The sequence below is a fragment of the Hibiscus syriacus genome, unplaced genomic scaffold (assembly GCF_006381635.1).
Source record: "Hibiscus syriacus cultivar Baekdansim isolate YM2019G1 unplaced genomic scaffold, ASM638163v2 tig00005030_pilon, whole genome shotgun sequence".
NCBI lineage: Eukaryota > Viridiplantae > Streptophyta > Magnoliopsida > Malvales > Malvaceae > Hibiscus > Hibiscus syriacus.
In genome coordinates this window covers 61,704-133,792 of record NW_024062042.1, presented here as the reverse complement: position 1 = coordinate 133,792, position 72,089 = coordinate 61,704, and the positions used below count along the sequence as shown (strand labels likewise).

At 35.5% G+C, this 72,089-nt stretch overlaps 5 protein-coding genes and 1 pseudogene across 5 annotated transcripts in view; 4 read left to right on the top strand and 2 right to left on the bottom strand.

Annotated features, from left to right (window-relative positions):
* The window catches only part of LOC120198921, a gene marked incomplete at its 3' end in the record, with an annotated part of 1,906 nt that extends 64 nt beyond the window's left edge, over positions 1-1,842 (bottom strand). Inside the window, exons 1-4 of the mRNA XM_039200158.1 lie at positions 1,558-1,842; positions 1,380-1,466; positions 1,025-1,300; positions 401-571 (exon numbers count right to left, since the gene is read on the bottom strand). Coding sequence (XP_039056089.1) covers positions 401-571; positions 1,025-1,300; positions 1,380-1,466; positions 1,558-1,800 — 777 coding nt within the window. The remainder of the gene's footprint in view (positions 1-400; positions 572-1,024; positions 1,301-1,379; positions 1,467-1,557) is intronic.
* A 25,147-nt stretch (positions 1,843-26,989) lies between these two features.
* On the top strand, positions 26,990-29,248 carry LOC120198914 (annotated as a pseudogene).
* Positions 29,249-31,972: 2,724 nt separating this feature from the next.
* Positions 31,973-32,518, top strand: LOC120198920 (two-component response regulator 24-like). Its single transcript, XM_039200157.1, has 2 exons — positions 31,973-32,236; positions 32,324-32,518. The coding sequence occupies exons 1-2, from the start codon at positions 31,973-31,975 to the stop codon at positions 32,516-32,518; spliced, it is 459 nt and encodes a 152-aa protein (XP_039056088.1).
* Positions 32,519-33,109: 591 nt separating this feature from the next.
* On the top strand, positions 33,110-33,626 carry LOC120198916 (two-component response regulator 24-like). Its single transcript, XM_039200154.1, has 2 exons — positions 33,110-33,379; positions 33,455-33,626. The coding sequence occupies exons 1-2, from the start codon at positions 33,113-33,115 to the stop codon at positions 33,623-33,625; spliced, it is 438 nt and encodes a 145-aa protein (XP_039056085.1). The 5' UTR covers positions 33,110-33,112; the 3' UTR covers position 33,626.
* A 10,014-nt stretch (positions 33,627-43,640) lies between these two features.
* LOC120198918 (bidirectional sugar transporter SWEET9-like) lies at positions 43,641-45,307 on the top strand. The gene is made up of 6 exons (XM_039200156.1): positions 43,641-43,752; positions 44,002-44,038; positions 44,124-44,334; positions 44,412-44,573; positions 44,792-44,911; positions 45,015-45,307. Exons 1-6 carry the CDS (start codon positions 43,701-43,703, stop codon positions 45,237-45,239), a joined length of 807 nt encoding a protein of 268 aa, XP_039056087.1. The 5' UTR covers positions 43,641-43,700; the 3' UTR covers positions 45,240-45,307.
* A 21-nt stretch (positions 45,308-45,328) lies between these two features.
* On the bottom strand, positions 45,329-46,951 carry LOC120198917 (syntaxin-related protein KNOLLE-like). Its single transcript, XM_039200155.1, has 2 exons — positions 46,807-46,951; positions 45,329-46,363 (listed from the first exon to the last, which is right to left on the bottom strand). The coding sequence occupies exon 2, from the start codon at positions 46,352-46,354 to the stop codon at positions 45,410-45,412; it is 945 nt and encodes a 314-aa protein (XP_039056086.1). The 5' UTR covers positions 46,355-46,363; positions 46,807-46,951; the 3' UTR covers positions 45,329-45,409.
* Between the last annotated feature and the right edge of the window lie 25,138 nt (positions 46,952-72,089).

Here is a 72,089-nt window from a genome sequence, read left to right as displayed (position 1 = left end):
GAATTATCAAAACTTCAGAAGACTCTAATACCTTAATTGTTTTGTTTACTTTCTTCTTAATTTTCAAAAACTATATAATTAACAGATGGTGTGCTATTAACCGTAACTATTTACTTAGTGTATTTTATATTGTTTAAAATTAAATTTATTAAAATGTTCTACATTAAATTAATTTTTAAATATCTTTATGAATAATTGAAAATGGAAAAATAAGTTAAAACAAAATAAAACTATGCACAATCAAAGAAGAATCTTGAAGTGAATAAATGATAATAATGACAGTAGTTATTATTGTCTATAATTATTTTGTAATCGAAAGAAGAGAATAATATTACAGTTGATAATAAAAGGAGGGGGTATGGGATTACGTGCATGTAAGGACAGGAAATGGAAGGAGTACCTGCCATCCAGCTTCGATGCTGTTGAGATCAGAGCCGTCAAATGATCCCGAAAGTATCCAAATCTGTGATAGACTGAATTCGTTGACCTCTTGGATTGATGGGTCCCACACGTTTATCGTCGCCTTCGCTCCGTAAACCTCTTGGGATGTTCCCGTGTATGCAATCGCATGCTAAGAAAATGTGCACAGGCATCAATCACCATCTATTCCGATTCGTTTTTGACTTCTTCAAGAAAATGAGTTATCGAAGGTGAGAGATACTACTCCACAAATTAATATTTTGGACCAATATGTTTATATTCATGCAATTAGTCGATTTGTGAACGAGAATTAAGGAAGAAAGTAACTAATTAATTGAAAGAGAGTTAAAAGTTCCCTTTCATTTTGAAAGGCCAAATAGCTCATCTTCAAGAAGATGATCTATCACATCTTTTCCATATTTCCAATCAAAAATCTTATCCACTAATTTGATCAGTTCATTAGACTTTTAAAAATAAAACCCTAGCAAGTCAGTGCCCTTTTTTTTATACTGCATGTTCTTATCATTTTCTCTAAAAATTATTTTTTGTAAATGAGATAATTTTAAATTTAAAAATCATAATAAAAATAAATAAACTAACATACTTCGTGTCCGCCGCCACTAACGACGTCAGGCACGTCGGTCCGACGGGACGTAGGGTTGATGATGGTTGATTGTTTCTTGCCAAAGTGAAACAAAGACTTGGCTCTCAAAACATCATGATTTGTGCTCCGCCGTATGGGAACCGTTCCTTTGGGACATCTTGTTCCATTCCTATGCCACATTTGCCATGCTAAATCTTCTCCTTCTCCCCTCTTTGAATCTCTTCTCTCTTCATCTTTTTTCAACATTTTCACCTTTGGCATCTCTGGTGCAACTCTCTGTCACATATTTCACCATTAGAACTCAGCAAAGTTTTCAAAACTAATAAACTCCACTTTTCAAAATTAATACAGTTACCTGAATCTTGTGATTTTTTAAAAGAGGATGATCCAAAGCTGGTTGCTTCTTTTTTTGAACACAGTCTATGATATCTCCATCTGGACTCTGGATTTTTTTTTTTAAAAAAAAAGACATGAGAAAAAAAAGAGAAATATATGGTCTAGGGCAAGGGTTATGTGTATATAATTATATGTACCTCAATGGTGATGACAGCAGGCTTGTTAATCTTTTCCAAGTGTTTCTGAATTCTTTCAAGCCTCAAGCTACTCACTTTCTTACTGTACTTTGAGTAACTTAAACCCGAAACGAGATCGAATTTCGCAACAAATAAGAGAGAGAAAAGAAGAAGCAGATGTCGATGACGACGAAGAAGAAGATGTAGACGAAGATGAGACAAAACTCCTCTCTTATTAGCAATAATGTTAGTGTTGGAAGCCATTATTATCTCATTCAGAGCCAAAGGAAAGTGATGAAAGAAGGTAACAAAGCATTACTATAAAAAAAAGTCTAGGTAAAAACAAACCACGCACTCTCCCTTACCTTGGAACTTTTTCTACCAGAGAAACAAAGAAAATAAATGAAGCACAATGACTTTTTTCCTTTTTTCTTCTGTCTAGAAAGCTTTAATAGCGGAGAGAATAGAAGTGGTTGAAAGGGTTTAATTAAACCTGAAACAATGAACACAAGCAAGGCAAAGGCAACGGCAACGGTTGGCTTACTATTTCACTATCAAAATCATCATTGCATTGGTTTCATATAATGAAACGAAACACAAAATCATATATTTTATTCAAACCCCGTTTTTTTAAAATTAATTTTGCGGTGTTAAATTTGCTCCAAAAGAAAAAGAAATCAGAAAAAAAAGAAGAAGAGAGTTGAAGGCATTAATAAAATCCCAGACCTACCCAACTGAACAGGTCCCCCTTCTATTTTCATTGCAGTTCTCCTTCAATGTTTGTATCTGCCACCTTATACTCTGCCCTTAATATTTCTTCTTCCATTTATTTATTTTCTTATTAAATACTTAAATCCCTTTTTCTTATTTATAAATACTTAATAATACTTTTATTTATTTTGTTGTGTATACACAACTTTTCAGGTTGTTGTATCATTATCTTTTCTTTACTTCTCAGACTCCCCATTTCTTTACCTTTTATTGAACTCCAAGTAGCACTCGATTGGTATCGTCTTTTTTATCCATCCTTTAAGGCCACCACATGTCAATGCCTTCTCATCAACATTTCCTCACACCTAATTCATACCTCCAATTTATCCATTTTTTGAACATGAAATGTTACCATATTCTTCAGCCTCGTACATCAATTTCCGTCTTCTAGTACAATATTTAATTTATTTATATATTTTTAAAATTTTAAGATTCTAATTTAAATCTTCTTCCTATGTTATTTTTTTACGTATTAATTGCCTTTTTAATGATAGATTATAAGCAGTTAGTTGTAATTATCATCATTTAGTAGTTTTAACATAATATTACTATAATAAAAATAGTCTATTAAAGAATTTCAAAAAATGAAAAAAAAGCTCTTGTTTGATTGAGAAAGGAAAAATAAAAATAGAGAGCGTGTTGTTTGTTGAAATTTCAACATATTGGAGAGGCTTGTAAGTTTCTTATTTCTTTTATAATAACTTTAATTTTCCTTTAGTTGGTAATGTATGAATTTTTTTTACTTATATGAATTTTCAATTTAATATCAATAAATAAGTTTATTTACATAAAATAAAATATAAAATTATTATGGGTGGTTTATAGGGAAAATGGCGCACGGTAAGTCTTCTCTCTCGGTGCATGTTAGCCGGGCTAACAGCAGTTGAGGACGGAGCTTTTTTCCCTTCGATTCTTGCTTTCCTTCTTCCCTCTCTAGATCTCCCCTTGGGGTTTTGTTTGTTCATGGCTGTTGAAGGTATCACATACAGGAGGAAGCTCTTCACGGCGAGTAACGATCAAGAATTGGATTTCTTCCCTTCTTCGGTGGTTGAGGGTTCATGCGTGGTTAAACCGCCTTGGTTGGTATTTGAGGAAGGTATCTCGGAATGGAAAATTTGCTTAGTTGGCCAATTTATTGGTCAGGCTCCAAATTTCGCTTCCCTCCATAGAGCTGTTGGTCTAATGTGGGGTAAGAATTCGTCGGTGAAGGTGAGTATAGCTGGTTCGAATCTATACATTTTTCATTTAATGATTCTTCTGCTAGGACTGGGTATTAGATAATGGTCCATGGCATATTCATCATAAGTTGATTTTTCTTAGGAAATAGGTTCCTAATCTGAAAGAATTACACTTCGATTTGCTTTGTATTCCTATATGGATTCAGCTTTTCATGTGCCTTTAGAATTATTTTCGAAGAAAGGGCTCAGTTATATTGCGAGTGTAATTGGCAAACCTCTTTATATGGACTTGATTATATCTAATAGAGAGCGTCTTGAGTATGCCCGTGTTTGTGTTGAAGTCTCTGCTAGGTCTTAGATCCCTAATTATGTTGATGTAGTTTTGTGTGATGAGTCATTGGCTAGAATTAGGGTTTATGTGCCTTAGATGCCTAGTTCCTGTGTTGATTGTGGGCGATTTGGGCACTCTGCAAAGTATTATTCCCAAGGAAAGCAAGTGGATCATGTTTGGAAGGTCAAAGCTCCTGTGCCAGCTTCTAAGTCAGGTGGATCTACAAAAAGTGATGAGAATTTTATGGAAGCTGGGAGTTCTATTGCTGGTACTGTTGTCTCAATGGATCCTATCCCTAGTAATGTGCAAAATGTTACTGCTAATGCTAATATGGTTCCCCATACTGTTACTGCTGATAACAATTTGGCTGATACCTCAAAGTTAGCTGGGTCTTCTGTTAAAGTCGACTATCATTCTGTTGCTGATGGCATCTTGGCTATTACTGTTGGCAACACTTTGGTTGATGCCACGAGAAAAAATGTGACTTTTCTGAGAGCTTGATGTGGCTTCTCACCCAAAGTCAGATGGACTCTCTCCCATTGTTGACAATCTTCCTATTCTTTTTGATTCCACCTTGGCTGATGTAGCTGAAGCAATCTGAGCCCTGTTATGGAGACTTGTTATGGGTCCTTGGAAGGAACTGTTGTTGGGTGTACTGCAGTGTCTGGTCTTGAACCTAGACATTGTTGTAGAACAGGCTAATTACCCTCCTTTGAAGAGGGACAGGGGCAGGCCAACGAAGGATGTCAAATTTGTAGGTGGTGTTTCTAAGAATAAATTTGATGTTCTCTCCTCCATTGATCCTGACAGCTTGGTGAATATTCCTCCTGCTGATTCTTCCAGGAAGCAAAGGGGTGCAGTTCTGGGTGCTTCCAAAATTGTTCAAGAGCTGAAGATGAAGAAGAAAGAGCATGTTGATAAGGTTAAACACATTGAGGAAAGATGTGGTACTTCTTCCTCCTCTACTTTGGCATGTTAGTGTGTTTTTGGAATGTTAGGGGCTTTAATAGTTCCCTTAAGCAAAGTGTTGTGCTGAAATGGGTTGTTAAATGCCATATTAATATATTATGTCTTCTTGAAAATAGAGTGAGGGAGTTTAATTCTGGAGATATTTTGTCAGGGAAGATTGTTGATTGGAGTTTTTGCTGCAATTATAGCCATGCAGAAAATGGCCGAATTTGGGTGCTTTGGCAAAATCACTTAGACTGCTCCATAGTTTCTGTTTTTAATCAGAGTATTACGTTCAAGTGTGTTTCTGGTGATAAGTGTTTCTTCACTACTACAGTATATGGTTCAAACGACGGCTCTGCCCGCGTTCACCTATGGAATCAGCTTGGTGCAATGGCCAATGTTGTGAGGAATTACGCTTGGTTTAATTGTGGTGATTTCAACGTTATTATTAACTTGAAGGATAGCTCGAGTCCCATTAATTCTTCTACTTTATCTGATATGTCTGACTTCCAGAATTGTGTTGAGGAGCTGGAATTTTCGATCATCAATTTGTTGGCCCTTTGTTCACTTGTTCTAACAAGCAACAGGGTTCTTTCCTGGCTCGCAAGTTAGACCGTGTTCTCATCAATCCTAGCTGGGCTGTGGCTTTTCCGTCCTCGGTAGTAGAGTTCCAGGCTCCTGGTGATTCGGATCACTGCCCGGCTATTGTCTAGCTATATAGGGACATTCCCACCGACAAGCCGAAGCCTTTCAAGTTCTTTAATTTCTGGGCTATGCACCCATATTTTATGTCTATTGTCAACGACTCGGGGCAGCTCCCTGTTATTGGAAATTCTGCCCAGGCGCTTTTCTTAAAGCTCAAGCATTTAAAAAGTCGTCTCAAGGATCTCAACAAGTCCCACTTTTATGATATTTCGGGACAGGTTCAAAGAAAGAGAGAAGAACTTAAAAGTATTCAACTCTCTAATTTGTGTCCTGTTTTTGTTGGCAATTTTATTAATGATGAGCTGATGGTTGAGAGAGAACTTCAGTCCCTTAAGCAAGCGGAGTTGATTTCCTACAAACAAAAGGCTAAAATTGACTGGATTAAGGATGGTGACCAAGGTACACGTTTTTTTCATTCTATGGTGACCAGCAGGAGGATGAGCAATACTATCCGAGTCTTTTATGACCAAGATGGGTTCAAATTGGATTCTTTCGAGGGCTTTTCGAATGAGGGCATTCGATTCTTTAAGTAGCAACTTGGGATGGTTGATCCTAATGTGAACCAATGTAATGTTAATATCATTAAGGACCTCCTTGATTTTTCTCTGCCTAGAGGTGTAGCTGATGCTTTGATCAAGGATATTTCTAATACGGAGATTAAAGATGCTATTTGAGGTCAAAGAAATAATAAATCTCCTGGCCCGGATGGCTTTAATGCTACTTCTTCAAGTGTGCGTGGCCTATTGTTGGGAATGACTTCTTAGCAGCTATCAGGTACTACTTTGATAACTCTTTTATGCTGCCATCTTTTAATGGTACTGTTGTAGTCTTGGTTCCTAAAGTCTCCAACCCGAACATGGTTAAGGACTATAGACCCATTTCTTGTTGCTTGGTCATTTATAAAACAAACACTAGGATCTTGGTGAACCGGTTATCTGTTATTTTCCCTAGCATGATCTCTATGAATCAATCCACTTTTGTGAAGGGGAGAAGCATTGTAGATAATACGCTACTTGCCCAAGAACTTGTTAGAGGTTATTCTAAGAAGAATATCTCACCTAGATGTGCTCTTAAAATAGATTTGCAGAAGGCCTTTGACTCTTTAGATTGGGAATTTATGAGAATCGTCTTACTTGCTCTGGGTTTGCCTGAAAGATTTGTTGGTTGGATTTGGGCTTTTATTACGAACCCTAGCTATTCAGTCGTTCTTAATGGTAGTCTCGTTGGCTACTTTAAAGGCGCTCGGGGTGTTAGGCAGGGTGACCCCCTTTCCCCTTATATTTTTGTCATGGCCATGAATGTTTTATCCAAGCTGTTGAACCTTGCTGCTTCTAAGGGAGTGTTTAATTTCTATCCCAAGTGTAAAAAAATCGGGCTCACCCATCTTTGCTTTGCGGACAACTTGCTCATATTTTGAAAAGGTTCCAGGGACTCTATTATTGGGGTGCAAGCTGTTTTGGACATTTTTTATTCGATGTAAGGTCTAAAATTGAATGCTAGCAAATGTGAAATTTACCCTGCTGGAATTTCTGCTCAGCAGCGTGCTACTATTAAGGAAGTTACTGGTTTTAACTTGGGCAGTCTCCCGGTGGGATACTTGGGTGTCCCACTGGTTTCTAGGAAGTTAACTGTGAAGGACTATCATTGCCTCATCGACAAAATCAAGGCCAAGTTGAACTTGTGGGCCAATAAGCACCTCAGTTTTGTTGGCAGATTGCAGTTGATCCGGGCTGTTTTATTCAGCATGTCAAACTTTTGGTGTATACAGCTTATTTAGCCAAAGGAGATTATTAGAACTATCGAGCAGCTTTGTTCTAGATTTTTTTGGAGGGGGTCTGATTTGCCTGCGAAAGGAGCTTTTGTTAGCTGGAGGAAAATTTGTTTATTGAAATCTGAAAGGGGTTTGGGTGTGCAAGACATTGGTGGTTGAAATAAGGCATGCATTGTGCTCTTGATTAGAAAGTTGTTAGCTAATGAGGGCTCCCTTTGGTTGGCTTGGTTGCAATCCTATGTGATTAAAAATGTTGATTTTTGGCAGTTAAGCATTCCCAATAATGTTAGCTGGAGCTTCAAAAGCCTTTTAAAAATTATACATGTTGTTTTTCACCTGTTTTCTAACTCGGCTTCTGATCTTAGCATGAGACGAATATGGGAAGACATGCGCATTACAACGCCCAAGATTCCCTGGCAACACTTGATCTGGCTCTCTGGGCGCATTCCCAAGCAGAGCGTTATTACATGGATGGCTATGCTAAATCGCCTTCCCACACGGGTTAGGCTCCAAGGATTGGGACTAGGTATTGTTGATGTCAATTGTGTGTTGTGTGGTCTCGAGGCAGAATCGAGGGAGCATTTGTTTTTTTATTGTAGTTTTGCGAAGCGCCTTTGGGGATCTATCCTTGCTTTGTGTGGTGTGCATCGAGTGGTTAGTAACTGGGACAGTGAGCTGGCTTGGGCGATACATTTCCTCAAGGATAAATCCCTCATCGTTATGATCCTCAAGCTTGCCTGGAATGGTCACATTTACTGCACCTGGAAGGAAAGAAACCACAAATTGTTTGGGGGCGATGCGAGGTCGGTGGAGGCTGTTCTACAGGACATTAAGGATGCTGTTCGGATTCGATTGTCCGGGAAGCCTATTAATAAGACTGACTCGAGGAATGCCATCCTCTGTACCAGCTGGGGCATTTCTTAACTATTTGTTTTTTCTTCCCTTTGTTTACTGCTATGGCTTTGTTTAGCATTGTTGGCTTTTCTTATCACTTGCTATCTTATGTATACTGTTATTTGTAGTAGGACCCCTGCTTTCTTGGGTAATGAATTGCAATTATCCAAAAAAATATAAAATTATTCTTTAATCAAAACAGTTATATGTTTTATTTATTTAGTTGTCATTCTTTTTAAACATCAATTAAAAATATATGATGTTACAAAACATTTATATATAATGAATTAAGAATTATTTGAATATCTTAACTAATATTAAATGCAATTGAAGATAACGAATCTAGATATTAAATTGAATGAAGATGGTAAAGCCTCTATTCTCAGTCTTGAATTCTTTCTGAGTTCATTCAAACTATATAAAAGTTAATAAACAAATAAATATATTTTCAGCCTCCTTGATTCTACCAACCAGAAACTCTGGTTTTGACTGAAATAACTAAGTGAAACAAAAGAAATTAAATAACGTTTATATGCCCCTATTTATAGTTTTATTTATTTTTAGTTGCTTGGCGATCTTCCTCTAAAGTTATATTTAATGTTGTCTGGTTTGATCGTTTGTAGAAGATATATATATATATATATTGGAGTTTTGGTCTGATAATTTTGAGGATTTTATTTTTAAAAAATAAAAAAAATATTAAAAAAACCCCAAATTTTTTAAAAATCTTAAGAATAATCTAAAAATTTTGAAAACTTTAATTTCAATCCTCTATGAACTCCGATTGTCCCGTTTCCGACCACTATTGGCTGTCACCATCATTGTCAAATCACCACTCGCTCGTTGCTACTACCACCTTGTCGTTGCCCAATCTCTAAATCCCTATACCCTTAAAACCCTAACCCTTAAATCCACCCATCCCCTAAACCAACATTATCTCATGTCGCTCGACTGTATATTACATCCCTATACCAACATTTTAAAAAGGATTAAGAATACAAATTTCCATTTATGATATTTTGGACCATGATTTGTGCTGATTGGGTTGGGCTATTACATGAGTCGAGTTTGATAAAAGGAAGCCTTATGTCAATGGTGAAAAGGGAAAATTTGTATCCAAACTTGTAGTCCAGTAAGTGAAGAGTTTTGGATAATAGTCCCCGTATAGCTATGGGCATTGGGTTTGGGCTGACCTGCATTAAAAGGTATAATTATAATTTCAGTCCCTCTCACAACATAATTGACTTTGCCTCTGGTCCAGTAAGTGAAGAATTTTGGATAATAGTCCCCAGCTTCAATGGTGTTGAGATGGTCGCCAGATGAACCAGAGATGACCCACATTTGTGCTAAGCTGAATTCATATTGATTGGTGACAGTTGGTGCCCACACATTCATGCTTGCCTTTGCTCCGTAATATTCATATCCGCTCACATATCCAACAAATTAATTTATTATCAATTTTAAATAATTCATACAAAAAAATTCATTTAAACAAAAAAATAATTAACTATCAATTTTATTAAATAAAACTAGGTGGCCAATAAGTATGTTAATATTTTCAGATAATGTCGTTTTTCATTTTCATAATTATATTAAAAATAATTATTATCGTTATAATTAACTTGAAATCTTAATTCATAATGATTAAAAATTATAAATACCAATTTGAACCAAAAACTATTAGATATTAAATTTAAATTCAAGCACAAAAATGTATCTTAACACGAAAAAGAAGCCGCATTTTTAATTTTAAAATTGCCCTTTTTTTCCAATTGAAAAAGGTGTCCACCTTTAACTTAAAATGGCCTATATATATTTACCGAAAGTGTCAAATCCCAATGTAAAGAGTACAATTATGTGAATATAGTTGAATTGAAGAGTAGGACCAACATTTCCATACCCATATATTTATTTTTGCTGGAATTTAAGAGCCTATTTTTTTATAAATGGAATTTAAGAGCCTAAAAAACAGGTTTGAGGATCCATAATAATAGTTTAAATTTGTATGAAATCTTTGTTAAAAGCGGTTCGTTTAATCTATATTTCCAGGTAAGTAAGTCTTGCAATTTGTTTAATAGTGGGGATATATTTTCCATTTAATTTGAGTGGGTAGTAGGTGTAGTTTAAATAGAGATACATTACTAATGGAGATTGGTTGAAGTGATAAGTAGTTTGATATCATTTAAGTAAGGTTCTGAGTTCGAGTTCTTGTGTATGTTGAAAATCTCTGTTGGGAAATTTACCCACTAAAGCCATATATGTAATATGGGTCGGTCCGAATTAAACAAGGCGAAACTTTTAGAACCGGAAAGGCAAAAAAAATAAAATAAAGATACGTTGCTTGGCTTGAAATATTTATTTGAGACTTTCTATTTAGATATAAGGGTAAGGTACACAAATGGTCCCCGACTATAGGATATTTTTTATTAAGTCCATCGACTATTTAAAGTTACAAAATGGTCACCCAACTATTTATTATCATCATTTTTCGTTAAAAAATTAGATGTTGTCTAAGCTGGACGTTAGCATGATGATTGAGATATGATAACCGTTTGAGATTATGTGATCAGATTTTAACATTTCACATTCAATAGATTAACATTCAGCTCAGAATACTGTCAATTTTTAACGAAAAAGAACGAGTATGAAATGTAATGAATAGTCAAGTGATTATTTTGTAACTTTTAATAGTTAAGGGACTCAATAAAATAACACTCTATAATCGGATGATTATTTTATAACTTTTAATAGTTGAAATACTTAATAACATTTATATACTCAAATAGATATAAATATATAGAAAGAACTATAAATGCATATTTATAACGGTGGAACTAAACATTTTATTTTGGAAGGGTTATATATAGAAGGGTGAAATTAAACGCTTTATTTTGAAATAATTAATTATCAAAAAAAAATTTAATAATAAATATATCATGATTTGAAAATTAAGAAAAAATAATATTAAAATAAAATTTGATAATAAAAAATAAATAAAATTTCTCATAAAATAAGACCAGTACTTATTAATATTTTAACACACCAGAGAAATTAATATTTTACAAAATAAGTTTAAATTAATATAGGATTCATTCGTTTTTATAACCATTAACTACATAAAATTTATACTTTTTTAGTAGAAAGAGTATCTCAATTGCACCAAAGTGGAATTATCATAATCACTTGTAATAAGACTATTAACATGCAACTGTGGATCATCTATAACGTGAAGAGCAATATCATGCGAGGGGTCCAACTTTGTAAACATCGGCAATCCTATTAGCTTCTCTTGAAATTCAGAGTGCTCTCGTTTTCCAGTTTTGTTGTCGTAAATTCGAATAGCTTGAACCAAAGAGCAACCATCACCTGCGTTAGTAACAACATCAAGGAGGCTTATGGCCTATTTGCAGTCAGTTTGGAGGAGAACTTTATCAAATCCGAGGTCCCAAGCGAGGCGCAGACCGGTGTAAATGCCCTAGAGCTCACTCATGAGAGGATAGCAGTAGCCAATGTAACGATTAAAGCCTAGAGACCAAGCACCATTGCAGTCCCAAAAAACACCCCCAATAGAACTACGCTTTATAGCTAGTGAGATGGAGCCATCAGTGTTGATACAGACCCATCCCAAAGGTGGCTTTTTCTAGGCCACGAGCTGTATAGATTAGGAAGGACGAGAAGCCACCGGGGAGAATCAGTAAGGAAATGTCTCGCCCAAGCTAGCGCAATTGCAAACGTTTCACCCATTGATTTATAATTTTCATTAAAAACAAAGTCATTGCGGCGTTTCCATAACTGATAGAGCAAAGACACAAAGAAGTGATTTCACGAGCAAAACCAAATTAGGTGGGTGGAGTAGGAGTTAATATTGCTAAGTAACCAAGCGTTCAAGTTAAGCGCAAAGAAGGATACTGCATTCTCGTGAGAAAAAAAACACATCCACAATCGCCTAGTTTCTACGCAACCTCTCAAGACATGTAGAATGATTTCCTGATCTCCACACAAAGGGCAACATGCATCGGTTGTGAGGTGCCACTTTAACATGCTCCAAGTTTGTCAGAATACGACCATGAAGCACAGTCCAGAGAAAAACATGGATCCGCTACGGGACTCGGAGACTTCAAATTGCATTCCAATATTTGGTAGGGTTCAGCCAAGTAGCAGACATTATAGAGCTATATGTCGATGAGGGACTAAAGAGATGTGCTTATTTTAATATAATATAATACATAAATATAAAACTTTGAAAGTACTTATTTTAATATAATATATAAATATTTTACATTAATTTATAACCATTTTATGAATAAACATGGATGACTTAGATTAAAAATTAAAAAAATTTAAAAATAAAATGAATAATTTTAATTTTTAATTTACACTTATATAATAATTCTAAATCATATAAAACTTTTTTGTTATCACTCTCTGTAATTAGATCTTACCCTTATATATATATATAATTTAAATAAAATAAAATTCATTAAAAAATTAGAAAAGACAAATGATTTATTTTTTTAAAAGAATTGAGAACCATGTCACCTAAGTCTTCAAGTAGTTCGGCCACTACACAGTTATATTATATGACTCTTTATTTGGAAGTTTAAATATAACCAACTGATTCAAAGATCTTTAATTATTAGCACTAATTTTTTATTGGATGCTCCACTGTTAGCACGTTATTTTAAGGTAATATTGGGCTGTGGGCCTATCATTTTATATATTTCTTAAAAGTATATTTCATTTTGCTGCCTAAAAATAACAATTAATAATAATTTTATTAAAGGATAATAAACTTTTTGAGCAATTTAAAGGTTAAATTGATGAAATTAAAATTAAAGATAAAATTGATAGTTCCGGCCGATTGCCCTTTGCACAGTTATCTACAAGATCATGTTTAAAGTATTGGTTATCTGTCTTCGGTCTCTACTTGATAAATATATTGATACTAACCAAACAACTTTTGTTCCGAGATGTATGATTACAGATAATGTACTCGCCCATGAGACGTTTCACTATTTAAAAACTGCACCTTCTGGGACAACTCAAGGAGCAGCGGTCAAACTGGATATGAAGAGGTGTATGACCGTGTAGAATGACCATTTCTACGGGATGTTATGCTACGGCTAGGTTTTGCAGCTTCTTGGGTTTCGCTTATTCTAACTTGTGTCACTTCGGTCAAATATTAAGTCCGGGTAAATAGAAGCCTCACGGAACAATTCAGGTCAAAGCGTGGCCTTCGTCAAGGTGACCCACTTTCACCTTTTTTATTCGTTTTGTGCTCTCAAGGTTTATCTTTGTTCCTCCATGGCGAACAACGTGACCAACACTTAAGAGGACTACGAGTTAGCAGGCCGGGACCTAGCATCACCCATTTGTTATATGCCGATTATTGTTTGTTGTTTCTCCGCCATTCAACCTCTAAATTCATCTGTTTGGAAGAGGTGCTTGATCTATACTTCTGGGAAGTGTGTTAATTTCTCCCAATCCAATGTCTACTTTTGTCCCCAGGCTACTCAACAAGACTTTGAGGCTGTAAGCATCTTTGTAGTTTGCTTTGGGTTTCTGCAGTGATCGATCGGAGCCGTTATTTGGGTGCACCATTACTTTTTGGTCGGGATAAAACTCACGCCTTGGGTTATATCCTGTTGAAAATTGACACACCAAATTGCATCAATTGTCAACATTATGGGTGGCAATTTGGTGGCATTAATGGGATGGCAAAATTGGTCAAATTTGGCCACCAAATTGTTGAAAATTTTGGATGGTAAAACTATGCAATTAGTCATTGTAATTTAGGGTATTTACAAATTAGTCTTTAAAGCTTCAACTATAAATACCCTAGCTCATTTAGCTTCAAAACCATCCCAAAGCATTCTAGCTTTCTTCCAATACTAGAGAGAATTTAGAGAGTTTCTTGAGAGTTGTTTTCTCCTTTTTATCGAGAGAGAATTATCATTGTTTTCTCCTTGATAGATCGAGAGAGGTTTTAATTCCTATTTTCTCATTGTGAAATTCTTCTACCGTTGCCCGTGGTTTTTACCCTATTTTATTTAGGGGTTTTCCACGTAAATTTTGTGTCTCTTTTTATCTTCATTTTTATTTTATCAAATTATCAGTTGCGATTTTGCTCTATCCGATAGCCGTCTTCCGCAACAATTTTGCTCTATCTCATTGTGGAAATTGAAGATGAAGGCTATCCTAAGGAAAGACGGGTGTCTAGCGGCTATCAATGAAAGGCCGGTGGATTTCACAGATAACATCAAATTGAACGAGATGGACGGGAATGCTATGGAAAACTTTCATCTAGCATTAGCAGATGAAGTATTGTCAAGCATCGAGGAGAAGAAGACAGCTAAGGAGATATGGGATCATCTCATCAAATTGTACGAGGCCACATCGCTGCACAATAAAATTTTCCTTAAGAGGAAATTGTATACTCTCTGTATGCCAGAATCTACTTCAGTGACGGAGCACTTAAATACACTGAACATCTTATTTTCTTAGCTTACATCCTTAAGCTGTAAAATAGGAGAACAAGAACGTGCTGAACTTCTACTTCAAAGTATACCGGATTCGTACGATCAACTCATCATCAACTTGACAAACAGTAATGTCACCAGTCTAGTCTTCGATGACGTTGCAGCTGCTGTTCTACAAGAAGAAAATCGGCGCAAGAACAAGGAAGACAGACAAGTAAATCTGCAACAAGCAGAAGCGTTGATAACGATGAGAGGGAGATCAACAGAACGTAGCCAAAGCAACAGTCACAAACATGGTAGATCGAAGTCAAGAAGCAAAAAGAATTTAAAGTGCTACCACTGTGGAAAGAAGGGTCACTTGAAGAAGGATTGTTGGAGTCTAAATAAAAACTCTAATCCACAAGGCAATACCGCAAACACTTCAGATGATGGAGATGCTCTATGCTGTGAAGCGTCAACCACCGTTGAAAGCAGAAAAAGATTTGCAGATATATGGCTCATTGATTCAGGAGTGACATATCACATGACCTCAAGAAGAGAATTGTTCCATCAATATGAACCTGTCTCAGGAGGATCTGTGTATAGTTACAATGATCATGCCTTAGAGATCATTGGCGTGGGAACCATCAAATTGAAGATGTATAATGGAACAATTAAAGTTGTTCGAGATGTGTCGCACGTGAAAGGCATGAAGAAAAATTTATTATCCTACGGATTGTTGGATAATAATGCAAGCAAGATTGAAACACGTAAAGGAATCATGAAGGTGTTCCGTGGAGCGCTTGTGGTGCTGAAAGGCGAAAAGATAGCTGCAAACTTGTACATGCTGAAGGGAGAGACTTTGGTAGAAGCAGAAGCCTCTGTTGCCTAATGTAGTTCAGATTCGGCAATGCTATGGCATCAGAAACTTGGACACATGTCAGAACAAGGAATGAAAGTCCTTGTGGAGCAAAAGCTACTTCTAGGCTTAACAAAGGTATCACTTCCTTTGTGTGAGCATTGCATAACAAATAAGCAGCACCGGTTGAAATTCAACACATCAAATTCTAGAGGCAAAAGTGTTCTAGAATTGGTTCACTCTGACGTATGGCAAGCACCAGTAACATCCCTAGGTGGAGCAAAATACTTTGTATCATTTATTGATAACTACTCCAGGAGATGTTGGGTGCACCCCATTAAGAAGAAGTCAGACGTGTTTTCAACTTTCAAAAACTTCAAAGCGCGGGTGGAACTTGATTCTGGAAATAAGATCAAGTGTTTCAGAACAGATAATGGAGAAGAATACACAAGCGAAGAATTTGATGACTTTTGCAAGAAAGAAGGCATCAAAAGACAGTTCACAGTGGCGAACACTCCTCAACAAAATGGAGTGGCAGAGCGGATGAACAGAACCTTGTTAGAAAGAACAAGAGCAATGTTGAGGGACGCATGCCTAGAAAAATCATTCTGAGCAGAAGTTGTCAATACCGCCTGTTATTTGGTGAATCGAGCTCCATCAACTGCAATAGAACTGAAGACACCAATGGAGATGTGGACTGGTAAACCAGTTGATTATTCAAACCTCTATGTATTTGGAAGTATTGTGTACGTGATGTACAACGCCCAAGAAATTTCAAAGATGGATCCAAAATCCAGGAAATATAAATTCTTGGGGTATGCTGATGGAGTAAAGGGGTATCGCTTGTGGGATCCCACTGCCCGCAAAGTGATCATTAGCAGGGATGTTATCTTTGTAGAAGATAAACTACAAAGAAAAGAAGACGATGATAGAGCTGAAAAGTCGGAGACTACTCAACTACATGTGGAAAAAGAGTTTGAAGAAGGAGATTCTTCTGAAGCAGAACCAGTACATGATGAACAAGAACCAGAGAGTTCTGAAGCTCCAACAACTCGTCAATCATATCGTGTGAGAAGACGTCCCAATTGGAACTCAGATTATGTTATAGAAGGTAATATTGCATACTGCCTTTTAACAGATGACGGTGAGCCATCAACATAACAGGAGGTAATAAACAACTTAGATGCTTCACTGTGGATGATGGCGATACAAGAAGAAATCGAAGCCCTTCATAAAAATAATACATGGGACCTTGTGCCACTATCACAAGGAAGGAAGCCAATTGGTAACAAATGGGTTTTCAAAATCAAGCGAAATGGTGACGATCAAGTTGAGAGGTATCGTGCAAGACTGGTGGTCAAAGGATATGCTCAAAAAGAAGGTATTGATTTCAATGAAATATTTTCTCCTGTCGTTCGACTAACAATAGTTCGAGTAGTTTTGGCAATATGTGCTACATTGAACTTACATCTAGAGCAGCTAGATGTTAAAACAACTTTTCTTCATGGAAATCTTGAATAAGAGATTTATATGCTCCAGCCTGAAGGTTTTGAAGAAGAAGAAAAGAAAAACTTGGTTTGCAGGTTGAGCAAATCTCTGTACGGTCTAAAGCAGGCGCCGAGGTGTTGGTATAAGAGATTTGATTCCTTCATTATGTGCCTTGGATACAACAGACTTAATGCAGACCCTTGTGCTTATTTCAAGAGGTCTGGTGATAACGATTTTGTTATATTGTTGTTGTATGTGGATGACATGTTGGTTGCAGGACCCAACAAAGATCATATTGAAGAATTGAAGGCACAACTGGCTAGGGAATTTGAAATGAAGGACTTGGGATCAGCAAACAAGATTCTAGGGATGCGAATTCACCGAGACAGAAGTAATAGGAAGATTTGGCTTTCACAAAAGAATTACTTGAAGAAGATCTTGTCACGATTCAGCATGCAATATTGTAAGCCAATTTCTACCCCTCTTCCTATTAACTTCAAATTATCCTCCAGTATGAGTCCTAGTAGTGAAGAAGAGAGGATGGAGATGTCTCGAGTACCGTATCCATCAGCAGTGGGAAGTTTGATGTTCGATATGATATGCACAAGACCAGACATTGCACAAGCAGTGGGAGTGGTTAGTCGCTACATGGCGAATCCAGGAAAAAAGCATTGGAATACAATAAAAAGGGTCTTGAGATACATCAAATGGACCTCAAATGTTGCATTATGTTATGGAGGATCAAATTTACTAATCAATGGGTATGTAGATTCTGACTATGCAGGGGATTTGGATAAAAGCAAATCTACTACATGATATGTGTTCAAAGTTGCTGGTGGAGCTGTAAGCTGGGTTTCAAAATTGCAGTCAGTTGTGGCTACGTCCACAATAGAGGCAGAATATGTAGCAGCTACACAAGCCAGTAAAGAAGCAATTTGGTTGAAGATGCTATTGGAGGAGCTTGGGCACAATCAAGAGTATGTCTCTCTGTTTTGTGACAATCAAAGCGTCTTGCATCTAGCAAAGAATCCAACATTTAATTCAAGGACTAAGCACATACGAGTTCAGTACCATTTCATTCGTGAAAAGGTGGAAGAAGGAACGGTAGATATGCAGAAGATCCATACCAATGACAACATAGCAGATTTCATGACGAAGGCAATCAATGCTGATAAATTTACCTGGTGTCGATCCTCCTGTGGCCTGTCAGAAACGTAAGCAACATGAAAGGTACAAGGTAGAAAGAATGGTGTGAAGATATGATTGTTCCAATCAAATCTTCAAGTGGGAGATTGTTGAAAATTGGCACACCAAATTACATCAATTGTCAACATTATGGGTGGCAATTTGGTGGCATTAACGGGGTGGCAAAATTGGTCAAATTTGGCCACCAAATTGTTGAAAATTTTGGATGGTAAAATTATGCAATTAGTCATTGTAATTTAGGGTATTTACAAATTAGTCCTTAAAGCTTCAACTATAAATACCCTAGCTCATTTAGCTTCAAAACCATCCCAAAGTATTCTAGCTTTCTTCCAATACTAGAGAGAATTTAGAGAGTTTCTTGAGAGTTGTTTTCTCCTTTTTATCGAGAGATAATTATCATTGTTTTCTCATTGGTAGATCGAGAGAGGTTGTAATTCCTATTTTCTCATAGTGAAATTCTTCTACCGTTGCCCGTGGTTTTTACCCTATTTTATTTAGGGGTTTTCCACGTAAATTTTGTGTCTCTTTTAATCTTCATTTTTATTTTATCAAATTATCAGTTGCGATTTTGCTCTATCCGATAGCCGTCTTCCGCAACATATCCGAGATTAGGTAATATCGCGAGTGAGAGTATGGTCCAAGCACTTATTGTCTTATGGTGGTCGGGCTATTTTCATTGCTACTTACTGCCAGAAGGGGTTGTAACTGATATCGAGTGGTCTCTACGAGATTTTTGGTGGTCGGGTACTACTTTAGCAAGAGGTTGGTTGCTGGTTTCTTGGCAGAACCTTTGTCGACCCAAACGAGAAGGCAGACTTGGTTTTTGCGACCTGCGTTGTTTTCATATCGCCCTACTTGGTAAGTTTATCTATCTAGCGTTGCATTCATAGCCCGAACAGTTTGGTAGTGAGGGTGTTTGCGGCGCGATATTTTCCGAGTAGGGATATTATGGATGCTGGGCTCACGCCCTTCCTTTGCTTGGAGAGGTCTCTACACTTACCTCTCGCACCTTAGGGAGGGATTCCACTAGCGCATTGGTATGAACAACAGTGTACGTATGCATCAAGATCATTAGGGTAGTTCATCACTGGTTCAGTTGACAGCTCGTTATGTAGAATCGGCTGATTCTCCTATCCGTCGCGGTGATTTTATGATTCCCGATACTGCTAAATGGGATTGTCATCGAGTGTTTCATGTGTTTTCTGCACAAGACACTCAATTAATTATTAACTACTGCATTGCTTCAGTGGCCTCGGATGTTCTAATTTGGAGTAGCCATTCCACCGACATTTATTCAGTCCGATCGGGTTATCACTTCCTAATGCGACCGTTTCACAAGCGGAACTTGTTGCCCCTATATGTTTACTGCTATCTCGGCTCCCTATTCCTCCCAAAATCAGAATATTTGGGTGGCGTATCAGCCATGAAGCTTTACCAGTTGGTGTGCGATTGGCGTTGGCTAGGGTGGCCTTGGGTAATTGTTGCGTCCGTGGTTTACCCAACGAGACATTCCTACATGCTTTGTAAGACTGTGCTGATGCAACTTCGATTCTCCGAGAAGCTGGGTTCACGTCGAGTATGGTGTTCCAGCCTCAGAACTTAACGGGTGAGTAGCTTCAATCGATGGTTACAGTGCTCCCTTAGAATCGATTCTTGCTACTGCTTACTCTGCTGTGGAATATCTGACACCGTCAGAATTTATGGTTTCATGACGATCGTCGCATCCCTGCGTGGCATGTTGTCGCGTTAAGTACAGCGCTTCTTTCAGCTTACACTGCAGCCACTGGATACACGGCGTTGTCGACCACTTTCGTTGCCTCCCAGGTGCAACGATGGACAAAACCACCCGATGAGACTATCACCATTAATGTGGATGGTGCTTGCCCTCCTCATGTAGGCTCTCCGGCGATCGACATCATTTCTCGGGATTATTCTGGTTTGGTGATAGTTTGCCAGGCCATTCCATTTTCTCTCCCTCTGGATGATAGGATGGTTGAAGTAGTTGCGCTCACCTTTGGTCTTCGGCTTTTCTGCGACTTCAGCTCGTCGAATATCCGCATTGAATGTGATACCTCTAGTCTAATGTTCTCCGTCACCTTCTTAATCCTACTGCTGCTTTATCTACTTTAGGATTCCATCTCGTGGAAACCAGACGTCTTCTATAGTAGCACAACAATTTCAGTGTACATTACATCCGACGATCGACAAATTCTGCAGCCCACAGTCTAGCTCAATATGCATTATCTTTATATAGTCTTGCTTATTATGCTTATGACTATCCTTTATGTATTTCCGATGTTATTATTGTTGCGGAAGACGGCTATCGGATAGAGCAAAATCACAACTGATAATTTGAGAAAATAAAAAATTGAAGATAAAGAAAAAACAAATTTTACGTGAAAAACCCCTAAATAATATAGGGTAAAAACTACGGGCAACGGTAGAAGAATTTCACTATGAGAAAATAGGAATTATAACTTCTCTCTATCTACAAAGGAGAAAACAATGACAATTCTCTCTTGATAAAAAGAAGAAAACAACTCTCAAGAAACCTCTAATTCTCTAGTATTTGGAGAAAGCTAGAATGATTTGGGATGATTTTGAAGCTAAATGAGCTAAGGTATTTATAGTTGAAGCTAAATGAGCTAGGGTATTTATAGTTGAAGCTTAAGGACTAATCTTTGTAAATACCCTAAAGTACAATAACTAAAAATAAGATTTTATCATTTCTAATTTTCAACAAAAAACCAACCCTTTTTGACATATTTTTTCGATGGATTTTTTTTATTAATTATTAACACCTTTCGGTGCCACCGAAATTTTTAACAATCTCCCACTTGAAGATTTGATTGGAACAATCATATCTTCACACCATTATTTATACCTTGTACCATCATGTTGCTTACGTCTCTGACAGGCCACAAGAGGATCGACACGAGGTAAATTTATCAACATTGATCGCATTCGTCATGAAATCTGCTATGTTGTCTTTGGTATGGATCTTCTGTATATCTACAGTCCCTTTTTCCACCTTTTCACGAATGAAATGGTACTGAACTCGTATGTGCTTTGTCCTTGAATGAATTGTTGGATTCCTTGCTAGATGCAAGGCGCTTTGACTGTCACAAAACAGATAGACATACTCTTGATTGTGCCCAAGATCCTCCAATAGCATCTTCAACCAAATTGCTTCTTTACTGGCTTGTGTAACTGCTACATATTCTTCTTCTGTTGTGAATGTAGCCACAACTGACTGTAGTTTTGAAACTCAGCTTAAAACTCCACCAGCAACTTTGAACACATATCCTATAGTAGATTTGCTTTTATCCAAATCCCTTGCATAATCAGAATCTACATACCCATTTATTAGTAAGTTTGATCATCTATAACATAATGCAATATTTGAGGTCCCTTTGATATATCTCAGGATTCTCTTTACTGTATCCCAATGCTCTTTGCCTGTATTCTCCATGTACCGACTAACCACTCCCACTTCTTGTGCAATGCCTGGTCTTGTGCATATCATAGCGAACATTAAACTTCCCACTGCCGATGCATACGGTACTCGAGACATCTCCATCCTCTCTTCTTCATTGCTAGGACTCATACTGGAGGATAATTTGAAGTTAATAGGAAGATGGGTAGAAGTTGGCTTACAATCTTGCATGTTGAATCGTGACAATATCTTTTTAAGTAATTCTTTTGTGAAAGCCAAATCTTCCTATTAATTCTGTCTCGATGAATTTGCATCTCTAGAATATTGTTTGATGATCCCAAGTCCTTCATTTCAAATTCCCTAGCCAGTTGTGCCTTCAATTATTTAATATCATCTTTGTTGGGTCCTGCAACCAACCTGTCATCCACATACAACAGCAATATAACAAAATCGTTATCACCAGACCTTTTGAAATAAGCACAAGGGTCTGCATTAAGTCTGTTGTATCCAAAGCACATAATGAAGGAATCAAATCTCTTATTCCAACACATCGACGCCTGCTTTAGACCGTACAAAGATTTGTTTAACTTGCAAACCAAGTTCTTCTTTTTTTTCTTCAAAACCTTCAGGCTGGAGCATATAATCTCTTCTTCAAGATTTCCATGAAGAAAAGTTGTTTTAACATTTAGCTGCTCTAGATGTAAGTTCAATGTAGCACACATTGCCAAGACTACTCGAACTATTGTTAGTCGAACCACAGGAGAAAATATTTCGTTGAAATCAATACCTTCTTTTTGAGTATATCCTTTAACCACATGTCTTTCACGATACCTCTCCACTTGATCGTCACCATTTCGCTTGATTTTGAAGACCCATTTGTTACTAATTGGCTTCCTTTCTTGTGGTAGTGGCACAAGGTCTCATGTATTATTTTTATGAAGGGCTTCAATTTCTTCTTACATCGCCATCATCCACAGTGAAGCATCTGAGTTATTTATTGCCTCCTGGTATGTTGATGGCTCATTGTCCTCTATTAAAACGCAGTACACAATATTTCTTTCTATAACATAATCTAAGTACCAATTGGGATGTCTTCTCACACGATCTAATTGACGAGGTATTGGAGCTTCAAAACTCTCTGGTACTTGTTCATCATGTGCTGGTTCTGCTTCAAAAGAATCTCCATGTTCAACCTCCTTTTCCACATATATCTGTGTAGTCTCTGACTTTTCAGCGCTATCATCATCTTCTTTTCTTTGTAGCTTATCTTCTACAAAGATAACATCCCTACTGATGATCACTTTGCGAGCAGTAGGATCCCACAAGCGATACCCCTTTACACCATCAGCATACCCTAAAAATTTACATTTCCTGAATTTTGGATATAGTTTTGAAATTTCTTGGGAATTGTACATCACGTACACAATACTTCCAAATACATGGAGGTTTGAATAATCAGCTGGTTTACCAGTCCACATCTCCATTAGTGTCTTCAGCCCTATTGCAGTTGAGAGAGCTCGATCACCAAATAACAAGCGGTATTGACTGCTTCTGCCCAAAATGATTTTTCTAGGCTTGCAGCCCTTAACATTTATCTTGTTCTTTATAACAAGGTTCTGTTCATCCACTCTGCCACTCCATTTTGTTGAAGAGTGTTCGCCACTGTGAACTATCTTTTGATGCCTTCTTTCCTGCAAAAGTTATCAAAATCTTAACTTGTGTATTCTCCTCCATTATCTGTTCTGAAACACTTGATCTTATTTCCAGAATCAAGTTCCACCGGCGCTTTGAAGTTTTTGAAAGTTGAAAACACATTTGACTTCTTCTTAATAGGGTACACCCAACATCTCCTGGAGTAGTCATCAATAAATGAGACAAAATATTTTGCTCCACCTAGAGATGTAACTGGTGCTTGCCATAAGTCAGAGTGAACCAATTCTAAAACACTTTTGCCTCTAGAATTTGATGTGTTGAATTTCAACCGGCGCTGCTTACTTGTTATGCAATGCTCACATAAAGTAAGTGATACATTTGTTAAGCCTGGAAGTAGCTTTTGCTCCACAAGAACTTTCATTCCTTGTTCTGACATGTGTCCAAGTTTTTGATGCCATAGCATTGCAGAATCTGAACTATATGAGGCAACAGAGGCTTCTGCTTCTAGTAAAGTTTTTCCCTTCAGCATGTACAAGTTTGCTGCTATCTTTTCACCTTTCAACACCACAAGTGCTCCACGGAACACCTTCATGATTCCTTTCTGTGTTTCAATCTTGCTTGCATTATTATCCAACAATCCGTAGGATAATAAATTTTTCTTCAGGCCTTTTACGTGTCGCACATCTCGAACAACTTTGATTGTTCCATCATACATCTTCAATTTGATGGATCCAACGCCAACAATCTCTAAGACATGGTCATTGTAACTATACACAGATCCTCCTGAGACAGGTTCATAATGATGGAACCATTCTCTTCTTGAGGTCATGTGATATGTTACTCCCGAATCAATGAGCCATACAGTTTTAAATCGTTTTCTTTCTTCCACGGTGGTTGACGCTTCACATCATAGATCATCTCCATCATTTGAAGTGTTTGAAGTATTGCCTTATGGATTGGAGTTTTTATTTAGACTCCAACAATCATTCTTCAAGTGACCCTTCTTTCCACAGTTGTAGCACTTTAAATTCTTTTTGCTTCTTGACTTCGATCTACCATGTTTGTGACTGCTACTTTGGCCACGTTCTGTTGATCTCCCTCTCATCGTTGTCAACGCTTCTGCTTGTTGAAAATTTACTTGTCTGTCTTCCTTGTTCTTGCGCCGATTTTCTTCTTATAGAACAACAGCTGCAACGTCATCGAAGACTAGACTGGTGACATTACTGTTTGTCAAGTTGATGATGAGTTGATTATACAAATCATGTAGACTTTGAAGTAGAAGTTCAACCCGTTCTTGTTCTCCTATTGTACATCTTATGGATGTAAGCTGAGAAAATAAAGTGTTCAGTGTGTTTAAGTGCTCCGTCACTGAAGTAAATTCTGGCATACAGAGAGTGTACAATTTCCTCTTAAGGAAAATTTTATTGTGCAACGATGTGGCCTCATACAATTTGGTGAGATGATCCCATATCTTCTTAGTTGTATTCTTTTCATCGATGCTTGACAATACTTTATCTGCTAATGCTATATGAAAGTTTGCCATATTATTCTCGTCCATTTCGATCCATTTGTTGTTATCTGTGAAATCTACCGGCCTTTCACTGATAGCTGCTAGACAACCGTCTTTCCTCAGGATGACATTCGTCTTTAATATCCACAATGAGAAATTTCTCCCATTGGATTTTTCAATATCAAATTTCGTTACCATAACTTCTTTTACGGATATCTCCCACTATTTCACTATCGTGAATAGTTCTCTGGAACCTTCAAAGAATAGGTAATACATTCTTACTTTCTTATGTTGGAGGATCCACCTTTTGGTGACAACCACAAAGACAATAAGTAGATATTACATACTCAAATCTAGCTCTGATACCAATTTTTGCGGAAGACGACTATCGAATAAAGCAAAATCGTAACTGATAATATGAAAAAAATAAAAAATTGAAGATAAAGAAGACACAAAATTTACGTAGAAAACCCTTAAATAATATAGGGTAAAAACCACAGGAAACGGTAGAAGAATTTCACTATGAGAAAATAGGAATTACAACTTCTCTCTATCTACCAAGGAGAAAAAATGACAATTCTCTCTTGATAAAAAAAAGAAAACAACTCTAAAAAAACTCTCTAAATTCTCTAGTATTGGGATAAAGCTAGAATGATTTAGGATGGTTTTGAAGCTAAATGAGCTAGGGTATTTATAGTTGAAGCTTAAAGACTAATCTTTGTAAATATCCTAAAGTACAATGACTAAAAATGAGATTTTACCATTTCTAATTTTCAACCAAAAAACCAACCCTTTTTGATATTTTTTCCGGTGGATTTTTTATTAATTATTAACACCTTTCGGTTCCACCGAAATTTTCAGCAACTATTTCGAAAACTTTACATAGTTAATGCATTGAATTTTCTTTTAAAAAAGAATAAAAAATATATTTTGCAATTTAATCATAACTTTTTAACGCAAACACAACTAATATGATATATGCAAATATGATACAAATACACATATTATTATAGGGTAAAGCACACAAATAGTCCCCCAATTATAGGGTATTATTTTTATTAAGTCTTTCGACTATTAAAAGTTATAAAATGATCATCTGACTACATAGTGTTACTTTGTTGAGTCCTTCGACTATTAAAAGTTATAAAATAGTCACCCGACTATTCATTATGTTCAAACTCATCACTTTCCATTAAAAATATATGTTATTCTGAGCTGAATGTTAACTTGTTTGCTGTAATATGATAAAATATGATCATAAAATCACAAATGTCTATCGTATATTAGTCATCTTGTTAACGTCCAACTTAACAAGCTTCAAAATTTTAACGAAAAAGAACGAGTTTGAAACATAATGAATAGTCAAATGACTATTTTCTAACTTTTAATATTCGAGGTAGTTAACAAAGTAACATTCTATAGTCGAAGGATCATTTTGTAACTTTTAATAGTTGATGAACTTAATAAAGCAATACCCTATAGTCATTATTATATATACTACAAATTAAGTGAATCAATAGAGATTTAAGCGCCTACAAATAATTCTTTGTATATGTCAAAATGTGGATGTTCATCTGAACTAGGTCATACTAAGTACAAGGTAGGGTAAGCGTACCTTCCTATAGTTTAAAGATAAAACTCCTTTGGTTACATTTCCCTTATTTTCTTAAGCTAAGATGAACCTCATTTAGGCGTGAGATTCTTTCCCCCCCTTTCCTTCTTGGTTCTGAAATAAGCTTTATTTATTAACTTGTTCGTAACAAAAATTTTAAATTAATTTAAATAGATAATATCATATTTTTAATTATACTATTTTTGTGTTGGTCCATTTTATATTTTTATACCTTGAATGACAATCTCATTTAAAACAACTTTTATTGCCCCATATGACTGTATATGAGGTAGCTGAAAATAATTTGGAAAAAAACCAAAGAGTTAAGGGTTAATAGTTAAGCACATGAGAACCAGAAATGATGTTCTGGCAAACCTAACCCATTTACAAGCCTCAAATATTGAATTATATATCCATCATATTTGTTACTTATTTTTCCTTCTGGAAATTGAAAAATCTTCTGTTCAAAAAGTGTATTGGCCTTAATTGTGTAGGCCATGTTATTCTCCTTTGACAACAAGGCCTGCCTATATATAAGCAGTGCCTATTATTTGAGATTCACATGCAAAGACAAAATCTCCCATAAACAATTGTCTTTGTATGTGTTCTTCCTTTTTGTTTTCCAATTCAATGGCAAGTTCAGTTGTTGTTTCATGGATAGTTTTAGGCCTTTTCATGGCAATTTCAACCACTCATGTTGAGGCTGTTGCCAGGGCCTTTTTCGAATTTGGTGATTATCTGGTTGATAATGGCAACAACGATTATCTCGACACCACTGCTCGAGCCGACTCGCCTCCTTACGGCATCGATACTCCTAGCCATCGCCCCACCGGCCGTTTCTCCAATGGCAAAAACATTCCTGATTTCATCAGTTAGGGCTTCTGCTCTTTTTCTTCATTGTAGTTCTATCTTATCTGATACTTATTTTGAGCTGGGATAACATACATTCGTATAATGCTAAATGAAATGACTTAAAATGTGTATGCAAATCAGGTGATGCACTTGGATAAGAGCCTACATTGCAATATTTGAGTCCAGAACTTAATGGAGATAAGCTACTTGTGGGTGCCAACTTCGCTACTGCTAGTATCGGAATCCTCAATGACACTGGAATCCAATTTTTTAAGTCCACAAATTTCTTTTTCCATAACCCTTTCAAATCCATTTTGCCTAATTCTTTTTCTGAAAGTAAATTATAATTATTGCAGATAAAATCATAAGAATGTTCAGGCAATTTGAATAGTTTGAAGAATACCAGTCCAGATTGGCCGACCTTGTTGGAGAAGATGAAGCACAAAGGATTGTAAACGATGCACTTGTCCTCATCACCGTTGGCGGCAATGATTTTGTTAACAACTACTACTTGGTGCCATTTTCAGCAAGATCTCGTCAATTCAATCTTCCGGATTATGTTAGATATCTCATCTCCGAGTACAACAAACTTCTCATGGTAAAGTCTCTTCCCCTTTTGTCCGTGTCACATTCGATCATTCAAATTCCGATCATATCGAGTTCATCCTGAATATAGATTTAGTGAACGCTATCACAACCGGAGCTTGAATAATCGAAACCAATGTAATATGATGACATTATGTTGCAGAGATTGTATGAGCTAGGAGCACGGCGGGTTCTGGTGACTGGGACTGGACCGTTGGGATGTGTTCCTACAGAACTGGCGATGAGGACCAAATGGTCATTGTAGGCCTGTAAACGAATCGAACGTTCAGAGGACATGTTCAAGATTTTGTGTTTGCTTATTTATTAAACGAACGAACATAAACAAGATTTTGTGTTCGTTTAATTAAATGAATGAATATGAACAGAGGACATGTTCATTCATTTACGTTCATGAACGTTCGGTAATATGTTCGTTCATTTATATTTGTTAATGTCCGTTTATGTGCGTTTATGTGCGTTCATTTATATTTAACCTAATCTCTCTAGACATGTTTAAAATATTAAAACCCAATAAAATTTAATCTGATATCCATAAATATTTTAAAATTTAATTAATTTTAAATACAAATAAAAAAAACTCAAAACAATTAAATAAAATATAATCCTAAAATTGTTAGGAGAGAAAAAAAATTATTTTCATTTATGTTCATTTACGTTCGTTTATGTTCATTTCTTGTGTTCGTTTAAGTTCGTTCGTTTATTGTGTTCGTTTACATCCGTATGTTTATGTTAGTTCATTTGTGTTCGTTTATCATTTAAATGAACGAACATGAACAAATTACATTCCTTAACAACAAACACGAACAAGAATTTTTTTGTTTGTTTATGTCCATTTTTATTCATTTGTTCGGTTAAAGTTAAATGAACGTACATAAACATACCCTGTTCATGTTCGTTCGGTTCGTTTACAGGACTAGGTTAGTGTGACCCAGAGCTGCAACGAGCAGAGCGGCATTGTATAATCCACAACTTCTTGAAATGATTACAGGCTCAATAGCCAACCGGGTACAACTATTTTCCTTGCTGCTAATACACAGCAACAAACCATTAATTTCATCAGTAACCCTGGAGCCTATGGTAAGTAAAATATTATAGCTTAATATCATTTCAGAACACAAATATCTTAACGTATGAATGGTAAATTTCTTTGTAGGGTTTACTACATCAAAGATAGCTTGTTGTGGTCAAGGATTATACAATGGTTTGGGATTGTGCACTCCATTATCAAATCTGTGCCCGAACAGAGACGAGTATGTTTTTTGGGATCCATTCCAGCCATCCGAAAGGGCTAATAGGATTCTCGTTGACATGATTTTGAAGGGCTCAGCCGAACACATGTGCCCCATGATTCTCAGCACCTTCTTGGCTTTGGACACCATAACCAAGACTTAGTTCACTTCCATTTGAACAGCCTAAGCTTGTGTGATACCATTTGTTGTACGCTATTGCCATATCATGCACTTGATTATTAATTTATGATGTCGTCCATGTTGGAATTCACTTCTTGATAATTTGTAATCTTTCAATTGAATAAAATCATTAAATTATATCAAATGTCTGCAAAATTTTAATAAATTTTCATTAATTTTTTTAGCTAAAAATTAAACTTAATAAACAATATATCGTGGCCGTCTTTCGGTTGGACCCGGAATTGGGCTTCGACTTAGGAAAATGGATTAGGAGTCGCCACCGATCATTTATTTTAAAGAAAATGGGTTGATCAGATACTTATTTCTTACCTGATATGCGTCTTACCAAAGATGTGTCGGATTCGGGAGTCAGTTACAGTCAAAGAAGGGTTAGCACCCTTGATTTGTCCTTTCGGTACTACGTAGTTTCCAGTTGTCTTTAATTAAGAAAATTGCAAGTTTAATTAAAAAGGTAAAATAACGATCCATAACTTACCTCTGATTGAGTAAAATACCCTTTTTATTTCTTTTTGAAAAATGTTTCGAATGCCTTTACAACGCTCTTGTATTTTGTGTGTAATCTCTGGTGGATATTTTTGTATTTCGTAGTGATCCCCCATCGAATGATATTACAAACTTATTTATAATACTAAAAAACCTATTTTTAGACTAGTCTTTGAGTCCTAATCAAACTGTGTTGCTTGCTTTTGTCGATTGTTGAGATCACCGGGAAAATCGGGCTTGTTGCATAAGGCGTGGGGCGAGAGGTCTTCGGCGGTGTTGTTGCGGCACTTGGGACTAGGGTTCTGGAAACCCTAGTTGTTGCGGGTTGCTTGGAGGCCGGTTCGGGCTGCTCCAGGTGGACCGAGTATCTGTTGCTGGATAGCTGGGCTCTAGGTCAGTGTGGTGGGTTGCACACGTGGGCTGTTGGATTTGTAAACGGGCTGGGTGTATTTGGTCTGGGCCACCTGTTTAGGCCTGAAAAATATATTTTAAATAAATGTAAATGTAGAATATATATAAATGTAGAATTATATATAATATATAATATTATATAATATAATAATGACAAACGAAATTAAGTGTATACACAATATTTGAACCTTCCATCAATGGAACTCATTAAACGATTAATCATTTAATTGATAAATGTGGGATTTTGTTTCTATTTTCTGCAACAAATTTTTGAAATGTTTATCATTTATATTAACTAATAAAATTTTTATGAAAGTAAAAAAAATAAATATAATTTTCAATAGGAGAAATAATTTTCAACAAGATCTATTTCATAAATGTTAATTGAAGTAAACTATTGTACTGAAAAAACACAAATGTCTTTGACTCATGTTGATGTAATGTATTGATTATGATAATAACTTGAAAAGTTAACACGATATAAAGTATATGTGTTCAAACCCTGATTTTTTTTAGAAAGTGAAAAGTTTTATTTAAAATAGAAAATATCTAAAAGTACAATAAAGATTTACAAGCATAATCGTAAACCTAAAATATAATTATGACATTTTTCTATTTCCATCGAGACAAAAACTAGCCACCTAGATCACATAAGGACCAAAGAAGGAAAATGTTAAAAAATATAACAAAAAAATCTCGAATAAAATAAAGATACGAATAAATCTGACTGTATTAGTGAACGAACCACAAAAAGGTATAAGGCTACTGAAAGACCACCGATAAATTGTAAATCAGAGTCAAGCGGCGTGAGAAAACTATTAACGAACGCAAAACGCGTTTCCAAATCAATAAGAGGGTCCAAAACAGGAAAGATCGTCGTGATAACAAATAAGAGTCATATTGATTAGTCGTGGCGATGTTAAATCCAACCTTGAGAAAAAGGATAAACGAAAACAATGATAAAAAACCGTAAGCTATCAAAAGGCAGAAAAAAAATGCCACAAATGCAGGGTTAAACATGCCATAAAGACAGAGAACATGTTACAAAGACATAATTATTTTTATTAAAAAACTAAAAAAAACAAAGAAAAAAAGATAACCAATGGGCGGCAATCAACATTAAAACTGGTGCCGTCGCCGATTAAATAAAATTTAAAAAAAAAGTTGGATTATTTAATAAAATTGACATAAGTTGTAAAGAATAAATAGAAGGAAAAAGAGAGGAAGAGGAAGAAAACGGCTTTAAACCCGGATTTTTAAAATAGGTGGTTAATGGAACATAAGATCTAGGTACACGCATGGGAAAATTTCTCACAAGGATGATTTAATATATAATATATTTAATTGTATTTTATATCAAAGTATCTTCTATATTTAATTACGTATTTGAAAAATATGTCATTAATGATATAATTATTTGAAAAACAATAAACGACGATATTTCAGATTTTCCGCATCTAAAAGGCTGTTGTAAAGGAAAGAAAATCCGAGGAAACTAGATTACATCTTTTATATACTTGTAATTCTCTTTCTCTTTTTTACAATTTGAAACAAAATACCACTGAGTTAAAGCAAAGTGATAAACTATATATCAAAAGCAAGTCCTTAACTCAAATGCAAGCGAAAAAGGTACCATTTCCACTGCCTATATAAATCCACCTAGTTCAGTTCAGGGACACAATCACTGCCATCGAAAAATTCATACTCGTTCAAGTAAAAATTAACAAGATAACATTGAGGTAATCAATTAAGATGCTTGCATTCTTGTGTAAATCTTCATGATTCCGACTACTTACATCTAATATTTTCAATGTGTCTTCGCTTGAAACAGATGGTGCTAGGAAATGGTGCATCGAGTTCATCGTTGAACATGAAATCAGGTGAAGACAAAGTTAATAGCAACAAGAATCTGAGTGTGTTGGTTGTCGATGATGATCCACTCATCCGAATGCTCCATGATATGCATCTCAAGAAGTTTGGACTGAATCCTCAAGTTGTTGAAGATGGGAAAAAAGCTGTCGATCTTTTTCGTATCGGAGCTTCTTTCGATCTCATCCTAATGGATAAGGAAATGCCTGTCATGAATGGCGTTGAGGTATACATATATGATTTGTCATATAATTACAAAAAATTATATACCTAATAGTAGGAATAAATACATATAGATGTGTGTGATTTATAGGCAACTAAGGAGCTGAGAGATATGGGGATAAATAGCATGATCGTTGGTGTAACTTCACGTGGCTTAGAGATTGAGATGCAAGATTTCATGGAGTCTGGCTTGGATTTTTGCTTTGAGAAGCCATTGACTCCTGATATGATCACTTTTCTTCTAAATGAGCTCAACAAGAAGAACGATGACGATAACAACGATTGATATTCTCATCATCGATTTAATTCGAGACATGATCCTCTGATATTTCTCCTTTAGTTGTCTTACTAGAAAACAACATGCAAACCCATTGCTTTCTTTAGGCATTTATGTGTTGGTTTGCTTTGCCCTTTATGGTTATCGTTAAATAACAGTTTAATGTAATTTTCCTTTTCCTAATTAAAAAAATGGTGGATAATGCCTTTTATTTTGAAATTAAATTTGGTGAAATTTTTAACATCATTATCTATGAAGCATGGCCTAAACAAAAGACTAAGTGTATTAATTAATCTGGTGCTATATGCATTGGTCTGGTTCAAGAATGTTCTACCTGAGATTACAAAGTTTGTTAATCAGTTATAAAACTGGTATTTCTAACTGATAATTAGGTAAACACGGATGGGCTAAACCTCCGCTATATAAAGAGGCTTCACTTTGTTTCAAAGAATGCATATTTCTACCTACACATTGCCACTGGAGACTCCATACTCATTCGAGCAAATTGATAAGATACCACTCAGGTAATCAATCAACATTCTTGCATCTTTGTGTAAATTTTCATGATTTTGACTACTTATAATTTATATTTTCAGAGAGAAAATGGAGGTGGGAGATGGTGCATCGAGTTCATCATCGAGCAAGAAACCAGAGGAGGACGAGATCGTTGAAAAGAACAAGAATTTGAGCGTGTTGGTTGTTGATGACGACCCAGTCATACGGAGGTTCCATGATATGCTTCTCCAGAGCTTTGGAATAAAGCCCCATATTGTTGAAAATGGGAAAGAATCTGTGGATCTTTTTGTTATTGGGCAGTCTTACGATCTCATTCTAATGGACAAGGAAATGCCTGTCATGAATGGCATTGAGGTATATATAATTTTCCAAAAGTTCAATTGATATGCTTGCGACTAAAATCATATACTAATGCGTGTGTTTGGACAGGCAACAAAGGAGATAAGAGGAATGGGGATACACAGCATGATCGTTGGTGTAACTGACTCTGACTTAGACAGCGAGAAGCAAGAATTCAGGACGGCTGGTGTAGATTATTGCTTTGAAAAGCCTTTGACTCCTGAAAGGATCAATCTTCTTCTAAATGACCTCAACAACTAAGCACCCTCTTCTGTTTGGTTTTATAGTCAGCATTGCATTCTGTAACCTTCAAAATGTTGATATTTTCCAACTTTACATGTTAATAAATAAACCATATCTTTCTTAGAATAATAATTTTACATGACTAACATTCATCCCATCTCATTTATTAATTTAAATATTATTTTATTTTTTAAGTCAAGCTATAAAATTTTATCAAAGTTATTACATCTTTCTTATAACAAAATCTTAGAATATGAATAAATATTAAAAATTTGATAATTTTAATTTATGTCTGATAATATATAATAGACCGTATCGTTTCATAGAAATCACGTTAGTGATGTTATCACCGTTGTTGGGAAATAAACCAAGTACAAGTAATTTCCCTATAACCAGATTAGTGAGAATGCGAAATAAAAACGGAAAAATAATACCCGAAATTGATAACGGAGTTCAGCCAATTTGCTTACGTCTCCGGACTGCTGCAGATCTTTTACTAAGAGAGAAAAATTACAAGTGTTTACAAAACACTCACTACTCACAAGAAAGTTCTCCAGTATTGGGAGAAAGAAATGATTTTTGGGATGGTTTTGAAGCTAAATGAGCTAGGGTATTTATAGTTAAAACTTAAGGATTTAATCTTGTAAATACCCTAAAACCTAGGGATTAATTGTGATTATCCCATTATCATTTTTCAACAAACATCTACCAAACTTTGAAAAACTATTTTTCAAAGAAACATTTACCAAACTTTGAAAACCATTTTCAAAGAAACATTTACCAAACTTTGAAAACCATTTTTTCAAAGTTGGTTACCAAACTTGAAAACCATTTTAACAATCTCACACTTGAAGACTGATTTTAGTCTGTCTTCACACCTCGATCAATGCAACAGCTTTTCTAGTCTTGTTACTCTAGCATACCAACTGAAGTTGAACACAACTTCAGTTTGTCTGTAGTCACCGTCTTTGTCAACATATCTGCCGGATTTTGAGCTCCACTGATCTTTTCAAGTTTCAAAATCTCATCTTCCAGAAGAGACCGGATAAAATGATATCGCAATTGTATGTGCTTTGTCCTGGAATGAAAAGACGGATTCTTTGCTAGATGTATAGCACTTTGATTGTCGCAATACAAGACATTGTTTTCTTGTTTCTTGCCTAACTCTTCCAAGAAACTTTGGAGCCAAACCATCTCCTTGCTAGCTTCCGTAACAGCGACATATTCTGCTTCAGTTGTGGAGAGAGCAACTATCTTCTGTAGTTGAGAAACCCAACTCACTGCGGTTCCTCTTAGAGTATACACATACCCTGTAGTGCTCCTTCTGATGTCAACATTTCCGGCTAAGTCAGCATCTACATAGCCTGTCAGTATCGTATCTCCACCTTTGAAACAAAGTGCTTTGTTTGTGGTACCCCGTAGATATCTGAGGATCCATTTGACTGCTTCCTAGTGTACCTTGCCCGGATTATTCATGTACCTGCTAACAGCTCCCACTGCTTGAGCAATATCTGGTCTGGTACAAACCATGTCATACATCAGACTTCCAATTGCTGAGACGTACGGCACCTTCACCATGTGTGCACGTTCTTCCTCCGTCTTTGGTGACTGTTCTTTGGAGAGTCTGAAATGAACACCTAAAGGTGTACTTACTGGTTTAGCATCTTGCATGTTGAACCTGGGGAGTACTTTGTTGATGTACTCAGCCTGTGATAATATCAAAGTCCCTGACTTTGTGTCTCTCTTGATCCTCATCTCAAGAATCTGCTTTGCAGCGCCCAGATCCTTCATAGCAAACTGCTTTGACAATTTTTGCTTCAAGTTTATAATCTCTTGCATGTCTGAGCCTGCAACGAGCATGTCATCAACGTACAACAATAAAATAATGAAGCTATTGTCGAACCTCTTGATGTAGCAACAATGATCTGCTTGGCATCTGGTAAAACCACTGCTACTCATGAAACCATCGAACTTCTTGTACCACTGTCTAGGAGCTTGTTTTAAACCATACAAACTCTTCTTCAACCTGCATACCAGGTTTTTCTTGTCTGCCTCTATGAAGCCTTCTGGCTGCCTCATATAGATTTCTTCCTCCAAATCACCATGAAGGAAAGCTGTCTTTACATCTAACTGCTCAAGATGTAAATTCTCTACAGCTACAATTTTCAACACCAGTCTGATTGTAGACAGTTTCACGATTGGAGAGAAAATTTCATTGTAGTCAATACCTTCTTTTTGCTGAAAACCTTTGACAACCAATCTCGCTTTGTAGCGTTTGCTCCCATCGTGCTCTTCTTTGATCCTGTAAATCCACTTGTTGTGAAGCGCTTTCTTGCCTGGTGGTAATTCAGCTAATTCCCACGTCTGATTTGACAAAAACGAGTCCATCTCATCTTTCATGTAAGACTCCCACTTGATTGAATCCTCCACTTGCATTGCTTCATCATAGCACTCTGGTTCACCATTGTCAGTCAGCAACAAATAGTGCAAAGAAGGAGAATACCGTTGGGTTGGTTTAGGAATTCTGGAGGAGCGTCTTAGTTCCGGTGTGCCTGGTTCTTCTTGAACTGCTTCAGGACTGATCTGAACATCATTTCCAGAAATCTCCTCAAACTCAGCAAATTCCTTTGTTTCAGCTTTGGTATTGGAGCTGCTTGATTCTACAGTTGACCTGTCTTTGTACATCACATTCTCATTGAAAATGACATCTCTGCTTCTAATGATCTTCCAATTTTCATAGTCCCAAAACCGGTAGCCGAACTCATCACCGCCGTAACCAACAAAGGAACATTTGTTGGACTTAGCATCAAGTTTACTTCTTTCAGCAGAGTCTATGTGTACATAAGAAATACAACCAAACACTCTTAAGTGTGAAAGGTTTATTTCTTTCTTGTTCCAAACTTCCTCTGGTATTCTGTCATCCAAAGGAACTGAGGGCCCACAGTTGATCAAGTAAGCTGCAGTGTTGATAGCTTCAGCCCATAGAAATTTGGGCAATCTGGCATGTATCCTCATGCTTCTGGCACGTTCATTCAGAGTTCTGTTCATGCGTTCTGCTACGCCATTCTGCTGCGGTGTCATGGGAACTATTGTCTCCATCTTGATCCCATTGTTTGCGCAAAAATCTCTGAATCTCCTATTTCTGTACTCTCCTCCATTGTCAGACCTCAACCGCTTGACTTTCATACCAGTCTCATTTTCCACCATGGCCTTCCATTTTCTGAAGGTATCAAAGACTTCTGATTTTTTCTTCAGAAAATAAACCCACACCTTCCTTGTAGAATCATCGATGAAGGTGACATAATATAATGAGCCTGCAAGAGATGGAACTGGAGATGGTCCCCATACATCAGTATGAACTAACTCTAACTTTTCAGCCTTAGGTGTCTTACCAATCTTTGCAAAGCTGACTTTCTTTTGTTTGCCAAAGATGCAATCCTCGCATAGTCCGACATCTACATTCTTTAGATCCGGCAACTTCCCCTTTGACAAAAGTGTCTTCATCCCTTTCTCGCTCATATGGCCAAGCCTTTGGTGCCATAGGTTTGATTTTCCATCAGCATCTGCTACTGCAATGATATTCTCTAAATTTGATGTTATATAGAGAGTACCAGTTTTCTTACCACGAGCAATGACGAGTGCTCCTTTGGTAATCTTCCATTCACAACCTGAAAAGGTTGTACTGTATCCTTCTCCATCAAGCTGTCCTACAGAAATCAAATTTCTTTTGAGACCAGGAATATGTCTCACTCCTGTCAGCTTCCAGGTGGTCTGGTTTGGCAGCTTTAGTCGGATGTCTCCTTTTCCGACGATCTTCAAGGTTTCATCATCAGCAAGATGAACCTTCCCAAAATCACCACTGACATAGTTCTCCATGATTTCTTGGCATGGCGTGGAGTGGAAAGATGCCCCTGAATCCAAAATCCATGATTCAATCAGACTGTTGACGCTTAAAATCATGGCATCACCTGTCTCCTCCGTCATGTTGGCAGATTCCTGTGCGCCGGTATTTTTCTTCGGTGCTCGGCAATCTCTTTTGAAGTGGCCCTTCTTGCTGCAATTATAACAGGTAAAATCTTTATTTCCTGTTCTTGATTTTCCCCTTCTGGATTTCGATCTGCCACGATTTGAATTTCTTTCTGAAGTTCTCCCTCTGGACTCCGTGTGCAAGGCTGAGGAGGTTGATGCTTCACCCGATTCTCTTCGTCGAATTTCTTCGCTCAATACCAGATCCCGAACATCGTCGAATTTTAATTTGTTGTTTCCCGACGAACTACTGACTGCTGTAACAGTAGCATTCCAACTGTCTGGTAAAGATGATAAGAGAATTAAAGCTCGAACTTCATCATCAAATTCAATTTCCACTGAACTCAACTTAGTTGTGATTGTGTTGAGTTCATTTAGGTGTTGTGTCATCGATGCCCCTTCCGTCATCCGCAAATTGAATAATCGCCTCATCAAGTGCACTTTGTTTGAGGCTGATGGCTTCTCATACATACTGGAGAGAGCCGCCATAAGACCCGCCGTGGTCTTTTCCTTTGCTATGTTGAAAGCAACATTGCGGGATAACGTCAGTCGGATAACTCCGAGGGCTTGTCTGTCGAGAAGAGCCCAGTCTTCATTCTTCATGCCCTCTGGTTGCTTTCCTAAGAGAGGTTGATATATATTTTTCTGGTACAGAAAATCTTCAATCTGCATCTTCCAAAAGCCAAAGTCTGCACCATCGAACTTTTCAATTTTCACCTTCCCTTCGTCTGCAGCCATCGCTCACACTCGAATCTGGTTTCGTTTGGATCGTTTCTGACAATTCTTGCGAACCACCGTGTATTAGAACACCTCCGTCGAAAAATTTGTATCGCCGACAAAATTTTACTATTCACGAAATTCACTACTCACATGAATAGTAACCTTGCAAAAATTGACAAAATTCACAACCAAAAGCTCTGATACCAGTTGTTGAAAAATAAACCAAGTACAAGTAATTTCCCTATAACCAGATTGGTGAGAATGCAAAATAAAAACGGAAAAATAATACCCGAAATTGATAACGGAGTTCAGCCAATTTGCTTACGTCTTCGGACTGCTGCAGATCTTTTACTAAGAGAGAAAATTTACAGGTGTTTACAAAACACTCACTACTCACAAGAAAGCTCTCTAGTATTGGGAGAAAGAAATGATTTTTGGGATGGTTTTGAAACTAAATGAGCTAGGGTATTTATAGTTAAAACTTAAGGACTTAATCTTGTCAATACCCTAAAACCTAGGGATTAATTGCGATTATCCCATTATTATTTTTCAACAAACATCTACCAAACTTTGAAAAACTATTTTTCAAAGAAACATTTACCAAACTTTGAAAATCATTTTCAAATAAACATTTACCAAACTTTAAAAACCATTTTTTCAAAATTGGTTACCAAACTTGAAAACCATTTTAACAACCGTGAATTGGCCAAGAGGTTTAGCCGTTTAGGTTAGAACTTACCAGAATAGGTTCACCTACTTACCAAATCTTGTATTAAGACATGAGCCAGCGTGTGATCTGGGGACATGAGCATACTGATTGGAAGTTAGTCAAAAAGTATTGAATCTGAATAGGATTGTAAAGTGAAGAGTCCATAAAACATATGTAGAGCTGACACTTACACCATTTTCGAATTGCAGAACTCCACCTTCATGAATTAAAAGGACCAATTTCCATATTGTTTTTTTATGCAGTTAGTTAATCGGTATTGAAAGATCACCATCCTCCCATTTGTTACTTGTTTCCATATGAAGGTTTTAAATCTTAACCGGAGATTTATATTGCAGTCAGCAACATATATAGTTGTGGAGTTAAAAGGATTTTATTGTAATGACTTGAAGAAAATCAGGATCAATATATAGCATTGTTCGATGCATAGCTTGAGTTTGAACTTTAATATCGTGAATAAACAATTAAATTAAAAATGTTGCTCTTATATAATAAAACTCTATTATATATGATTTAGATTAGTTGTCCAATAAATCGAATAGATAAATTATACCAAATAAAACATTTTTTACTCAAATTCTAATAAACATGTTATAAATGGAGGTTCAAACTGGAAGCACAATCCAATAAAATCCAAACAAACATGTTTCAATAAGCAGAGGCCCATAAAAAGCCTCTTTCTATTCACGTTTCAGGAAGAAATAAAAAATTTAATGTTAACTATAAATAACGAACGACGACTTGCTCAACACATTTTACTTCACATCAGAAATTGAACTGAAAATTCTTCACCGTTTTCCTGTCGAGCTGAAAAGCCTCGGCCAGAATATGAGCATTGATGGAAGGGTTTGAGCAAAAGACTGCATTAGAAACGGTGATAACCCCTGGGTTTTGGCTGTTCAGACCAGCAAAGGCCACTCACTGCATGGGTGTTTCCAATGTTGTACTGGTAATGAATAAGACCCTTACGGTGTTGCGGAATATGGTTATCCGATAGAATAAAATCGTAACTGATAATTTGAGAAAATAAAGATGAAGGTATTTTACGTGGAAAACTCCTAAATAATATAGAGTAAAAATCACAGACAAAGATAGAAGAATTTCACTATGAGAAAATATGAATTACAACTTCTCTCGATCTAACAAGCAGAAAACAATAATAATTCTCTCTTGATAAAAATGAGAAAACAATTCTCAAGAAAACTTTCTAAATTCTCTAGTATTGAGAGAAAGCTAGATTGATTTGGGATGGTTTTGAAGTTAAATAGATTAGGATATTTATAGTTGAAGTTTAAGGACTAATCTTATAAATACCCTAAAATAAAGGGACTAAATTGAGTAATTTTCTCTTGTCAATTTTCAACCAAGATGTGCTGCCAATTTAGACCACAGAAAGTTGGCAAGTTGGTCACTATTATTGTTCAAAGTTGGCCACTTGACTTTTCAACAGACGGAATACGAACACATCTCCAGGGTATAAGACTTTGGTTATCAGACGATTATACGGGTTCGACGTAATGAATCCGACATGGAGTGAGCCTTCCATAACCACTATAATCTCTGACACACGAGGGTGAGTGTGAGGTGGGTTGAGGCCACAATTAGGTGCAACGTTAACTGGTGTCACGATTGATCCAACTGAATTCGACGCGTTTTTGCGGATAAGGAGCCCTGAAAAGTAGAAGTCATCTGCTTTGGCGAGCTTAGCTCCTTTGCAGACTTTTCCGTTGACAGAAACTGCATGAAAACACGAAATATGTTAGGGAATACCATACCATCTCATGTTAATTCGGGTGTGAGTATCGAATACGAATATATGCTAGAAACGACAGAGAGAACATACTGGAACGGTTGGGGTCCACTACACAGAAGTCCTGAAGAGGACTAAGATCAGAGGCAAAGGCCAAAGACGACGCAAGAGACAAGATGAAAATGGCTAGATGATCTCAAGGCCTTCCATTTTTTTTAATGGTAGCTTTATATCAGAAGAATTATGTGAAAGAATGGCCATTTATAGGACCTAAACCGTTTTCACATAAACTGATATTGATCTAAATTAAAATTAATTCGATCTAAACTCGAACTGAATCTTATATTAAATAAACTTGAAAATGACTCGAACTGATTTGACATGGACCGATCTGATTCGAATCGAACCATCAAATTAATCCAACACAACATGTATTCAATTTTACCTGACTTGACAGAATTCCATTAAAATCTAAACAATTACTTGATTTTACATCCTTAATTGGGTTATATATTGTGGGTGCGACGCCATAATGGAAAACACAGTGTCCCCATGTGGAAGGCACTTGGCTCGTAATAAAAACCGGACCAAATATGCGGCACGAACACTGATGTGAAAGCATTCTTACTAGACTTCAAGAAATCTTTGTATATCTCTTTGTGAGTGGAAACACGAAAACTCTTATATATATATATATATATACACACACGCTAAACTATATGAGATATTATCAAACTTTAGACGTTATATCATTTATGTCATCATACTTTTAATTGTGTCAATTATAACAATGAATTTTAATTTTCATTTTAATTATACCACTCAACTGTTAAATCGTTAATGACACTGTGACATGGCTGGCGGCTATCGATACATACACCTCACCAAAATGATCATTTACGATTTAACGGTCCAGTAATATAATTGAAACAAAAATCAAAGTTAACTACTATAATTGACAAAATTAAAAGTTCAATTATATAAATGATACAACACCTAAAATTCAATTATATCACATGTAGGTTGTATATATATATATATATATTAGGTTTTCGTCTCTGTCGTCAAACTTCAGTTACAATAACAGATGAGCATCATTCAGGCAACAATAAATTTAAAATATATAGAAATATTGTAATATATTATCAAATGAGGATTTGAATGAGTGGTTCAGATGCTCGTAGATTTTGAAAAGGTATAACAATAATTAGGAGTAATTTAGTTCATAGAATATAAGATTATCATTTAAGTATAAGAATATCATAATATTAAATTATAATATATTATTAATATATTATTGAGAATGTTGTATTACTTTGTTTGATTTATTTGGAAGTATGTAAGATCAATGTTTAGTTGAAAGAATATAAGATAAAAAAATGTGTATTTTACTAAATTATTCTCGAGATATATTATATTGCATCATTAATCAATTCATAAGAGTTAATTATATCACATCCCCTCAAAGTATGACCATCATTTTAAATAGTTCAATTTCATTCTTAAACTATGACTATCATTCTAAATTAACCTCAAACTTTTGAATATTTTAATTTTATTCTCAAACTATGACCTTCATTCTAAATTGGTCTCCAAACTTTTTGAACATTCCAATTTCATCCTAAAATATATGTACATACTAATCACATCTCTTGTAAATAAAACCATTAGGCCAAGTTATATTATTATATGTTTGGAAAAAATAGGTTAAATTTGGGGATGAAATTAAAATATTCAAAAGTTTGAAGACCAATTTAGAAAAAGAGTAATAGTTTAAAAATAAAATTAGAATGTTCAAAAGTTTAAGGACTAATTTAGAATGAAAGTCATAATTTAAAAATTAAATTGGAATATTAAAAGTTTAAAAAACAATTTAAAATTAGAGTTATAGTTTAGGAACATATGATACAATTAATTCGATTTATAATCGATTTTTATACTTTAAAATCTCAATCATCTATCACAAAGCTTTTTACATTTGAAAGTATATTTTATATGTATTTTTTAGAAAAATGTTTATGTAGACTCATAATAATTTTATATTACAAATAATTTTATTGATAGATGGATTTCCTATAAAAATATGTATTTTATAATTTTTATTTGATTAATTATTATATCAAGATATGACGACATTTTTAATCTCTAAATTTATCAAAAATTCACTCTTCTACTCTAAAAGTTTTATTTTTATTAAAATAAGTAAAATGATAAAAATATATCAGGTTTATTAAATTGATATCAATTATGTAACTTTTTGCTAAATTTCCACATTTAAATTAATATTGAATTTATCTCATTTTTTCAAACCCGAGATCGATTTGGATTCAAATTTGAGTTCATTTTCATTTGTTTTTCTTTGGATTAATATCAGAATGAGAAAAATGTTAGGTCTATTACTCTATAACTACCTTTTTGTTGCACATGAATATGATCAACTGAATATCTGAATTCAAATCTAATTGTACTACACCGGTGAAGAATGTGAAACAGAACTATACAATGATTTAACGATTTTGAATCGAGTGGCTGAAAATGCAAAGCGTTTCCAAATCAAACTCACTGAAAATATACCCAATTCCTTTTGATGAACACCTAACTTCTATCCTGGATTTGTAAATGTTCAACTTAAGATTTGAGAATCAAGTTCATCGACAGTCCACCAATACTGTATGCTTTGAACCATGAAATTATCTCCATGGGCCATGGCATCTCCAGAACCACGAAACTGTATGCTTTGAACTTGAAACACTGATCAGGGTCCCCTAATTGATATTTTGAGTGTATAAATAATGGGATTTTAGCATTGGGACTTAAGTTCTTCGTTACTGAGAAACAGTGTGAAGAGCTTCAGGCATACATCAATCAAAATGGGATTGTTGGGCCCTCATCAGCAGCTGGCTCTCGTATTTGGTGTCTCGGGTATTCTCACTATTCTTATCCTATCATATGTTCGATTAGCTTTTATGCTTGTTGATATTTGTCGACGATTCATCCTTTCTGGTTTGGAGCATTGACTGTGACTCTTCATTTAAACCAAAAGATATGAACCGCAACAGTTATCATAATCACAATTTTTTCATCAACAATATTATCCAAAATCTAAATGAGTGTCGGATATGCGTATGTTGGTAGGGCGTAATCTCTAATGTTCATTCTTGTTTCTTTCAGGCAGCATTGTTTCATTCCTTGTGTTCTTGGCACCAGTGTAAGATCGTTTCCTGATACATATTTGCTAATGAAATCAATGGCACATTGCCGATAAATCTGTCTCCTTTCTCTCTCTTTATCAGGCAAACCTTTTATAAAATTTACAAGAAAAAAACTGCTGAAGGATACCAATCAATCCCATACATGGTTGCACTTTCAAGTGCAATGTTGTTATTGTACTACGGCAGGCTTAAGAGTAACGTGAACCTAATCGTCTGCACCAGCAGCTTCGGATGTGCCGTCGAAGTTATTTATCTGGTGTTATACATCGTATATGCACCAAAGAGGGATAAGGTACCATTCAATAACTCAACTCAACTCGATTAAACTCGAAAGTGTTGACTGGGAGGATTTTTATTTGGAATTTGCAGGTATTTACAGTGAAAGGAATAATATTATTCAACCTTGGAGGGTATTGTTTGATAATGGTTGTCACCAATTTGTTAACACAAAGGTCTAAACGAGTGATTGCAATGGGATGGATTTGTGCTGTTTACAGTGTTGCAGTCTACGCTTCTCCTTTAAGCATCATGGTTTGTTTACAACAGCAGTTTCCTTCATTGATTATCAATCTCATAAATCTGAACTTGACCGGATTTATATGTTTTTAATTAAATATATATACACATTATATCATGGTATATTAATAAATGTCTCCAGACAAGATGAAGTTGGTCTAAAATCGACCTGAACTTAATTATAAAAATTTTAATAAAATAAACTCGACTGAGAATCACCATATTTGCTGCAGAGACATGTCATAAGGACTAAAAGTGTGGAATACATGCCCTTTCCCCCCTCCTTTTTCCTCACATTATGTGCCACAATGTGGTTCTTCTATGGACTTCTCATACAAGATTTCTTTGTGGCAGTAAGTCAAATTCGTACTTTTTTAGTTTTTTTATGTTGAAATGGAAATCCATTTTGAACTTCATAACATTGACATTAAGAAACCGTGTTTTTTGTGTTTTCAGTTGCCAAATGTGTTGGGGTTTCTGCTTGGAATAACTCAAATGATCATCTATGTGAAATATAAGAATGCAAACAAGGGTGTTGAGATAACAGAACAGATGCAAAAAGAAGATATGGAGAGCTCAGTGGGGGATATAAAACCAAGTTTTGCAGATCATGAACAAATCAAGAAAATTACAATCGTTATTGCTGAGAAAAAAGTTGAATCAGATGAGATCAAGGCATGATGTTGGTTATATTTCTTTTCTTAATAAGATATGTAAGAGCGCAACTTAAATAAAAGTATAATCTTCCATATATTTATGATAAATATTATTACCGGACATGCATTTTTTTTCTAAATAAAATAAAGTAGAAGGAATAACTGGACATTAAACCCTCCGTAAAAGCATGCCAATCAAGAACTACTAAAGCTAGTAGCAATTGGGATGACAATCACAAGAACAATCAGCAACAAAAGAATGATCCCAACGCACATACACTTCCTGCTGCTCCTTTGATACTGTTTTGCAGTGTTGAGCTCTTTAGAACCATCTTTCACATAATGGTTAGCATTAATGACATGATGCTCAATATCATCCATTTGCTCCCCTTGTGCCTCCACCATCACTGCCATATCCAAAAACACCTGGTGCAGTTCCAGCAAACTCCTCTCGATCTCTTTAGCCGCATCATGCCTGTCTTGAATCTCGACCACCGTCTCCAACACTTTTCCTCGACCATGCTCTTGTATTGCCCGTGTTAAGAAACCCTCGCCACCGTTGCCGTCGGAGGAAATTATCTTCTCGATGATTTCCTCATCCGGGTTTTCACCTGTCACGGTGAAATACCTTCTCCCCACTGTTTCCTTGTACTCGGTCATCATCTTCTGCCTCAAACCTTGGAAATCCATCATCAGCTCCTTCAACTTGTTGCGCAACCCATTGGTTACTGCAATCCTAGTCCTGTAAGCTAACGTGCCTTCTTTGCAGCCAGAAAGGCGCTTGTTAGCCGCATTGGCTCGATCCATTTCTTCGAGCTGCGCCTTGATAGTCCTGGCTTTCTTTTGCACAGTGACGATGTCGTTGTTGATCTTGTTCCTTAAGGCCTTTAAAGACTCCTGTTTGTGAAGTGGTTTGATCTCTTCGTTGGACTCTTGGAGTTTACCTAAGAGTTCACGGATTACTGCCATTTCTTGCTTCACTTTCTCTGCTTCTTCAAGGAATAGGCCAAGGTTTTGGTCCATGGAGTTTGCGTTGGAAGACATTTGGAGATCATAGTCCGGTCCAGCTTCGAGATCTTTCATTGCCTCTTTCTTGAGGTCTACGTAGCTCATAAACGATTTGGTCATCAGATCATTCATCTTTGCTCTCTGGAATTCCCAGCAAAACAATCAGATATTACATGAAACAGTTAGTATCATAAAAATGATTCAAAAAAAAAGTCATGTCAACTTGCATAGATGAAAGGCTTCTCGATCAACTAACTAATTAACTAAAAGCTCTAGAGAAACAGAACTGTGTCCACCAATTGAAAGTTAGCATCACACACAAAAAAAGTTACCAAATCAACAGAAAATGGGTCAGATTTTCGTTTACTAAATTCTTTAAAAATGAAAATGAACTAATGAAATGGGTTTTCTCAAAATCAACATACAAAAAAAGGGTTAGGATCTTAACTAAACTATCTTAAAATACATATGAACAGATGAAATGGATTTTCTCTAGATAAAAAAAAACAAGAAAGGGTAAGATTCTAATTAACTAAATTATTTAGAAAAAAAATAGCAACCGATGAAATGGTTGTTTCCCATACCTTGGATGTTGCAGGTGTGATTGCTCTATTACTGGAATTAGCTGACAGATAGAAAGAGAAAAAGGAAATTTGATTAATGGGACTTGAGAGTTTGGATTGGAAAGAAACTGAAGATGGAAAATGGAAAGGAATTAAATTATGAGATTTCAGATGTTTGAATTTGATTGCGAGCTGAGAGATGGCACTTAAAAGTAATGGAAAATCCTTTAAGAAAAGGGGAAAATGTAGCCGTTATAGATCTAAGCTCCGATATTCCAACGGTTATATTTAGATGCCCGTTGTTTTATACTTTTTCTTTTTATATTCTTTTGAACTGAATTATAATTATAAGGTAAAAAGACATTAGAGGTCCTTTACTTTTAAAACAATTAATGCGGCCATCGTATTATTTTTCTCTCTCAATGTGGCCCTTTGACCAACCATTTTCATCGTTGACCGTTACAATGCTAACGTGGTAGTTCACGATGCTGACGTGGTAACCCACGATGGTTGATAACGTAATCGTGGATCGTCACATCTGCACTGTGAACAGTCTCGTCAGCACCGTAACGGTTAAAGAAAGAAAGTGTTGGTCAAATAGCCACATTGAGTTTATTTTCTGAGTTTGGAGGGCCACATTAAAAGAAATAATAATACGAGAGTCACATTGAATTCTTTAAAAGTACAAGGATCTCTTATGCCTTTTTGTCTAATTATAATTATACTTCAATAATTTATATCTATATAATATATCGATAAATTATGTAGTATTACATAATTTTTGAGATATTTATTTTTATATATTTAATATGTATTTTTTCCTAATCATAAATAACTATTTAGTTTGATATAATGATAAAAAGTTACTTACCAAGTTTTAACTTGTAACGTCTTAATCCAGTTCGATCCGAAGATCGATGGACTCGGGACCACCAAAGTAGCTAACCTAAGTTTTTGTTGAGTTAATTGATCGACGAATCGGCCAAGAGGGGGGTGAATTTGCAATAAAAATTTTGGTGGAAGCTTTTGCAGAAAATTAAAAATAATTGCACAACGATTTTAGAGTGGTTCGACTTTCTCAACCAAAGTCTACGTCCACTACCTTAGCTATCCACACTAAGGATTTTCCAACAAATTCACTAATTTGTTCTTTCTTTTGATGACAAAGAGTAAACTTACAACTCCCTCAAGAATTATACCCCAAATTCTTGAGAACACTCTCTCCCAAAGAGAAATACACAAATTAGCAAACTTACAAGAAAACCTCACAAGGTAAGATGTTTTCACAATTCTAGAACAAAGAAATAACACTAAAAATAAATACAATTGAGCACAAATGGTGTTCTTGAAAGCAAAATGAATATTGAATTAAAAATAGGTTTGAAATGCTTAAACTTGAGGTTTGACGCTGTCTCTTTGATTCTCTAGCTTCTCACCTTAATTGTTGTTGATCAATGGCTCCTAAGCTTGTTTAAATACTCCTTGGATCACTTCTGAACGTTGGGGATCATTAGTGGAGTCAATAGAGCCGTTATGGTGTGAAAACAATTAATAAAACAGTTAGGAGCGTATGGTGCATCGATGCATAGCCAAGGTGCATCGGTACACTATGTGTAAAATTCAAATATTTCAACAGTTGGAAGACTTAGTGCATCGGTATACAACGGGTGCATCGGTGCACTAATTACATTTGATGTTTCAAATGAGCATGGAGTGCATCGATGCATGGTCTGTGCATCGGTACACAAAATGCATTCGATGTTCAAAGTATTCAAGAGTGCATCGATGCATGGCTTGTGCATCGGTACACAAAATGCATTCGAAATGGGTGTGCATCGATGCATCAATGTAGTGCATCGGTACATTACTTTGTAAATTTGATTTTTGGCTCGGTTTTGGTTCGAAATACTTTGTGAAAATTGTTTCAAAAATATTTTAAGTAAAAAACACAATTTTACACTTTAGTAAGGATTTGAAATTTGGTCTTTAAAAGACTTGGAGTAATATTTGTGATATTCGAATAATTAAATCGAATAATCATTTGTAAAATCTTAAAATTCATTTGTACTTAATTTGTTATATCGAAACATTAAAAAAATTTCAATAATCTCCCCCTTTTTGATATAACAAAACACTTGAGTAATTTTAAGATTTTCTTTGAAAATAATTTTTGAAATCAATTTTGAAAATTACTCCCCCTTACCATAACACATCTTTCTCCCCTTTTTGTTAAATCAAAAGACTTTATAACGTTATAAACAAGGTTTTGAAAAATTTACCAAGTGATAATAAATAAATATAGCTTAAGCTGCTAAGATCAAAATCAAGAGAAAGGTTAGCCAATCGTTCATCTCCCGTTGTTGAGCTTCCATAGCAGTGAGATGGGACTCAATGGATGCAAACCTTAGATCAAATGTATCCAAGAATGATCGAAAGTATAGAGGCACTTGATCCTCTTGCGGTGCTGGTGACGGCTCGTCCTCGGGTACATGTTCATCAATGTCGCGCATAAGAGCTTCAAGCTCTGGATCATCGTCCGCTACCGGTGCTGGTAGAGGTGGAGCTCGTGACGAACTAGCTCCCGGTGTTAGTTCAGTTGATCTAACCCATTGGCCAGTTTCCTTATCCTTTTTCCATCCTGATTTCTTTAAGGAAGTGAGATTGATTTGGTTCTGAAGAGGGATGGGAATATCAACCGAAACCTTAAGCCCAAGTTTGATAAAAAGGTTAGAAAGGAAACAGTCGTAAACTAGAGTTTCTACATTTTTGGATGGAACAACGTTTACGGTATCTACTAACTCACAAAAAATAATCTGTGGCAAATTAATTTTCATATTATGTTGGATACAACGTATCCACCATAAATCTATTACCCTAAGTGATGAGTACCTACCTCCGGATGGTTGAAACCACCAAGAGATTATCAAATGAAGGAATCACTCGTGATGAGTACGTAAGGTACTTACACTATCCTTAGACTTATAGGGTGTAGCCATAATATCTCTTTCAATATCTAGACCAGCATTATCTAAACCAAAGGCATTAGCGATTGTGTCCGAGTCGATATAAATGGTTTGACCTAAACGATAGGATCGAATTCCTAAGGTCTCGGTTCGACGAGTATTTTGGACACATACCGCATTGGAGTAGAAAATACAGACTAATTGATGGTAAACAATGTGCTTAATTTGACACAATTTATCAAACTTCCAAGTACGAATGATAGGAAGATATCGGAAGTTCATATCCACCATTGCTTGAATGGAGGGGATACGTTCTTCCCGGATTCTATACAATTGGAAGGAACTAACAAACCTATCATATAATTCATCTCGACGACGACTGGGTTGCTTGAAGCAAGAATTAAGAATGGTTAATTCGGGTTCATTTGGATTTGGATTTTGTGGTTGAGGAGGAATGGGAGGTCGATTTTGACTCGAACGACTCGATGAAGACCTAGAACGTTTAGGATTTGACATGGTTTAAGAAATCAGAATAGAATGGATACCTGCAATTTTAAAACACATGTATGCAATGTCAATCAATCCCAAAACTCAATTGAGTCTTCAATATTTCAAGGTTCTCTAAACCGAATCCTAATGAGCAAAGTTTTGAAAACTATTTGGAAAATAATGTTTGAAAATCATAATATGTATAGTTTTCACGAAAACAACATAATTGAACCAAAAACATAAATTAAAAAAATAATTTTCGAAAAAATAGGAAAATTGTTATATTTCAAAATATTTGAAATATTCGAAAAATCTTGTGTTCTTGTTGAAATTAGTTGCAGAAAATATTTTCTAATCACTAAACAATCAATGCCCGATATTTAGTTCAACCTAGAACTAATCAAAACTAGTCCTAAGTTTATAAATCAATAAAACATAGTTTTTGAAATATTACCTTGAAAATTCAAATTTTGTGAGAATGAGATGTTGTTTGCACTTGATTAATGATAGTAGCAGGATTTGGAGATAAAATGCAAGAGAATTCCGACTTGATTTGTTGGTTTTGAAGCAATTTTGGGAGTAGGGTGAGAGAGAGGGCGACGGTGTGAGTGAGTATTTTAGTGTGGGTTTTGATAAAATGAAGAATTTTAAGCATTTAAACCCAAAAACCCGATGGGTGTATCGATGCACAGCAGAGTGCATCGATGCACATTCAAGGAGTGCATCGGTGCATATTCAAGGAGTGCATCGGTGCATATTCAAGGAGTGCATCAATGCATCTTCATGATGTATCGATGCATATTCAAGGGATGCATCGATACATTATGCACAAAAATGTCAAAATCCGTTTTAAGCATTCAAAATGCTGAATTAATTAGTTCTAGTGGTATTGGCAACTCATATATTGAAAATTAACTATGTTCAATCAATCAAATCTATCCTTAAACATTATTTGAACATATAATTAATTTTCATTAAAAATCATAAACTCCCTCTGACTAATAGCAAAGAATGCAATCAAAAATATTATTTTTATAAGCATTTTTTAAAACTAATTAAAAGTGCTAAACTTATTTTAAACACTAAGTGAAGATAGGTCAGTTAAACCTAATTCTCTCCTAAGTGTCCTAAATCTTTCTTTATCTAAAGCCTTTGTAAAAATGTCTGCTAATTGGTGCAAAGTATCAACAAATTCTAGAACTACATCTTCTTTAACGACATGATCTCTAATGAAATGATGTCTAATTTCAATGTGCTTAGTTCTAGAGTGTTGGATGGGATTTTTAGTGCGACAAATAGCACTAGTATTGTCACACTTGATAGGTATGGTACTAACTTCAAATCCATAATCTAAAAGTTTTTGTTTCATCCATAAAACTTGTGCACAACAACTACCGATTGAAATGTATTCTGCTTCAGTGGTAGATAATGCAACATAATTTTGTTTCTTTGAAAACCAAGAAATCAACATATTTCCTAGGAATTGGCAAGTACCGGAGGTGATTTTCCTATCTATTTTACATTCTCCATAATCCCCATCAGAGAAAGCAAGCAAGCTAAAGCTAGAGTGTCTAGGATACCAAAGTCCTAAACTATGAGAGTCCTTAAGGTATCTAAAGATTCTCCTAACAGCTAGTAAATAGGATTCTTTAGAACATGATTGAAATCTAGCACATAAGCAAACACTAAACATAATGTCCAGTCTACTTACGGTTAGATAAAGCAAAGAGCGAATCATTGACCTATATAATTTAACATCCATACATTTACATCCTTCATCTTTGTCAAGATTTGTAGAAGTGCTCATTGGAGTGGCATGAGGTTTTCCCTTTTCCAGTCCAAACTTATTGAGAATATCCTTGACGTACTTAGATTGATTGATGAAGATGCCATCTTTTCTTTGCTTGATTTGGAGTCCCAAGAAATATGAGAGCTCTTCCATCATGCTCATCTTGAATTCACTCTGCATTAGCTTAGAAAATTCTTGGCAAAGAACATCATTAGTAGAACCAAATATTATATCATCAACATAAATTTGAACTACTAATAAATCTTTACCTTTATGCTTTAAAAACAATGTAGTGTCAACCTTCCCTTTTGTAAAACCCTTTTCAATTAAAAAATTTGACAATCTTTCATACCAAGCTCTAGGAGCTTGTTTTAAACCATAAAGTGCTTTTGTCAATTTAAAAACATGATCCAGAAATTTTGAATCTTCAAAACTAGGAGGTTGTTTCACATACACTTATTCTTTTATAAAACCATTTAAAAATGCACTTTTAACATCCATTTGATATAATTTAAATTCATTGAGATATGCAAATGCTAATAACATTCTAATTACTTCAATCCTAGCTACGGGAGCGTATGTTTCATCATAGTCTATGCCCTTTTCTTGAGTATAGCCTTGAGCAACAAGTCTAGCCTTGTTTCTCACTATATTACCACTTTCATCAAGCTTATTCCTAAATACCCATCTAGTACCTACAGTAGATTTATTACTAGGCCTTTTAACTAATGTCCATACTTTACTTCTCTCAAATTGATTTAACTCTTCTTGCATAGCCATAATCCAATGTTCATGATTTAATGCTTCTTTAATACTCTTAGGCTCTATGCATGAGATAAATGCAACATAATTATATATATTTCTAAGAGAAGATCGAGTTGTTACCCCTTTGTATGGATCACATATTATCTCACCATCCTTGACATAGTTGTATTCTCTTGGGTAAGAGACTTCCCTTTCTTCAATGGTTGAATTCTCAAGAACATCATGAGTTTACTCATCTTTCGTTTCTTCCTTTGATGATGGTTCTCCAACATCATGTCTAACGTCATTTGTGTTTACAATACCTATATCATCATTCACACAAGATTCCTTCCTTTGAAGGGGATTATCATCAAAACAACATGTATAGACTCTTCTACAACTAAAGTTCTTTTATTAAATACTCGATAAGCTTTAGAATTTAAGGAATAACCCAGAAAAATACCTTCATCGCTTTTAGCATCAAATTTGCCAAGATTTTCTTTACTGTTGTTTAAAACAAATCATTTACATCCAAAAGGATGAAAATAGCTAATGTTAGGCTTTTTATTTTTGAAAAGTTCATATGGAGTTTTCTTCAAGATTGGCCTAATCATTACTCAATTAATAACATAACAAGCGGTATTTGTGGTTTCCGCCCAAAAATATTTTGGCAAATTGTTTTCACAAAGCATGGTTCTAGCCATTTCTTCTAAAGTTCGATTTTTCCTCTCAACAACTCCATTTTGTTAAGGGGTTCTAGCTGCTAAAAAATTATGGCTAATACCATTAGAATTACAAAACTCAATAAATCCAAGATTTTCAAATTCAGTTCCATGATCTGTAACACCCCCAACCCGTATCCGACCCAGATCTGAGTCCGAGGTGTCACATTGGCTTTTCAAAACTCTGTTCTTTACAAATTCTGTGAAATCTTAAATTATCATTTAAGAAAGTGAGTACTTCATATAATAATTACAATTTCTTCGAAACCGATCAGAGCATATTCAACTTAAATCTTGTGACTACATGCCACTAAACTCTATAAACAAAATACATATGTTAAATATATTTCTGATCTAATCATCGTAAGGAAGATACTAACCTGTCTTGCTCCACGCTACATCTATTCTCGCTTCTCAAACCTACGTGTGAAGAATTCACACGCTAAGTCGATGACTTAGTGAGACATATAAAACATATAATGAAACTATTCACATATTCATGCAAAAAAAAACAATTAGTATTTTTATCGCATACAAAAGCATATATCCTTTCATATAACCAATACACACATATACATATATGATTTCACAAAGAGTACACGTAGCATCATATCAAATTATACATATTATGTACAATTATTTCCATTATTATCAATCTGTTCGTTAGTCCTTATTATTTGCTACTCTTATCCGCCAACATCATATCATAGTCCATATATCACTTTATATTACAAAAACACATATACTCTCATTATTATTATCCTCATTCCCATTATCATATGATTCCAAAATTATCATTATATATGTCACATAACACAGATATCAATTCAAAAATGAACACACATATTCTCATAACAATTATTGATTCTCTTTAAAGCCCATGCACTCTTTTGAGAACTTTAAGGTATGTGAGTACATAGAGGTTGTGCAATATGCTGTCACCACAGTGCTGTCACCACAGCTCGTATAATTCCCACTAGGGGTGCGTAGAATTTGTCCCGTATGACCACTATGTCCCGTAGGACCACATAGAACACATATGTCCTGTAAGACCACTATGTCCTGTAGGACCACTATGTCCCGTAGGACCACGTTGAACCCTCGACTCTTGGCATGCCAACTATACATATAGCTCTCATAACACATTACATGGGCGTTACCTTTTATATCTTTTCACATATTCACGTACACACATAGTTTACTTTCACGTAGCATAGTTCCATGTAATTCACATTCACTTATTACATAACTTCTCACTATTACTTGTATTCTTTTTCACATAACACATGTTTGCATATACATGCTCTCATACAATCCCTTCATTCAGTTATACATTTAACCTAGCTTATTACACTATCATGTATTCATATCACTCATTTAACATACATAGCATATCATGTAACATTCTAGTAGAAACACATATAAGTCATATCACTTTCACACATATATTTCATCTCATGGGATCACATAACCTATTGTCATACATACATACATTTACATAGGTCACATATAAAGATAAATTCAATCAATTAAACATATGCATTTTCTCATATACAATACATTTAGAACCATATCACTACATGTTTATGCTTCAGTTATCCCTACATATTTATGCTTCAGTACCCCTAATCACATAATTTTGGAATTAGACTCATAGCAAGTCTTAATTCTCTATACATAACGTACACTTAATATCATGTACTCATCTGGTCTCAATGAACACTCATGAGCTCTTGTTATTCCTTGTGTATCTTACTTTGCCGACCTATTTGAACTTTGCTTTCGATCGATGTCTACACAATCATGTATTGATACCATCAGTATCCAATTAATATACTATAATCTATCATTTCTTAGACTTAAATAAAGATTTGTTCAATTTCCATTGAAGTGCATCGGTACATTCTACAAATACCGATGCACTACCCCTGTATCGGTACACAATTTACATTCGATGTTTGTATTTTAATGGGGTGCATCGATGCACTCCTTATGCATCGATGCACTAATTATATTCGATGTTCATTTATTTGAGAGTGCATCAATACACATTGAAGATGCATCGATGCACACTACCCATAAATTACATCTTGAGCACGAAATTCACTATCTTTTCAGCTCAAATCTTCATATTTCGTATCCTTTAATATTCCTAACTTTTATACACATACTTGCACTCATTTCTACTCAATAATCACTTCTTTAACCTCCATATCCTCTACTCCTTATGAAATTCAAGAATCATACCCAAATTTTAACATGTTACACTTCATACATGTTAATTAGATTGATGACAAGTCAAATTCACTTTTAAACTTCATTAAAGAACCCTCTTTCAAGATTTCACTTATTCCTCTCTTTTCTTTAATTCCCTCTATTCTCTTCATCTTATTGTTTCAAAACAATTTAAGCTCTTCTTAAGCTTAATTATCACTTAATAATCAAAATTCAACCTTAAATTTAACCAGAAACTCAAAAATCAGAAAACTCACATTTAGCTCTTGGTTTTCACGCATGAAGTAAGAAGAAAGATGAAGAGAACTCTAGAAACCACTTTGTTTCCTCTTCTCTTCCACGTGTTTAATATATAACCATATTTAATTATTTTCCCTACAAATGACCCTTTTGCCATTCTATTCATCTAATAATTACTAACATCTTTCAAGTAATATTTCCAAATAATCATTGAATTATTCTATTCTTCTACTTTAGTCACCAAATTCTGAAACTTTACGATTTAGTCATTAACCCATAGTTTAGGGTATTACATGATCACTCCTAACACTAGTTATGTAGTAACCTTTTTCGTTTTGGATTATTTTTGAAAACGTGATGAATTTTTCTAATATTTCATCTTTAGTACTTAAGAATATAACCCAAGTATATCTAGAATAGTCATCTGCATATTGTTTTCCACCCAAGCTAGTAGTCCTAGTTGGGCCAAAAAGATCTATATGGATCAATTGTAATACTCTACTAGTTGATACATTATTAATGGACTTAAAGGAAGCTTTTCTATGTTTTTCTTTAGCACAAGCATCACAGATTTTATCATTATCAAATTTTACCTTTGGCAGCCCTCGAACTAAATCTCCTTGAATTAGTCGTTGTAAAACACTCATGCTAGCATGTCCTAGTCTCCTATGCCATAACCAACTATCATGTTCATCCTTACCAACTAGGCATAAATTAGTCATATTTATAGAATCTAAATGCACCATGTATATGTTCCCTATTCTATGACCAGCAAGAATAATCCGATTAGATGCAATGTCAATGATTTTACAACCATTAGTATCAAACATGACATTGTATCCCTTATCACATAATTGAATAATACTCAATAGATTATGCTTTAACCCATTCATATATAAAACATTTTTAATTTGTATGGAAGAGGTATTACCTATAGTACATATACCTTCAATGTGACCTTTTGAATTATCACCAAAAGTCACTTCTCCTCCATTTTTAGCGTTAATCTCTATAAACCGGCTCTTGTCTCCGGTCACGTGTCTTGAGCATCCACTATCAAGGTACCATGAGTTTGAATTTGTTTCTCGTGCCTTGTAGCAATGCTCATTTCCCTACAAACATTGATTATTTTTTATTTTTGGTACCCAATATCTTTTGGGTCCATATTCATTAGTCTCTAAAATTCTAGCCCCCTTAGGTATCCATTTATGTAGGATATCCTTATCTTTAGTAGTAAGAGTTCTTTAGGATCCCATATATTTCTAATGATTTTTCCATTAGAGGTTCTTCGGGGATCTCTATGATTGTAGTTTTTAAAACTTTTTCTAACAAAGTTGATTTTTGAACTTTCTCCTTTTTCAAAACGTTTTAGATCAAATTTATTAAAAGAAGCTTTAGGATCATCAATTTTCTTTTGATGATCGTCATTTACTCTTGAAAGTAAGTTATGCAAATCGGTATTTTTCTTTTCAAATTCATCTAATTTGATTTTCAATTATTTGATCTTACTTTCAAGATCATTGTTGGTTTTGGACATAAGACTATTTTTATTTTTCAATTTTGAAATATCATTTTTTGTATTTTGAAAATAAAGTCTTATAATCCGAAGCTAACCCATTATAATCCTCTAATAACTCATCATAAGATAAATCATCTTAATCAAATGAGTTAAAGGTTACCTGAGAGTTTTCCCCGATGGTCATCAAGCACAAGTTTGCAACTTCTTGTTCCTCTTCATCAGAACCTTCTTCATCGCTCCATGTAGCCACATGAACATTGTGCTTATTCTTTGATTGGCCCTTTTTCTTCAATTGTGGGCAATCATATTTGACATGCCCCAACTTTTTGCATTCGTAGCAAATGATAGGGTCTTTCTCCTTCGGTTCATTTTTGAAGTCTTCGTTTCGGTTCAATTTTCTTCCTCGATTGGGCTTCATTAACTTTCCTAACCGTTTAATGCCATTTCCTCGTCATTTTCATCTTCATCCGAATCACTTTCATCTCTTATGGATTTGAGAGCAACTCCCACATTCTTCTTTTTCTCCATCTATTTCTTTGGCTCGTTAATCTTCTCGAGGTCTACCTTATCTTGAAGCATCATTTCATGAGTGAGGAGTGAACCAATTAACTCTTTGAGAGTTAAAGACTTTAGGTTCTTAGACTCGTTGATTGCCGTCTTCTTTGATTGCCAAGATTTTGGAAGAGAGTAAACTAACTTCCTCACAAGCTTTTCGTTTGGAATGATCTCTCCATATGATTTGAGACCATTGACAATCGTGGAAAATCTATCCGTCATAGCTTTAATATCTTCATCCGATTTTATCCTGAAATTTTCATAGCTATGAGTTAGAAGACTAATTTTAGATTCTTTTACCTCATTTGTGCCTTCATAAGTGACTTGAAGTTTATCCCATATCTCCTTCGCGGTTGTACAAGATGAAACTCTCCCGTATTCATCTGGTCTAAGATCACAAAATATAATGTGGATAGCCTTTGAGTTGAGCTGGAACATTATTACCTCTGCTTCACTCAAAAATATTGAATGAGTGGAATGAATGAAGTATCCATCTTCTATGATATTCCATGCTCCTATGTCACTTGCTTGAATGAAGTACCACATTCTATTCTTCCAATAAGTATAATTAGCTCCATTGAAGAAAGGAGGCTTGTTGATAGGCATAGAATCAATACCGAAGTCGGAGTTTGAAGTGGAGGCCATTGATGATTTGAATATCGATATAACTCTTCCCGAATTGACTCAAGAGGTGATTAAACCTTCAAATGAGTGAGGCTCTGGTACTAATTGTTAAGTTAATCGATCGACCAATCGGCCAAGAGGGGGTGAATTGGCAATAAAAATTTTGGTGGAAGCTTTTGCAGAAAATTAAAAATAATTGCACAACGATTTTAGAGTGGTTCGACTTTCTCAACCAAAGTCTACGTCCACTACCTTAGCTATCCACACTAAGGATTTTCCAACAAATTCACTAATTTTTTTATTTCTTTTGAGGACAAAGAGTAGCCTTACAACTCCCTCAAGAATTATACCCCAAATTCTTGAGAACACTCTCTCCCAAAGAGAAATACACAAATTTGCAAGCTTACAAGAAAACCTCACAAGGTAAAATGTTTGTACAATTCTAGAATAAAGAAAAAACACTAAAAAATAAATACAATTGAGCACAAATGGTGTTCTTGAAAGAAAAATGAATATTGAATTAAAAATAGGCTTAAAATGCTCAAACTTGAGGTTTGATGCTTTCTCTTTGATTCTATATCTTCTCTCCTTAATTTTTGTTGATCAATGGCTCCTAATCTTGTTTAAATACTACTTGGATCACTTTTAAACATTAGGGATCATTAGTGGAGTCAATATAACCGTTATGGTGTGAAAACAATTAATAGAACAGTTGGGTGCGTATGATGCATTGATGCATAGCCAAGGTGCATCGGTACACTATGTGTAAAATTCAAATATTTCGACCGTGCATCTGTACACTAGGGGTGCATCGGTGCACTAATTATATTTGATGTTTCAAATGAGCCTGAAGTGCATCGATGCATGGTCTGTGCATCGGTACACAAAATGCATTCGATGTTCAAAATATTCAAGAGTGCATCGATGCATGGCTTGTGCATCGGTACACAAAATGCATTCGAAATGGGTGTGCATCGATACATCAATGTAGTGCATCGGTACATTACTTTGTAAATTTTATTTTTGGCTCGATTTTGGTTCGAAATACTTTGTGAAAAATGTTTCAAAAATATTTTAAGTATAAAACACAATTTTACACTTTAATAAGGATTTAAAATTTGGTCTTTAAAAGACTTGGAGTAATATTTTTGATATTCGAATAATTAAATCGAATAATCATTTGTAAACTCTTAAAATTCATTTGTACTTAATTTGTTATATCGAAACATCAAAATGTTTTCAACAGTTTTTTCTTTAAAACGACAATCAACATGGTTAAATCCAACTATTAAAGATAAACTTGATTTTGAAACATTTTCATTTAGTGTTTACAAAATAAGAGTTCTATCGTAAAATCAAAATACATAAGTTTAATAAATAGAGTTTACGATTCAAATACAAATAAGGTTCCTATGAAGTACATGCCACTACTAAGTATCTGAAACGTACTCTGATCACAATAATCCAAGCTGAAAGTTTACGATTGGCGTTGGCTCCTCAATCCGTCCTCCTAAGAACCTGCGGGCGAATAACACATTTTGAATGCTGAGCTCATAAGCTCAGTGCCACATAAATAACTCTAACATAATATATGCATTCATCACATAGGTATGCAAACAAGTATAACATGAACATGCAATCAATCTAACACACAACAAAAGTAGACATCATGGTATAATCAGAGGGTCATATAGCATCTCGGGACTCACACCCCTATAACTTACTTAAGGTACCCTAGATAAGACATATGACACACATCATCTTATCTAGAAAGGCCCTCATTTTCCAGTTCCTAGGACGCCTTCAGGGTCACATAGTATCGTAGCCTATGCCCTACTAGTCTACTCTTAAAAGTACTTAGGACGCCTCCGTGGTCACTTAGCATTGAAGCCTACGTCCAACTAGCATTTAAAGTGCATAAGCAATAACTTAACACATCCAAATAACTAACCATGTATAACGATCGGCGTATATCTAAAGTAGTCTGGGTGTCCTTATCTTTTCCCGAACGTCACACAAGGGTAAGTGTTATGTCAATATGCTTTATATTGTTCTTAGGATAAATATCGAAGTTTATTAATTTTTTTTCCAATTTTAGTCTTATTAGAGAAGTCCCAAAGACTCTTAACCCCCTTCTAAAACAAATTTACATTTAATCAATTTTCATGTCCAAACAATGACGATGGTATCGATACTGACCATTCAGTATCGATAATGGTCTTAGGGTATCGATACTACCCTAAGTATCGATACCGAAAATGGGCTCGATGTTTTAGAAAATATCCCTTAGTATCGATACACTACCCACAATACTGATACTCCTATGAGTACTGATACCAAAAGTGGCTATTAGAATCTGAGTGACTATATCAATATTAATACTAAGCCTAGAGTATCAATACCACATGTACGGGTATCGATACTCTTAGCTCAAAACACCTTTGTTTTTAGGTACATGAAGAACAATATTGGTAATATTCATCCAATATCGATACTCGAGCTTAGAAAACCTCAATTTTCCACAAAATATAACCCCTAACCTAACCATTCACCATTATAAGGTTATTAAACATTATGTAAAGCTTATAGAAGTTGTAGGGAACATAATATGTCATTTAACATGCTTAATATACCTTAAAAACATCTAAAACCTTAATCATACGAATTTTGCACAACATGCTTAATGAAATCACACAATTAAGAAAACACAAGAAATGACCTACACATGATATAAAAGAGTCATAAGTGTGTTACCTTGACCCTAAGTTGCACCTTAACACTTTGAGTTCACCCAAGAACAAGTTTCTCCTTGCAATTTCCCTTGGAGCTCTCCCCCACCTCTTTCATTAATCACAAGCAATGAAATGAGTTATCAATTCATCTAGGGGCTTAAGAAAGTTAGAAACATGACTCTTAATCCCTAGAAAATGATTGGGAATACCAAAGAACCCTAAAACTCAAAACCCATCATAAATCCCCATTCATAGTTTTGTATGGCCAAAACTTAAAAGAATGAGCTTGAAAGGAAACTAGAGGATTGGGGACTGTATTTCTTACCCTGAGTCTTTCAACAAGGAAATGTAACTCACAAAGCTTTGACCTATTTTTAAGCTTTTAGGAGGAAGAAGGAATAGATTTTTGAAAGAAGAGAAGAATAAGACAAAGTGTTGTGAAAAAGAGATATGAGAAACCATTCAATCGTGACATCACCAATATTAATTGGAAATCATCATTTGTATAATTTTAGGGGTTATTTGCTCTCCCAGTCCTCTCATTTCTTCCAAAAATTAAAATCACCCCTTTTTAAGCCTTAATAGGCTCAAACCCAACTAAAACAAGCCAAATTTTAACCCAACACTTTTAATTGGTTTCTTGGCCTATATAAAATTCACCAGGATTTACCCAAAACTACTAACCCAAAAATCTGGGCGTTATAACTCTCCTCTCCTAAAGAGAATTTTGTCCTCGAAAATTACCTTAATAGAAACGATGTGGATATTAAAGTTGCATGTCTTCCTCAATTTCCCAAGTTGCCTCTTCCACACCATGGTTCCTCCATAAAATTTTCACCAACGAGAAAACTTTCACTAACGGGATTTGCTTGTTCCATAGCTCATTTACCTTTCGATCCAAGATCCTTATCAATTCATCCTCGTAAGTCAAATCTCGGCTCACCTTGATATCCTCAAATAAGATGGGATGGGTCAGAATGATATCTCCTAAGCATCGACACGTAGAACACATTATAGATGTCCTTCAAATCTGGTGTTAAGGCTAGTCGATATGCCACTGGTCCAGCCCTATCCAAAATATCATAAGGTCCAATGAAATGCGGAGTTAATTTCTCTTTTCGTCTAAACTGTAGTACATTTTTCCCAATGTGACACTTTGAGGAATACTATGTCACCCACTTGAAACTCTATATCTTTACACTTCAACTCTGTATATGATCTTTATCTGTAAAAAAAACTTCCTTAAGTCTCCCTTAAATAAATCTAACTTTCTCTTTTGCATCCCTGATCAAGTCTGGGTCGACCAACTTTTTCTCACTCAGTTTTTTTCCAACATATGAGTGTCCTACATTTCCGACCATACAAGGCTTCATAGGGAGCCATTTCGATGCTATATTTACAATTGTTGTTGTAGGCAAACTTTACCAACTGAAGATGATCTTCCAAACTATTTTCAAAATCCAAAATGCAACACCTAAGCATGTCCTCAAGGATCTAAATTACTCTTTTGGACTGACCATCGGTCTACGGGTGGAAACAATACTAAAATATAATTAGGTTCCTAAGGCTTATAAAGTGCCTTCAAAAATCTTGAGGTGAAATATGGGTCTCGATAATAAATGATCGATGTCGGTACCTCATGAAAACTCTATGGTTTTCTATATATGTGTGAACAATGGTTATATAGGGTAAGGTTAGTATGTTAAGCTATGCTCTAAAAAAGATTATGAGGTAAGGTTGATACGTTGAGTTTTGCTCCAAAATATGTTGTTTTGGACCTAAGTGAGTCCACAAATAAAGGAAAGTTGTATGGAGTCTGTTTATCCAATGAGTGAGTTATGTTTTGAACAAAAGGTCATTGATCTTAAATGGAAACAATGCATGTGTTGTATATGACTTCACTGAAAAGGTAATTGTATATGTGTGCATGTGATTTGCTGTAAGGTATATGATGATGTAAAGCATGTTTATAATATGGATTTTGTGTGCATTTATGATGCATTAAGTGAACATTTAAGCATGACATTATTGTATGAACATTGAGGTAAAAACAAGTAAGGTTTCATGGCATTTAGGTATGTTTTCCTTTAGCCTTGTCATGTACATCATATTTGAATGTTTAGCCATTCACTAAGATTTATAGCTCACACACGTTGTTTATTACTTTTCATATATCTACTTGTCGATTCGAGAGCTTGAGGGGCAAGACACTTGGTGGTGATCAAAGCAAGGGAGGTTTTATAAAGTTATTTTGAACCTTGGTTTTATTTTGAGGCAATGTGGGATCCTTAATTGAGCTTTAAGTGATTTGTTCTTGTGACACTTGCTAATGCTTAAGTGACTTATAATGACCTATGTTGTTCTTCGATTCTTGAGTAAGTAGTGAAATGATGATTATTGATGTTGAAATACATGTTATACAATATGTTCAAGTATTCAAAATGTTGTTATATGCCTTAAATAAGTACGTTGACCATTTAGATAAGTTACATTAAGTGAACATAACATGTTAGGCTCTTAGGATGCATGAAGCGACCAATAATGCATAAAATGGTTAAGTAACTTTTGTTTAAGTTGAATTTCTATGCAAAATTTTGGTGTTGGATGCTAAATACTTGCATGTCATGTTAAATGATGTTATGAATCATGTTACATATGTATTATGACAAATTCTAAGTGGTTTAAGGGTGTTCAAGCATGTTCGTAGTCCCTAGGATCGATTGCTTGTACAATTGGATGAATGTTCATGCATATTACTATGAATTTTGTGCATTTTCTAGAAAAATAATTGATCTTTTGCTCAAAAGGATCGACCCCTTCAAGCAAATGATCGATCTTTCTCCTAAAGAATCGATCCCAAACCTACTATTTTGCAAAGGATCGATCTCTTCATTGTTTTCTCAATAAAAATTAGTAAAATTATATTCATGAAAGAACTAAAGTGTTCCCTAAGTTTATGGATGGTCCCTGAACTTTAAAATGTATTCAATTTGGTCTAAAAACATGATTTTGTAATTAAAGCTTGGTTTTAACTCGGATTTTGTTGAAACATGTTTTATGACTCTATAATGATAATAATTTCATAATCAAACATTAAATTTCATATTTTTTTATTTTCATATTTTTAAAAGTTTGCATTTTAGTCCCTGAATTGAGCATGTTCAATTAAGTCCCTAAACGATGTCCGATTAAGCTAAAATTTTGTATGTGACATTTTTATCCACTGTTATGCGTTGCATAATTTATGTTTTGAATTTGATTGCTTTTGCATAGTATATATGTTTAGGGTTTTTATTCGATCTGACAAATTTGGGTTCTAATGTACACTTAAGTAGTCAGGTTGTTTTGTGTGACCGGGTATAGGGTGCTACGTCACCACCTCTCATACATAAAGATGAGCTAACTTTTCCAAGGTGAAGTATATTCTAATCGGGGGGAAGTGGATGGTCTTGATTAGTTTATCCACTATAACCCAAAAAGCATTATTTTTTCATCGCGTTAATGGTAAACCACTCACGAAATCCATGGTCACCCTATCCCACTTTTACTGTAAAACATGAATAGGTTGGGGTAGGCCTAAGGGAACATGATGTTTTGCTTTCACTTGTTGTCAAGCCAGACACTTGGAGACGAACTTAAATACCTCTCGTTTTATGCACGACCACCAAAATAATTGTCGTAGTTCTTGGTACATCTTGTTACTTCCAGGGTTAATGACAAGAGGACTACAATGTGCAAAATATTTCTTCACAATTGTTCATCTGATGGAACGCACAAACGGTCGTAAAAGTATAACATATTTCCATTTCTCAGTTCAAACTCGGGCTCCAAACCTTGGCAAACTCTTTCAATCCGATCTTTCAACTTGTCATCTAAACTTTACATTTTTTTCATTATGCTTACTAATTCAGACTCTAGTCTCAAATCTGCTAGTAAACCTCCATCCCTCGTCAAACTCAAACATTCTAGTAAAGCCTGCAAATTGGTTATTGACTTCTAACTTAGAGCATATGCAACCATATTCACTTTCTCGGGGTGATAGTCAATAACACAGTTGTAATCTTTCAAAAGCTCTACCCACCTGCGTTGTCTCAAATTCAACTATTTTTGCGTGAGTAAGTACTTGAGGATTTTGTGATTAGTAAAGATGTAGAATTTCTCCTAGAACAAGTAGTGCCTCTAAATCTTTAAGGCAAAAACTATTGCATCAAGTTCCAAATCATGGGTGGGATAGTTACGCTCATGCAGTTTCAATTGTCAAGATGCATAGGCCACAACCTTCATTTCTTGCATCAGAAACACCTTAAACCATTTAATGATGCATTGCTAAACATGGTGTAATCATTGTTAGACTCTGGTTGGGTCAAAACAGGCTCTTCGATTAAGTTAGCCCTTAATTGATCAAAGCTTTCATAAAGCTTATCGTTTCATACAAATGGATCCTATTTTCTGAAGTAACATAGTCATAATAGCAGCTATCATAGAGAACCCCTTGATGAAACACTAGTAATACCCTGCAAGGCCTAAGAAGCTACATACCTCTGACAAGTTTCTTGGTGGTTTCCCCTTAAATATAACTTGAATCTTTTAGGGATCCATCCTAATAGTTTTCATTGATGTTCTCTAAGTGTTTGCAATATATTTGAAGGTTATAGTCATTCCCTTCCTCTGATCAGGAATACACAAGGATATTGTCAATGAAAACTACTACAAATTGGTCGAGATACGGGTAGAAAACAGGGTCCATTAGCTCCATGAATGTCGTCGGGACGTTGGTGAGCCCAAACGGCATTACTAGGAATTTTTAATGTCCATATCGGGTCATAAAGGTTGTCTTTACTACGTTAACATCCTTTACTTTCAATTGATAATACCCATATATCAAATCAATTTTGGAAAACGCACAAGCTCCCTGATCTGGTAAAAAAAGTCTCAATCCTTATGAGGGGTATCAGTACTTCACAGTCTGCTTGTTTAACTATTGATAATTGATATATAACCTCATCAATCCATATTTCTTCTTCACAAATAAGACTGGCGTACCCTAAGGAGTTATTCTTGTTCTATTGAAGACTTTTTGTAGGAATTCTTGGAGTTTGACTTTAAAATCTCTCAGCTCCTTCGGTGCCATACAGTAAGGAAAATGAACATTGTGTTGATCCTGACAAAACTTCTATTCCAAATTCCAATTCTTGGTTCAGCTGTAGCTCCGACGATTCTTCTGAGAACATATCTGGAAAGTCATATACAACTCAAATATCTCTCAACACCGGGCCTTGAACATTTGAGTCATCTACATGAGCTAGGAATGCCTCACAATCCTGATCCAACAACCTCCGAGCTTTCAATGAAGAAATGATTCTGCATGTACACTCAAGATCCTTACCCAACATTACCAAATTTATCTCATCAGCCTTTCTTAGCTTGAGTTAGCTCGCTCTACACCTTAGGCTTGCATCATGCTCGGCAAGCCAATGCATGCTCAAAATCATGTCAAACTCTCTAATGGTTAGCTCCATTAAGTCGGCTATGAAGGTTTCATCTTGAACCTCTATGAGACAACGACGGTGGATTTTGTCTAAAAGAACATCTAACCCTAAATAACTAGAGACTCAAACTCCTATCTCTAGGTTCTTAGCAAGTATACCTCTCTCGTGAGTAAGGACATTACATATATATGAATAAGTTCCCAAAGTCTACTAAGGCGATAACAAAAAATGAAAACACTATAAAGATACCTGAAATGACATCGACAATGTCACACTCCTCTTAAGCCCTCAAAGCATACTACCTTAAAGCTACTCTCGGTGTAGGCCTAATAGCAGACCTACTAGTACCTTGACTATGCTAGCCAGAAAATGAGCCACCGCCCCTCGAAGGTCCCCAACCTCTCTGAACATATAGTGTCGACCTCTGTGTTGATGTCGAAGCCTTACTCTGAATCGTAGGGTAATCTCGGATAAAGTGGCCGAGTGATCTGTAACAATAACAAGCCTTCGTCACCTGATGACACTCTCTCGGATGTCTGTTACCACAGTGCTCACATTTATGGTGACATGCGCTCTTCACTGGTCCACTAGTACTTACTACTAAAGCTGAAGCTAACGGTCTCCTCTTAAACTCTGATCTACCCCCATGGTCTGAGGTATGGCCTGACATCATTGTGTCTATAGTGGGGAACCTCCAAGACCCCTAAAAATATTTGGCTCTTTTAGCTGGAGCCTAATACGACCTAGCCAGATCAAAAACTCTTCGACTCTGTCCTACAAGACTGCTCATCACCCTAGCTATCATCCTCTGTACCCTCTCAACTACCTTATCTTGGCGGGTGAGCTCAGCAAAAACTCTCATAGGGTTATCTTCCAATTGTGTATGAATATCTAGATGAAGGTCGTTCCTAAACCTCTAACATCTTAAATCCTTAGTGGGTACCAGCTCTAGAGCATACCGACTCAAGAGGAGGAAGTCCCTCTCATACTCCATCAATGCTCTATCACCCTAGGTCAGTTAAGCGAAATGCATTCTCAAATCATCAGCATGGGCCTCACCAATATATTTCTGCTGGAACTCAGACAAAAAGTACTCCCTAGTGGGATACTTGAGCTTTAAGGATAGCTTCAAGGTCTCTCAACACTCGATGGCATCACCTTTTAGCAACACAGTGATGCACTCCAAGTTTCCCTCGGGGGTGAGGTGTAGCTGACGAAGGGTATGTAGGGTCTTTCTCAACCACTGGTCTACAGCTAAGGGGTCATCCTCCCCGGAACCATAAAAATATATCATATTGTACCGACGGAGCTTGTCTATCGGTGACTCATACATAGGTGCAACGGGAGGAGCAGTAGAGGCTCTTCGGATGGAAAACACCATGTGCCTCAGGGCTTGGTTCAGATTGCGGAAGAAGATTGCCTTATCAACCCTCATGCCTACTGGAATTTAAAAGTCCACGAAGTCCGGCACAAACTCGTCGCCTAGATTGTCAGTTAACGACGCTCGACTCTCTTCCATTCCCTCGTTACTAGGAGTAGTATCATCAACCATTAATTTGAAATTCGAAGGAAAAGAGGTTAGCATCACCATTCAAGATTTTTAAAGTACTCTTGATACTTTAGAGGAATGTACTCACTAACACCTATTGAATCAAACCTGCGGGTCATATGAAAAAACTGAACCTAACACTCTGATACCATTAAATGTAACATTCTAACTTGGTCCAACCAGAAGATCGATGAACTAGAACCTTACACGGGATCACCAAAGTAGTTAACCCAAAATTTTTCTTTAAAACAACAATCAACATGATCAAATCCAACTCATAAAAATAAACATGATTTTGAAACATTCTCATTTAGTGTTTACATAATAGGAGTTCCATCGTCAAATCAAAATACATATGTTCAATAATCAAAGTTTACGAATCAAATACAAATAAGGTCCCTATGAAGTACATGCCACTACTAAGTATCTGAAACATACTTTGATTAGAATAATCCAAGCTGGAAGTTTGTAATTGGTGATGGCTCCTCAATGCATCCTCCTAAGATTATGTAGATGAAAAACACATTTTAAACACTGAGCTCACAAGCTCAGTGCCACACAAATAACTCTAACATACTATATGCATTCATCACATGGGCATGCGAACAAGTATAAGCATGAACATGGAATCAATCCAACACAGAGCAAAAGTATGCATTATGGTGTAGTCGAAGGGTCACATAGAATCTCGAGACTCACACCCCTATAACCTACTTAAAGTACCTTAGATAAGACACAGGTCACACAACATCAAAATCTTCATCTAGAAATGCCCTCATTATCAGTACCTAGGATGCCTCTATGGCCACATATCATTGGAGCCTACCCTCTACTAGTCTACTCCTCAGAGTACTTGGGACACTTCTGGGGTCACTTAGTATCTGAGTCTACATCCAACTAGCATTTAAAGTGCATAAGCTCTTACTTAAAACATTTGGATAACTAACCACACAAAATAATCTCGTACATCTAAAGTAGTTCGGGTGTCCTTATCGTATCCCAAATGTCACACAAGGGCAAGTGTTATACCAATATGTTTTATATCGTTCTTAGGATAAGTATCGAAGTTTATTAGTTGTTTCCACTTTCAGTCTTATTAGAGAAGTCTCAACAACTCTTAACCACTTTTCGAACCAATTTATATTTAATCGATTTTCCTATCCAAACAATGATGATGGTACATATACTGACCATTCAATATCGATGTTGATCTTAGGGTATCGATACCAAAAATGGGTTCAATGTTTTAGAAAATATCCCCTTTTATCGATACCCTTTGGGAGTATCAATACCCTACCCACAGTACTGATACTCCCATGAGTACCGATACCAAAAATAGCTACTAGAATATGAGTGACTGTATCAGTATTGATACCAAGCTTAGATTATCGATACTCATGGGGAATATCGATACCACATGTACGAGTATCGATACTCTAAGCTCAAAACACCTTTGCTTTTAGCTAAACGAAGAACAATATCGGTATTGTTCATCTAATACCAATACTGGAGCCTATAAAACCTATATTTTCTATGAAAATATAACCCCAACCCAAACATTCACCCTTCTAAGGTTATTAAATGTTATGTACAACTTATAGGAGTTATAGGGGGATCATAATATGTCATTTAACATGTTTTATAAACCATAAAAACATCTAAAATCTTAATCATACGAATTTTGCACAACATGTTCAATGAGCTCATACAAGAAAGCAAACACAAGAAATGAGCTACACATGGTATGGAAGAGTTATAGGTGTGTTACCTTAATCCTAAGTTGTACCTTAACACTTTGAGCTCAACCAAGAACAAGTTTATCCTGCCTTTTCCCTTAGATCTCTCCCCACCTCTTTCACTTATCACAAGTAATTAAATGAGTTATCAACTCATCTAGGGGCTTAAGAAAGTTAGAACCATATTAGGAACACCAAAGAATCCTAAAACCAAAAACCTACCTTAAACCCTCATTCATGTTTTTTCATGGTAAAAAATGAAAACAATGAGCTTGAAAGGAAGCTAGAGGATTGGGGATTTTATTTCTTACCTTAAGTATTTCTACAAGGAAATGTAACTCACAAAGCTTTCATTTTTGTTTAAGCTTTTATGATGATGAAGAAATAGAGTTTTGAAAGAAGAGATAAAGAAGACAAAGTGCTGTGAAAAAGAGATATGAGAAACCATTCAGACATGACATCACCAATCTTAATTGAAAGTCAACCTTTGCATAAGTTTATGGGGTATTTTCTCTCCTAGTCCTCATTATTTCTTGCACATATCAAAAAGACCCCTTTTTAAGCCTTAATAGGCTCATGCCCAACTAAAATAAGTCAAATCTTAACCCAACACTTTAAATTGGTTTCTTGGCCTATATAAAATTCACTCAGGTTTACCTGAAACTACTAACCCAGAAATTGGGGCGCTACACAACTTCAATTCCTTAAACTTATCCAAAATTTTATTAATTTTTATTAATAAGATAGTATATGGTTATAATATTTCTCACTCTTTGATAAAGCATACACATCCTATAAAAGCAGTTGTCCGAACTTAGGACCTCTGAAGAGAATAACACTCCCTTTAATCACTAAAATCACTCAATGAATTCTTTATTTAATTTTTCGAACAATTTCTACCTAGTGGAAGAGGAAGATAAATTTTACTCTTAATTAAAATTGAATCCACAACCTAAGAGAGAGGAAAGGTGTTAAGTGAGTCTTGATCAAAAATTATTTCTTTTATTTAATGGTCTATTTAGAATCGACACCATAATTTAATGTCTAATAAAATAATTTACCCTTAAATTTTCTTTCAAATGATAAGATTGTAAACTCTGCCTAACGAACACATTTCATAGTCTACACTTCTATCAATAATAAATTTTAGGGTAAATTACAAATAATAATAATTTTAATTTTAGGATTATGTTACTTTTTTCAAAAATAGATTTTCCAATGTGACCCTTTAACCAACGGTTATCGTCGTTGACCGTTACGGTGTTGACGTGGTAGTTCATAATATTGACGTGGTGATCTACGGTGCTGACGTAACAGTCTACAGTGGTTGATAATGTGGCGGATAATATGGAAGATGACCTAAATTAGTAACTCAAGTATGGAAGATGGATTACCATGTCAGTACTGTAGACCACCACGTCAGCATTATCAATAGTCTCATCAGCACAATAATAGTCAACGATGGAAAACGTTGGTTAAATGGCCACATTAAATTTGTTTTCTGAGTTTGGAGGGCCACATTGAGAGAGAAAATAATACGAAAGTGTTGAGTTAATCGATCGACGGAATCGGCCAAGAGGGGGTGAATTGGCAATTAAAAATTTAGTGGAAGCTTTTGCAGAAAAATTGAAAGTAATTGCACAACGATTTACAGTGGTTCGACTTTCTCAAACAAAGTCTATGTCCACTACCTTAGCTATCCACACTAAGGATTTTCCAACAAATTCACTAATTTGTTCTTTCTTTTGAGGCCAAAGAGATAACCTTACAAAATCCCTCAAGAGTATACCCCAACTCTTGAGAACACTCTTTTTCCCAAAGAGAAGATTACAAATTTGCAAACTTACAAGAAAAACTCACAAGGTAAGATGTTTGCACAATTCTAGAACAAGAAAAGAACACTCAAAGATAATTACAA

Coding starts and splice junctions, on each gene's coding strand:
- LOC120198916 (XM_039200154.1), top strand. CDS start 33,113: ATGGAGGTGGGAGATGGTGCATCGAGTTCATCATCGAGCAAGAAACCA. Junction 33,380..33,454: donor CTGTCATGAATGGCATTGAG/GTATATATAATT, acceptor GTGTTTGGACAG/GCAACAAAGGAGATAAGAGG.
- LOC120198917 (XM_039200155.1), bottom strand. CDS start 46,354: ATGAATGATCTGATGACCAAATCGTTTATGAGCTACGTAGACCTCAAG.
- LOC120198920 (XM_039200157.1), top strand. CDS start 31,973: ATGGTGCTAGGAAATGGTGCATCGAGTTCATCGTTGAACATGAAATCA. Junction 32,237..32,323: donor CTGTCATGAATGGCGTTGAG/GTATACATATAT, acceptor TGTGATTTATAG/GCAACTAAGGAGCTGAGAGA.
- LOC120198918 (XM_039200156.1), top strand. CDS start 43,701: ATGGGATTGTTGGGCCCTCATCAGCAGCTGGCTCTCGTATTTGGTGTC. Junction 43,753..44,001: donor TCTCGTATTTGGTGTCTCGG/GTATTCTCACTA, acceptor TGTTTCTTTCAG/GCAGCATTGTTTCATTCCTT. Junction 44,574..44,791: donor CTTCTCCTTTAAGCATCATG/GTTTGTTTACAA, acceptor TATTTGCTGCAG/AGACATGTCATAAGGACTAA.